The following is a 72,089-nucleotide window of genomic DNA, read 5'->3' as shown; positions in this document are numbered from 1 at the left end:
GCCCTCATAACGCTGCTTGCAGCTTTAATTATTATTATTATTATTATTCACCCCAAACAAGGGCCTTTTTGAGGGCCTAAACATGCTCAAAAACTCATGAAATTTTGCACACATGCCAGGTCTGGTGAAAAATTTTGTATTTTAATGGTTTTACTTATGAGCACTGGGAAATGGCTCTAGAGCGCCACCTATGCCTTGTTAAATGCAGCCCTACGACCACATGGTTTGAGCTACATGTATGAAATTTGGCACACATGTGTATCATTCCAAGACGAACAAAAAAGTCTGTGGGCCCATTGACGCAAACCCAACAGGAAGTCCGCCATTTGGAAGAGAAGGTGACATTTTGGCTCTAATTTTGCCATTTCCATGCCTCGAACTTTAACGAACTCCTCCTTGGGATTTGGTCCTATAAACTTCAAATTTGGACAGTGTCAACTACACCCTTGTGCCATGTTAAATTGCGGAGCTTTTGAGTTTTCACAATACTATGAGGCCGTGGCGCCATGGCGAATTTCGATGACTCGCCATGAAAATCTTATTGCCTCTCATTTTGTCATACATTTTCTGACCTTGACCAAAGTGAACACATATGATAAGGCTCCACCCCTGAACATATTTCAACTGCCATATTTGACATCAAGGACAGCGCCACCTAGTGGGAACAGGAAATGTCATGTTTTACACTTTGGGGTACAGTATAGTGATGGGTGACATCTGCGGCCTCAAATTTCTCCAGGAAAGCCTTAAGGAGTTGGTCTTGGGTTACAGTGAAAACTGTGAGTTTTCGCGAAAGGGTGTGACCCCAGCAGCATGGCGAACTTTGATGTCACGCCATGAAGAAACAAATTAGTATAACTCAATGAAATCCAGTCTGATCAGTACCAGACTTTACAGGCATGATGTCAGACCCGCCCTGAACAGATTGATGTGCCCATTGTCGGAAATACGGACAGCGCCACCTAGTGGCAACAGGAAATGTCATTGCTTTAACTTTGTTGTACTGATTTTCACAGGTTGATCGTGGCCACCTCAAAAGCGGTGAATATCACCATCAGTCCCTCGTGATGCTTCAGTGCAAAAATTGTGACTTTAAACTGAACGGCGCACCCTGGTGGCAACGCGGTTCATCATGAAAGATGAAGTGGCTTTTGAGGGGCTTGGAAAGTTTATAGAGGCTTGAAATTTGGCACACACCTCCAAATGGATGAAGGCATTGTTGTTATGTAACCATTTTCCTTGAATAGCGCAAAATGGCTCCACAGCGCCCCCTACAATATTTCAAAACATCAGCCCCTGCTCTGTGTTTCATCTATGAGTCTGACACTTGGTAAGCTTGTGTAAGATATCAAGATGTACAAAAAAGTCTCTTGGAGCAATATCCCAAATCCAACAGGAAGTCAGCCATTTTAAAATTAATGTGTAATTTTGATGACATTTTCCCCCCTTTTCAGGCCTCATACTTTGACGAACTCCTCCAAGGGATTTCATCATATTGAACCAATCTCCAGTGTGTAGAATCTAAAGACCTTTGTGATGTTAAATTGCGAAGCTTTTTCCGTTCAGGGAAACGGGGTGGTCATGGCGGCACGTAGAGTTTCAATCACTCGCAAAAAGCAGTAATCTGCTGTCACTAAAAACACAATGACCAATCTCTCCCAAAGGTCGCAGGTGTGATGAGACTCGAGCTTGGAAATGTTTGTTATGCTATTTGTCAATAATGGTTAGAGCGCCACCTAGTGGCATGACTATAATCCTGGTTGAATAAGATGAAATGTTAGCTGGTGATTAAAAGCATGAAATCCATCAATGTGACATCACATCGGACGTGCTGGTTTGAGGTGTTGGCAGTGGCTCGACGTGCCGGGGGTGCGAGGGCCCTCATAACGCTGCTTGCAGCTTTAATTATTAGGGCCCGAGCACTGACAGTGCGAAGGCCCTATTGTAATTGCTCTGTTTATTATTATTATTATTATTATTATTATTATTATTATTATTATTATTTCGGCAAATGAATTGGCCGTTTGAGGGCCTAAACATGCTCGAAAACTCATGAAATTTTGCACACGCGTCAGGTCTGGTGAAAATTTACGTATTTTAATGTTCTCAGACATGGCCAGGGAAAATTAGCTCAGTAGCGCCACCTAGAAAAATGAAAAACGCGAGCCCCCGGTATGGGTATGACCTACATGTTTGAAAGTCGGTACACCTATATAACGTTCAGAGTCGAACAAAAAAGTCTATTATGGCAATGTCCTAAACCCAACAGGAAGTCCGCCATTTTGGATTGAAGGTGACATTTTGGCTCTGATTTTACCGTTTCCATGCCTCGAACTTTAACGAACTCCTCCTTGGGATTTGGTCCTATAAGCTTCAAATTTGGACAGTGTCAACTACACCCTTGTGCCATGTTAAATTGCGGAGCTTTTGAGTTTTCACAATACTATGAGGCCGTGGCGCCATGGCGAATTTCGATGACTCGCCATGAAAATCTTATTGCCTCTCATTTTGTCATACATTTTCTGACCTTGACCAAAGAGCACACATATGATAAGGCTCCACCCCTGAACATATTTCAACTGCCATATTTGACATAAGGGACAGCGCCACCTAGTGGGAACAGGAAATGTCATGTTTTACACTTTGGGGTACAGTATAGTGATGGGTGACATCTGCAGCCTCAAATTTCTGCAGAAAAGCCTTAAGGAGTTGGTCTTGGGTTACAGTGAAAACTGTGACTTTTCGCAAAAGGGTGTGACCCCAGCGGCGTGGCGAACTTTAATGTCACGCCATGAAGAAACAAATTAGTATAACTCAATGAAATCCAGTCTGATCAGTACCAGACTTTACAGGCATGATGTCAGACCCGCCCTGAACAGATTGATGTGCCCATTGTCGGAAATACGGACAGCGCCACCTAGTGGCAACAGGAAATGTCATGGCTTTAATTTTGTTGTACTGATTTTCACAGATTCATCTTGGCCACCTCAAAAGCGGTGAATATCACCATCAGTCCCTCGTGATGCTTCAGTGCAAAAATTGTGACTTTAAACTGAACGGCGCACCCTGGTGGCAACGCGGTTCACCATGAAAGATGAAGTGGCTTTTGAGGGGCTTGGAAAGTTTATAGAGGCTTGAAATTTGGCACACACCTCCAAATGGATGTAGGCTTTGTTGTCATGTGATCATTTTCATTGAATAGCGCGAAATTGCTCCACAGCGCCCCCTACAAAATTTCAAAACATCAGCCCCAGCTCTGTGTTTCATCTATGAGTCTGAAACCTGGTAAGCTTATGGAAAATATCAAGATGTACAAAAAAGTCTCTTGGAGCAATATCCCAAATCCAACAGGAAGTCAGCCATTTTAAAATTAATGTGTAATTTTGGCGACATTTTCCCCTCTTTTCAGGCTTCATACTTTGACGAACTCCTCCAAGGGATTTCATCATATTGAACCATTCTCCAGTGTGTGGAATCTAAAGACCTTTGTGATGTTAAATTGCGAAGCTTTTTACGTCCAGGGAAACGGGGTGGTTATGGTGGCACTTAGAGTTTGAATCACTCGCCAAAAAGCAGTAATCTGCTGTCACTCAAAAACACAATGTCCAATCTCTCCCAAACGTCTCAGGTGTGATGAGACTCGAGCTTGGAAGTGTTTGTTATGCCATTTGTACATAATGGTTAGAGCGCCACCTAGTGGAACGACTAACTAATCATGAATGAATGAGTTGAATTGTTAGCTGGTGGTTAAATGCATGAATTCCATCAATGTGACATCACATCGGACGTGCTGGTTTTAGGTGTTGGGCGTGGCTCGACACGCCGGGGTGCGAGGGCCCTCATAACGCTGCTTGCAGCTTTAATTATTATTATTATTATTATTATTATTATTATTTCGGCAAATGAATTGGCCGTTTGAGGGCCTAAACATGCTCGAAAACTCATGAAATTTTGCACACGCGTCAGGTCTGGTGAAAATTTACGTATTTTAATGTTCTCAGACATGGCCAGGGAAAATTAGCTCAGTAGCGCCACCTAGAAAAATGAAAAACGCGAGCCCCCGGTATGGGTATGGCCTACAAGTTTGAAACTCTGTACACCTATATAACGTTCAGAGTCGAACAAAAAAGTCTATTATGGCAATGTCCTAAACCCAACAGGAAGTCCGCCATTTTGCATTGAAGGTGACATTTTGGCTCTAATTTTGCCATTTCCATGCCTCGAACTTTAACGAACTCCTCCTTGGGATTTGGTCCTATAAGCTTCAAATTTGGACAGTGTCAACTACACCCTTGTGCCATGTTAAATTGCGGAGCTTTTGAGTTTTCACAATACTATGAGGCCGTGGCGCCATGGCGAATTTCGATGACTCGCCATGAAAATCTTATTGCCTCTCATTCTGTCATACATGTTCCGATCTGGACCAAAGAGCACACATATGATAAGGCTCCACCCCTGAACATATTTCAACTGCCATATTTGACATCAAGGACAGCGCCACCTAGTGGGAACAGGAAATGTCATGTTTTACACTTTGGGGTACAGTATAGTGATGGGTGACATCTGCAGCCTCAAATTTCTCCAGGAAAGCCTTAAGGAGTTGGTCTTGGGTTACAGTGAAAACTGTGAGTTTTCGTGAAAGGGTGTGACCCCAGCAGCATGGCGAACTTTGATGTCACGCCATGAAGAAACAAATTAGTATAACTCAATGAAATCCAGTCTGATCAGTACCAGACTTTACAGGCATGATGTCAGACCCGCCCTGAACAGATTGATGTGCCCATTGTCGGAAATACGGACAGCGCCACCTAGTGGCAACAGGAAATGTCATGGCTTTAATTTTGTTGTACTGATTTTCACAGGTTCATCTTGGCCACCTCAAAAGCGGTGAATATCACCATCAGTCCCTCGTGATGCTTCAGTGCAAAAATTGTGAGTTTAAACTGAACGGCGCACCCTGGTGGCAACGCTGTTCAACATGAAAGATGAAGTGGCTTTTGAGGGTCTTGGAAAGTTTATAGAGGCTTGAAATTTGGCACACACCTCCAAATGGATGAAGGCTTTGTTGGCATGTGATCATTTTCATTAAATAGCGCGAAATTGCTCCACAGCGCCCCCTACAAAATTTCAAAACCACAGCCCCTGCTCTGTGTTCTATGTATGATTCTGAAACCTGGTAAGCTTATAGGAGATATCAAGATGTACAAAAAAGTCTCTTGGAGCAATATCCCAAATCCAACAGGAAGTCAGCCATTTTAAAATTAATGTGTAATTTTGGCAACATTTTCCCCTCTTTCCAGGCACCGTTCTTTGACGAACTCCTCCAAGGGATTTCATCATATTGAACCAATCTCCAGTGTGTGGAATCTAAAGACCTTTGTGATGTTAAATTGCGAACGTTTTTACGTTCAGGGAAACGGGTGGTCATGGCGGCACGTGGAGTTTCAGTCACTCGCCAAAAAGCAGTAATCTGCTGTCACTCAAAATCAAAATGTCCAATATGTCCCAAAGGTCGCAGGCGTGATGAGACTCGAGCTGGGAAATGTTTGTTATGCCATTTGTCAGTAATGGTTAGAGCGCCACCTAGTGGGACGACTATAATCATGATTGAATGAGATGAAATGTTAGCTGGTGGTTGAATGCATGAATTTCATCAATGTGACATCAGATCGGACGTGCTGGTTGTAGGTGTTGGGCGTAGCTCGACGCCATGGGGTGCGAGGGCCCTCATAACGCTGCTTGCAGCTTTAATTAGGGCCCGAGCACTGACAGTGCGAAGGCCCTATTGTAATTGCTCTGTTTATTATTATTATTATTATTATTTCGGCAAATGAATTGGCCGTTTGAGGGCCTAAACATGCTCGAAAACTCATGAAATTTTGCACACGCGTCAGGTCTGGTGAAAATTTACGTATTTTAATGTTCTCAGACATGGCCAGGGAAAATTAGCTCAGTAGCGCCACCTAGAAAAATGAAAAACGCGAGCCCCCGATATGGGTATGACCTACATGTTTGAAAGTCGGTACACCTATATAACGTTCAGAGTCGAACAAAAAAGTCTATTATGGCAATGTCCTAAACCCAACAGGAAGTCCGCCATTTTGGATTGAAGGTGACATTTTGGCTCTGATTTTGCCATTTCCATGCCTCGAACTTTTGCGAACTCCTCCTTGGGGTTTCATTTCATAACCTTCAAATTTGGACAGTGTCAACTACACCCTTGTGCCATGTTAAATTGCGGAGCTTTTGAGTTTTCACAATACTATGAGGCCGTGGCGCCATGGCGAATTTCGATGACTCGCCATGAAAATCTTATTGCCTCTCATTCTGTCATACATGTTCCAATCTGGACCAAAGAGCACACATATGATAAGGCTCCACCCCTGAACATATTTCAACTGCCATATTTGACATCAAGGACAGCGCCACCTAGTGGGAACAGGAAATGTCATGTTTTACACTTTGGGGTACAGTATAGTGATGGGTGACATCTGCAGCCTCAAATTTCTCCAGGAAAGCCTTAAGGAGTTGGTCTTGGGTTACAGTGAAAACTGTGACTTTTTGCAAAAGGGTGTGACCCCAGCAGCATGGCGAACTTTGATGTCACGCCATGAAGAAACAAATTAGTATAACTCAATGAAATCCAGTCTGATCAGTACCAGACTTTACAGGCATGATGTCAGACCCGCCCTGAACAGATTGATGTGCCCATTGTCGGAAATACGGACAGCGCCACCTAGTGGCAACAGGAAATGTCATGGCTTTAACTTTGTTGTACTGATTTTCACAGGTTGATCGTGGCCACCTCAAAAGCGGTGAATATCACCATCAGTCCCTCGTGATGCTTCAGTGCAAAAATTGTGACTTTAAACTGAACGGCGCACCCTGGTGGCAACGCGGTTCATCATGAAAGATGAAGTGGCTTTTGAGGGGCTTGGAAAGTTTATAGAGGCTTGAAATTTGGCACACACCTCCAAATGGATGAAGGCATTGTTGTTATGTAACCATTTTCCTTGAATAGCGCAAAATGGCTCCACAGCGCCCCCTACAATATTTCAAAACATCAGCCCCTGCTCTGTGTTTCATCTATGAGTCTGACACTTGGTAAGCTTGTGTAAGATATCAAGATGTACAAAAAAGTCTCTTGGCGCAATATCCCAAATCCAACAGGAAGTCAGCCATTTTAAAATTAATGTGTAATTTTGATGACATTTTCCCCCCTTTTCAGGACTCATACTTTGACGAACTCCTCCAAGGGATTTCATCATATTGAAGCATTCTTCAGTGTGTAGAATCTAAAGACCTTTGTGATGTTAAATTGCGAAGCTTTTTCCGTTCAGGGAAACGGGGTGGTCATGGCGGCACGTAGAGTTTCAATCACTCGCAAAAAGCAGTAATCTGCTGTCACTAAAAACAAAATGTCCAATCTCTCCCAAAGGTCGCAGGTGTGATGAGACTCGAGCTTGGAAATGTTTGTTATGCTATTTGTCAATAATGGTTAGAGCGCCACCTAGTGGCATGACTATAATCCTGGTTGAATAAGATGAAATGTTAGCTGGTGGTTAAAAGCATGAAATCCATCAATGTGACATCACATCGGACGTGCTGGTTTTAGGTGTTGGCAGTGGCTCGACGTGCCGGGGGTGCGAGGGCCCTCATAACGCTGCTTGCAGCTTTAATTAGGGCCCGAGCACTGACAGTGCGAAGGCCCTATTGTAATTGCTCTGTTTATTATTATTATTATTATTATTCCGGCAAATGAATCGGCCTTTTGAGGGCCTAAACATGCTCGAAAACTCTGGAAATTTTGCGCACGCGTCAGGTCTGGTGAAAATTTACGTATTTTAATGGTTTTACATATGAGCACTGGGAAATGGCTCTAGAGCGCCACCTATGCCTTGTTAAATGCAGCCCTACGACCACATCGTTTCAGCTACATGTATGAAATTTGGCACACATGTGTATCATGCCAAGACGAACAAAAAAGTCTGTGGGCCCATTGACGCAAACCCAACAGGAAGTCCGCCATTTTGGATTGAAGGTGACATTTTGGCTCTGATTTTACCGTTTCCATGCCTTGTACTTTAACGAACTCCTCCTTGGGATTTGGTCGTATAAGCTTCAAATTTGGACAGTGTCAACTACACCCTTGTGCCATGTTAAATTGCGGAGCTTTTGAGTTTTCACAATACTATGAGGCCGTGGCGCCATGGCGAATTTCGATGACTCGCCATGAAAATCTTATTGCCTCTCATTCTGTCATACATGTTCCAATCTGGACCAAAGAGCACACATATGATAAGGCTCCACCCCTGAACATATTTCAACTGCCATATTTGACCTCAAGGACAGCGCCACCTAGTGGGAACAGGAAATGTCATGTTTTACACTTTGGGGTACAGTATAGTGAAGGGTGACATCTGCAGCCTCAAATTTCTCCAGGAAAGCCTTAAGGAGTTGGTCTTGGGTTACAGTGAAAACTGTGAGTTTTCGCGAAAGGGTGTGACCCCAGCAGCATGGCGAACTTTGATGTCACGCCATGAAGAAACAAATTAGTATAACTCAATGAAATCCAGTCTGATCAGTACCAGACTTTACAGGCATGATGTCAGACCCGCCCTGAACAGATTGATGTGCCCATTGTCGGAAATACGGACAGCGCCACCTAGTGGCAACAGGAAATGTCATGGCTTTAATTTTGTTGTACTGATTTTCACAGGTTCATCTTGGCCACCTCAAAAGCGGTGAATATCACCATCAGTCCCTCGTGATGCTTCAGTGCAAAAATTGTGAGTTTAAACTGAACGGCGCACCCTGGTGGCAACGCTGTTCAACATGAAAGATGAAGTGGCTTTTGAGGGTCTTGGCAAGTTTATAGAGGCTTGAAATTTGGCACACACCTCCAAATGGATGAAGGCTTTGTTGGCATGTGATCATTTTCATTGAATAGCGCGAAATTGCTCCACAGCGCCCCCTACAAAATTTCAAAACCACAGCCCCTGCTCTGTGTTTTATGTATGAATCTGAAACCTGGTAGGCTTATAGGAGATATCAAGATGTACAAAAAAGTCTCTTGGAGCAATATCCCAAATCCAACAGGAAGTCAGCCATTTTAAAATTAATGTGTAATTTTGGCGACATTTTCCCCTCTTTTCAGGCTTCATACTTTGACGAACTCCTCCAAGGGATTTCATCATATTGAACCATTCTCCAGTGTGTGGAATCTAAAGACCTTTGTGATGTTAAATTGCGAAGCTTTTTACGTTCAAGGAAACGGGGTGGTCATGGCGGCACGTGGAGTTTCAATCACTCGCCAAAAAGCAGTAATATGCTGTCACTCAAAGACACAAAGTCCAATCTCTCCCAAAGGTCACAGGCGTGATGAGACTCGAGCTCGGAAATGTTTGTTATGCCCTTTGTCTATAATGGTTAGAGAGCCACCTAGTGGGACGACTATACTCATGGTTGAACCAAATGAAATGTTAACTGGTGGTTAAATGCATGAATTCCATCAATGTGACATCAGATCGGACATGCTGGTTTCAGGTGTTGGGCATGGCTCGACACGCCGGGGGTGCGAGGGCCCTCATAACGCTGCTTGCAGCTTTAATTATTATTATTATTATTATTTCGGCAAATGAATTGGCCGTTTGAGGGCCTAAACATGCTCGAAAACTCATGAAATTTTGCACACGCGTCAGGTCTGGTGAAAATTTACGTATTTTAATGTTCTCAGACATGGCCAGGGAAAATTAGCTCAGTAGCGCCACCTAGAAAAATGAAAAACGCGAGCCCCCGATATGGGTATGACCTACATGTTTGAAAGTCGGTACACCTATATAACGTTCAGAGTCGAACAAAAAAGTCTATTATGGCAATGTCCTAAACCCAACAGGAAGTCCGCCATTTTGGATTGAAGGTGACATTTTGGCTCTGATTTTACCGTTTCCATGCCTCGAACTTTAACGAACTCCTCCTTGGGGTTTGATTTCATAACCTTCATATTTGGTCAGTGCCAACTACACCCTTGTGCCATGTTAAATTGCGGAGCTTTTGAGTTTTCACAATACTATGAGGCCGTGGCGCCATGGCGAATTTCGATGACTCGCCATGAAAATCTTATTGCCTCTCATTTTGTCATACATTTTCTGACCTTGACCAAAGTGAACACATATGATAAGGCTCCACCCCTGAACATATTTCAAATGCCATATTTGACATCAAGGACAGCGCCACCTAGTGGGAACAGGAAATGTCATGTTTTACACTTTGGGGTACAGTATAGTGATGGGTGACATCTGCAGCCTCAAATTTCTCCAGGAAAGCCTTAAGGAGTTGGTCTTGAGGTACAGTGAAAACTGTGGCTTTTCACGAAAGGGTGTGACCTCAGCAGCATGGCGAACTTTGATATCTCGCCATGAAGAAACAAATTAGTATAACTCCATGAAATCCAGTCTGATTAGTACCAGACTTTACAGGCATGATGTCACACCCGCCCTGAACAGATCGATGTGCCCATTGTCAGGAATATGAAGAGCGCCACCTAGTGGGAACAGGAAATGTCATGTCTTACACTTTGTTGTACTGATTTTCACAGGTTCATAGTGGCCACCTCAAAAGCGGTGAATATCACCATCAGTCCTTGATGATGCTTTAGTGCAAAAATTGTGACTTTAAACTGAACGGCGCACCCTGGTGGCAACGCTGTTCACCATGAAAAATGAAGTGGCTTTTGAGGGGCTTGGAAAGTTTATAGAGGCTTGAAATTTGGCGCACACCTCCATTGTGCTTAAGGCTTTGTTGTTATGTGATCATTTTCATTGAATAGCGCAAAATGGCTCCACAGCGCCCCCTACAATATTTCAAAACATCAGCCCCAGCTCTGTGTTTTATGTATGAGTCTGAAACCTGGTAAGCTTATAGGAGATATCAAGATGTACAAAAAAGTCTCTTGGAGCAATATCCCAAATCCAACAGGAAGTCAGCCATTTTAAAATTAATGTGTAATTTTTGTGACATTTTCCCCTCTTTCCAGGCACCGTTCTTTGACGAACTCCTCCAAGGGATTTCATCATATTGAACCAATCTCCAGTGTGTGGAATTTAAAGACCTTTGTGATGTTAAATTGCGAAGGTTTTTACGTTCAGGGAAACGGGGTGGTCATGGCGGCATGTGGAGTTTCAGTCACTCGCCAAAAAGCAGTAATCTGCTGTCACTCAAAGACACAATGTCCAATCTCTCCCAAACATCGCAGGCATGAGTCGAGAGTCAAGCTCAGAAATATTTGATATGCCATTTGTCAGTAATGTTAGAGCGCCACCTAGTGGGACAAAAATAATCATTGTTGAATGAGATTAAATGTTAGCTAGTGGTTTGGCCATGGTGCCACAGTGAGTTTTGATATATTGCCATAAAAATTATCTGTTTTCCTATTTTATTCATGTTTTATGGTCAATGTCATGGATCAATGCAAACATTTTTGCATGTTTTTGACTTTAAATTGTGATTCTTGCAGCATTCTGTTTCACATTTTAGGCCTTCCATTTGGAATTATTTTGGTCATTATGACACATTTTTGCAATTTCCAGGTTGTATACTTTTGTACTCATTGTAGAGGTCTGCGAGTCACATGGAATTCCTTTCCCTTTCAGCTGTGGCTTCTACAAGAATTGGGTGAAAAACATAAAAACAAATAAAAAACAAATTAATTAATAGCCTTGAAACATAATATAATCTGTGCCACAGGTTCAATGTGGTAGAGAAGACAAGGACAACCTCTCTTTGTGTGGTGTTTGCACATTAGCGAGTGAGAGTTTGCAGTTAAAGTTTACAGAGAGTGACAAAAAGAAAAGGTACTGTAGAGTTTCTCAAGAGCCCGTTTTGGGTGAAATATTAGTGTTCAGCTGTATATTGTGTTCACTGCCTCCAGAGGAATAAAGTTCTGCTGGTGCATTCTTACGTCATCCCTCTCCATCTGTCTGCTAAGGTTCGCAATTCGATGATATGGGCGATTTATTTATTTGCCCATAAGTAAGTTTGCTAATAATGATGGAGCTAATAGAAGCAGTTAAGAGGATAGAAATTACAGCACTGTTTGAACACCACCTTTTTTGCACTCTCCTCAGAGTGTGCCGAAGTGCAGTGATTCAATTACTGAAATTCAAAACAGACACAAAGAAAGGCACGAGCCTATGTTAGAAAAAATGTTTGGATGGTGGACACATACATGCTCATGCAAGTTAGTCGTGTTTGATTCCTTTGCTTGCATTATACATCTGCACAAGTAGCACACTGTTTTGGTAGTCAAATAAAATCCTAAATTGGTGACTTTATTTTTTATGGCAATTAGTTTGGACTTCTTTGTTGTAAACGTTCAAATCAGTCTGTGCATGATTACATTGCCCCGCCCATCAAAAAGTATGCACATGCATGTATATATATTTTATATTGTTGATTGTTGGACTTAAAATTGTTGGTTGGCAAATCTTTACATATCACTTAACCCTACTTTACACTTTGCTATTAGACTTTATTTGCCCAGACCAGAAAGCTAATTACAAGCTACAAACCAAACTCGAAGCACTAATCATCAATCAGAAGCACCCTCGATATAGATGTAACTGGATCGACATGGTTGTTTATTACTTTAATGTAAATGTAATGGTCAATAGCATGTATTAGTCCGTTATAGCCATAAGCAAGGACACCACAGGGAGTCGAACCCTATCCCAGTAAACCAGGAGTACCATTACCAGTGTCTTTTTGCTTTTTAAGGCTAAGTGGATAAAGCAAAACCTGCATTAACAACATGTGAGCATGACTACTCTGTTTGATAGCACAACTGTACTATGTGCTATTTAAAAGTGAATACTTACTGCTATCTTTAGCAAATTGTACATTTTATTTTTCTATGTGTGATGCATACATTGTATCTGAAAGATGAATGAAAAAACAGTTACAGTTATTTAGAAGTCTATGGACAGAATTTCCTCATGTGCACAAGAACCCAGTAAATTATTGTGAAATACCCAAAGATATCTACAAAAAACTTTAAAATATTGCGTTTATTAATTAATGGTAAAGTCACTTAATGCAGGAAAAAAAAACCACTGTAATAGCAATTGGCTGAGGTTAGTCATTAAGAATGAGTGTGCACAGAATTGGGCTGACTAACATATAAAGCATAGCTAGAAGTGAGGTGTAACCTTTCCACTTCCCTCCCTTACTCAGCCATTGTGATTCAGTTAAAGGACTAGATATTACAGTCCCTGATAATGCATTGCTTTAGGATAGGAGAGAGCAGAGAGGAGAGCTAGAAGGGGGGCTGCACCAAGACACCAGACGTTCAACCTCCCTCCTGTAGGCAGACTCGTCCCCGTCCGAGATGAGTCCAATAACGGTGGTGTCATCTGCAAACTTGATTAGCTTGACAGACTGGTGGGTGGAGGTGCAGCAGTTGGTGTACAGGGAGAAGAGCAGAGGAGAAAGAACACAGCCCTGAGGGGAGCCGGTGCTGATGGTCCGGGAGTCCGAGACATTCTTTCCCAGCCTCACATGCTGCTTCCTGTCCGTCAGGAAGTCAGTGATCCACCGGCAGATGGGATCAGGCACATTCATCTGGGAAAGCTTGTCTCGGAGATGGTCTGGAAGGATGGTGTTGAAGGCAGAGCTGAAGTCCACAAACAGGATCCTGGCGTAGGTTCCTGGGGAGTCCAGATGCTGCAGGATGAAGTGTAGGGCCATGTTGATGGCGTCGTCTACAGACCTGTTGGCTCTATATGCAAACTGCAGGGGGTCCAGGAGGGGGGCCGTGAGGGTCTTGAGATGGGAGAGAACTAGGCGCTCAAATGACTTCATGACCACAGATGTCAGAGCCACGGGTCTGTAGTCATTTAGTCCAGTGATCCTAGGTTTCTTGGGGACAGGGATTATGGTAGAGGACTTGAAGCAGGCAGGCACATGACATGCCTGCAGTGAGGAGTTGAAGATGCCATGAGTCCACAGAGGTGATGGGGGTGTCAGTCAGGATGATGGGGGGGAGTGGGGCTGTGTGCTTCCTGAAGTCCACAATAATCTCCACTGTCTTCTGGGCATTCAGCACCAGGTTGTTGTGGCTGCACCAAGACACCAGACGTTCAACCTCCCTCCTGTAGGCAGACTCGTCCCCGTCCGAGATGAGTCCAATAACGGTGGTGTCATCTGCAAACTTGATTAGCTTGACAGACTGGTGGGTGGTGGTGTCATCTGCAAACTTGATTAGCTTGACAGACTGGTGGGTGGAGGTGCAGCAGTTGGTGTACAGGGAGAAGAGCAGAGGAGAAAGAACACAGCCCTGAGGGGAGCCGGTGCTGATGGTCCGGGAGTCCGAGACATTCTTTCCCAGCCTCACATGCTGCTTCCTGTCCGTCAGGAAGTCAGTGATCCACCGGCAGATGGGATCAGGCACATTCATCTGGGAAAGCTTGTCTCGGAGATGGTCTGGAAGGATGGTGTTGAAGGCAGAGCTGAAGTCCACAAACAGGATCCTGGCGTAGGTTCCTGGGGAGTCCAGATGCTGCAGGATGAAGTGTAGGGCCATGTTGATGGCGTCGTCTACAGACCTGTTGGCTCTATATGCAAACTGCAGGGGGTCCAGGAGGGGGGCGTCCGAGATGAGTCCAATAACGGTGGTGTCATCTGCAAACTTGATTAGCTTGACAGACTGGTGGGTGGTGGTGTCATCTGCAAACTTGATTAGCTTGACAGACTGGTGGGTGGAGGTGCAGCAGTTGGTGTACAGGGAGAAGAGCAGAGGAGAAAGAACACAGCCCTGAGGGGAGCCGGTGCTGATGGTCCGGGAGTCCGAGACATTCTTTCCCAGCCTCACATGCTGCTTCCTGTCCGTCAGGAAGTCAGTGATCCACCGGCAGATGGGATCAGGCACATTCATCTGGGAAAGCTTGTCTCGGAGATGGTCTGGAAGGATGGTGTTGAAGGCAGAGCTGAAGTCCACAAACAGGATCCTGGCGTAGGTTCCTGGGGAGTCCAGATGCTGCAGGATGAAGTGTAGGGCCATGTTGATGGCGTCGTCTACAGACCTGTTGGCTCTATATGCAAACTGCAGGGGGTCCAGGAGGGGGGCGTCCGAGATGAGTCCAATAACGGTGGTGTCATCTGCAAACTTGATTAGCTTGACAGACTGGTGGGTGGTGGTGTCATCTGCAAACTTGATTAGCTTGACAGACTGGTGGGTGGAGGTGCAGCAGTTGGTGTACAGGGAGAAGAGCAGAGGAGAAAGAACACAGCCCTGAGGGGAGCCGGTGCTGATGGTCCGGGAGTCCGAGACATTCTTTCCCAGCCTCACATGCTGCTTCCTGTCCGTCAGGAAGTCAGTGATCCACCGGCAGATGGGATCAGGCACATTCATCTGGGAAAGCTTGTCTCGGAGATGGTCTGGAAGGATGGTGTTGAAGGCAGAGCTGAAGTCCACAAACAGGATCCTGGCGTAGGTTCCTGGGGAGTCCAGATGCTGCAGGATGAAGTGTAGGGCCATGTTGATGGCGTCGTCTACAGACCTGTTGGCTCTATATGCAAACTGCAGGGGGTCCAGGAGGGGGGCCGTGAGGGTCTTGAGATGGGAGAGAACTAGGCGCTCAAATGACTTCATGACCACAGATGTCAGAGCCACGGGTCTGTAGTCATTTAGTCCAGTGATCCTAGGTTTCTTGGGGACAGGGATTATGGTAGAGGACTTGAAGCAGGCAGGCACATGACATGCCTGCAGTGAGGAGTTGAAGATGCCAGAAAACACTGGGGCCAGCTCGTTTGCACAGTGTCTGAGGGTGGCAGGAGACACACCGTCTGGGCCGGGAGCTTTCCGAGCATTCAGACTCTTAAACTGCTTCCTCACATCTGCTTCATGATTTACGGAGGATTTACGGAGGATAACTTCTTCAACGGGATAGAATAGGTGATAGAGAGAAGTAAGACAAAAGGGACAAGATAGGAGAGAGCAGAGAGGAGAGCTAGAAGGGGGGCGCCTGGTCTGGCTTCCCACACCTCCCCGCCGGTTTAGGCTGTACGCTCTACCTCCCCACTGCGTTCCAGAAAAGGGAAGAAGAGTAGAGGGGAGAAGAGCGGAATATTTCTTTTCTCTTTAGCATTTACGGAGGATAACTTCTTCAACGGGATAGAATAGGTGATAGAGAGAAGTAAGACAAAAGGGACAAGATAGGAGAGAGCAGAGAGGAGAGCTAGAAGGGGGGCGCCTGGTCTGGCTTCCCACACCTCCCCGCCGGTTTAGGCTGTACGCTCTACCTCCCCACTGCGTTCCAGAAAAGGGAAGAAGAGAAGAGAGGAGAAGAGCGGAATATTTCTTTTCTCTCATGGTTAGCTGTGCTTTTTGTACTTTTAGGTCATTATTTACATAAATTTACACACACACACACACACACACACACACACACACACACACACACACACACACTGCTGCTCACTGCCCTTTTGTCATGTAGGAGTCTTGGATTTAAACGTACAAAAAATCCCTTCATGGTCACTAAAATATGTTGGAAAGACTACAGCTTTTACATTATAATGTGTTGTTTTAACATACACATGATCAATTAATGTGCCCTTCTCTGTGGTGGGCTGTGTTACATGTTGAATGAATCCTTTGTCTGTGACAAACTTGCAAATACTTGAAGATTTTAGAACATTGTCATTAAAATCTCCCATTACTACTACTGTATTACTTTTTTTATCTAGCCAATCAAGTAACTTTCCTAGGTTTTGTTTAAACAGTGCCATGGTATAAGAAGGAGGCCGATAAATAACTGCTATTAAAATGTTCAATGTACAATAGTTGCAAAGTAAACATTCTAAATTGGCATCTGGTATAGCTATAATTTCAGATGTCAAACTGTCTGCAGTATACATGCCAACGCCACCATGCTGTTGGCTTTGTATTTCAATAAATGTTGGGTTACTTCTAGTGTAAGATGCACTTCGTGGATTATGCTGAAACCCATAACCGTCAATTTTTACAGTGTCTAATGAAGAATCGGCAGACATCCATGTCTCTGTAACAGCAATACAGTTAGGCTGCAAATGCTGTGTGCACAATACCAGATCAGCTACATGTAGAGTTAAATTCTGCACATTCATTAACACTACTGTGAAATCACGTGTCTTAGTACATGCTGTATTTTCAGACAAAAATTGGGGCATTCTTTCGATTACATCCTTTACACCACCTTTAGAGTAAATAGCTTTTTCATTGAAATCTTGAATTATTAAACCTGACAGACTCCTAACACGACTTAAGGCAACATATGCCTGTCCTGGAGCAAACACATTTTTAAGAGACACTACTGCATCATCAACAGTAACTCCTTGTACCTTATGTACTGTACAAGCCCATGCAAGTTTCAGTGGAAACTGCCGTCGCAATCCACCTTTCTCAGTTACCTTTTCTTCTTCTGCTTCAATACCTGTAGAGCCTATTTCAACTGCTGGGTAATACACACAGTTTTTCCTCCTTTGTGCACCTATATGATTGTCATCAAATTTTACATAAATGGTTTTGGGAAGCTTCTTGTCCTCAGTAACATAAACTATGTGTGTTACCGTACCACATACACCATTAACAAGACCATCCATTACATCTACATTTTTACACAACATTACACGGGCACCTTTCCCCAAGAGAAGCTTTTCATTCAAACACGTGTTATATGTTTTGGCATGATGTCCAGTTTTTAACTCCAGTTTCCCTGTTTTCTTACTATTGACAAAATCCTGAGCAGGTATCTCAACATAATCAGGACACAACTTAAACAACTGCTGCATATTATGCTCATTTACTTGTTTGTTTGTTGGAAAAATGTGTAAAGCTGAGCTAACTTCACCAGTTTCACAATGCTTCAAGCTTTTAATGTCCTTTTCTAATAATGGAGCCCCTTTAATGTGAGTTCTTAACCTGTTTAATAATTCTGCAAACCCAACATCGCTCTGCCTTACTATTTTATTTAGTTCAACAACCCTAAATAGACTAGACCACAAGTTCATACCAACATCCTCAACATACAGGGGTTTTCCTTTTACTGGAGGCAACTGAAAAAAGTCTCCAACAGTAATAACACTAACATTTCCAAAAGGCGAAAAATCTCCAATTTGTTTAATCTGTCTTAATCTACCATGGATGTAAGCCATTAGTCTCTGATCAACCATGGAGATTTCATCAATTATCAGGATCTGCAGATCACAATATTTAGCACGTAGGCAATTTAACTTTTCTTCACCCAGAGGGGTGTAAGGTAAGCGGACATCTTTACCAATGCTAAATGTGTTGTGGATTGTTGTTGCATGTAAGTTATATGCAGCAATCCCAGTAGGCGCAGTTAATAAAACACAAACATTTTCAGGATGACGACACATTGGTGACAATAACCTTGCTGCTTCATAGTGAATTGCTTTAATCAAATGGCTTTTCCCTGTTCCTGCACCTCCAGTAATAAATACATGCAATGGATCTGGGTTTTTGCCTACTGTCTTATCCAAGCACCACTGCCTAATCTGATAAAAGACTGAAAGCTGTGTCTCATTTAGAGATCTAATTAAAGCCAAACCGTCTCTTCTGGGCATAATGTCATTTCTCTTTTCTAAATGTGAAACCTGTTGGCTGCACACAGCTAAATCTGGAATATTCTCATTGTCTTCTTCCCCTATTTGCTCTTTATCTTTCCATTCCTGCTCACACTCTAAACGCTCCAACTCCTGTTCTGGACAAAGCTCACACCAGGCATCTTCTGTTACACCATCCAAATCAATTGTATTTTGAATGTTATCCAGTTTATCTGCGTTTATTTCAAACTTACGTCTATTTGCATCAACAACTGATTTCACTGAATGCAGAAATCCATCGCTAAACTTCACAATGCCATTCTTGTAAAACTGTTCAAATGTTGTATAGTTTGAAGGCTTTAGTTCCTGATCTACACGATATGGCAAAAACAACTGCATGATACTATGATAAAACAATTCAGCATTTTTAGTCTCTGAAAATCGCGCATAACGAACAACTGCAGGTTGTGATCGTGTTCTCTTAGTAACAAAACCACATCTATTGTTCAACTGTATTGGCTTAGTGGATTTTTCACTTTTACTCAAAACACGATATTCGGAGGCAAATGTGGCCATACACATATCATTAAAATCAATGTTTTTTGGTCTATTCTTATACCGGTCTACAATACTAGTCATCCACATGTCCTCTGCTGTTAAATCCTGTGATGTTGCTTTTTGTCTTAACACTTTTAAGGGCAAACTCATTTTAACTACATTGTCCCCTGTTGGCACAAACACAACTTTCCTAGAACATTCTTTTAGATGCATATTTGTTAATCTATACACAGCCTCCTGAGCACTAACATCTCTGTTATGAAGGTATACACTGCCTAATGACTTCAAAGCCTCCCTTGCACTAACATTTCCATCTTTATATGCTTCCTTCTGAGTATTACTTAACAACAAACCCATCTCTTTTTCAGATTTTGACATGTAAGAAATTATATAAACACAGCAGGCATAAGCATCAATTACAAATTGAATATCCAAATTAGCATTGTAACATTTCAACAGTGGCTTATTATATTGATTTATCCAAACCTCGTTTAACTTCCTTTTCAACACAACATGTGTATTTCGACTAAAGCATTTGTATGCCTCCTCAAAAGTTGCCTGATTCATACCTAAACTCTGAAACAAATGCTCCACACTTTCAAAACTCCTACTCTCATCTGAAAGAGCCTTCTTGATTGTTGTTAAGATATCACTTGCCTGCTTTCTTCTCATCTTAATAGAGTCTTGCTGACGCTGACTTTCACAGGCACATTGTTGTAAATCATCTTCTCTCTTATCCACTTGACACTTGCATTTTTGCTCGGAAACATCACTTTTCCTACGACATATAAATGTTCGACTAGATGGTGGCCTGGGAAAATTAAACCGGCAAACTGTGTTCTTTTTTTTGCAAGTTTTAGAATGCCGCTTTGAATGCTGTTGTACAGATGAGACAATGTCCAATAAAGTCTCATCTTGTGAAGGCAATTCACAAGTTACATATTCATCTATAAACTGAATCACCTCTTCATCTGTATTTTTATCAATCTGTGGAGCATTCTCAATCCAAAACAGACAGTGCACATGTGGTGAACCTCGCTGTTGAAATTCCACTCTGTAAAAGTAATCCTTAATCTTACCAATCGGATGCAATGGAGACATGAGTACCTCCTTCAGAAAACAATGCCACCGAAAGTCAAACATCCTTGCTGCAGTCACAGGATTTCGACGCAGCAAATCACACCTGTCTGCCCACTCTAACTGTTCAACTGTTTCTGTTCTACCTTGCTGATTCAAAATACTATAAAGAAGATTTGTCCATCGCATGTCAGCTGACGAAAATGAACAAAACCAAGTGGGTATACCAAGCTGACGAACACAAGCTAAGAGGTCACGCTGTGCTGCCTGCCAAAAAGCTGGAGTACCTCTAATAGGCTTAAGAAAACGGTACCCATCATCAAACTCCAACAACTTCTTCAAAGACTCTTCATCTTTCAACAACTCATGGCTAACATTCTGATATGTACAATCACCTTTTCCTTTTCGCAATGCTATTGAAACATTTGAGATAACCTGTTCAATCTCAGACATATACTGAGCAAAAAAGATATATTCGACATTTTGTGCAAACCTACCATCAGCATGTAAAATCCGGTTATTAAAATAACGGGACAATGTCAAACGCTTCTCTCTGTTTTCATGATACGCATTCAACCCATTTGGAAACAACACTGGGAAACATTTGGCTTCATTTGCATGATCTGAAAGTAATTTTACAGGATTATTCCCTTCTGCTGGAGCTAGATTTAATATGTTAGTAAAATATTGATCTAGTGCTTCCTGTCCAATATCAACAGGCATGAGACATGTGTCCTGAAACATACAGTGCTGCTGTCTGTCATGCAAAAGCTCATCATCAACATTTGAAGATGCAACACCGCTTACTGCATTTTTATCACTCTCCTCTTCCACAGCTTCCTCTTGCTGCATACAAAACTGATTTTGCCAACTTTCATTGAACTCTACATCTTTATAATGCACATTTGACCCTTTTAAATATTGCAAAGCCTGTCTTATGTGGATAGTGTCAACAAACTGGTATTGATAATGGCCTTTATAAGTTAACTTGCGCTTTAGTTTTACTGGTAATAAAGAGCCTTCCATGCTAGAACGGGGTAAGACATTGGTGGTTTCTACAATGTTTGCTGGAACACATGTCACGGGTCCATGTACTCCATTTTGTCCACCCTTAGGTAAGGCTAGCATTTTCATAAATGGTATGTGTAAAGCTATTAAATGTTGTTCTAAGCTATTTAAACATGCCAATTCAGGTGGAATTGGATGCAATTCTAAATTATTTTTTACAGACTCTGGAGGCACTTCATTTTTATTAATTTTATAATGGCATGTATAACAGATCCACAGTTTAGCTTTAGCTGTGTCCAACCAGTGACATGGATTTATACAATCTTTATTACATTTGTGTAAATAGTCTTCAGTTATACATTTTTCTGCAATCATTACTGCAGTTTTAGTTTTGTTATAATAGTTTTTTTGACAATGTAACACCTGATGTCTAAATAACAACCTATGGCAGACACAGCAAACAAAATCTGGTCCATCTTTTACTTTATCTAAAAAAAATTCCATCACAAAATCAGACTGCTCTGCCTTTTCTTTCATTTGCTGCCTTTTTAATTTGACACCAGCAATAACACGCATCTTATGTTCTGGATTTCCATGATACTTTCTAGCTGCCATTGCATTTATTTTTTTCCTGTGCAACTCATTTGATCTGTATTTACTAATGCTCATTTGTTTTACCTTTTCTTTATGCGACACATTTTGTTGATATTTACTAATGCTCATTTGCCTTACCTTTTCTTTATGCGACACATTTTGTTGATATTTACTAATGCTCATTTGCCTTACCTTTTCTTTATGCGACACATTTTGTTGATATTTACTAATGCTCATTTGCCTTACCTTTTCTTTATGCGACACATTTTGTTGATATTTACTAATGCTCATTTGCCTTACCTTTTCTTTATGCGACATGTTTTGTTGATATTTACTAATGCTCATTTGTTTGACCTTTTCTTTATGCGACACATTTTGTTGATATTTACTAATGCTCATTTGCCTTACCTTTTCTTTATGCGACACATTTTGTTGATATTTACTAATGCTCATTTGCCTTACCTTTTCTTTATGCGACATGTTTTGTTGATATTTACTAATGCTCATTTGTTTGACCTTTTCTTTATGCGACACATTTTGTTGATATTTACTAATGCTCATTTGTTTGACCTTTTCTTTATGCGACACATTTTGTTGATATTTACTAATGCTCATTTGTTTGACCTTTTCTTTATGCGACACATTTTGTTGATATTTACTAATGCTCATTTGCCTTACCTTTTCTTTATGCGACATGTTTTGTTGATATTTACTAATGCTCATTTGTTTGACCTTTTCTTTATGCGACATGTTTTGTTTATATTTACTAATGCTTATTTGTTTTAATCTTGCTTTACGCATGACATGTTCATTATAGGTCATTTGACTGTGTAAACATCGTTTAGTTTTTAAATACTTTGAAAAACAATAGTTAGTATTTGAACTAAAGGTATCTGAATTATCCTTTGCTTGTTCTTTTGTTTTTATTCTACACATATTCTGTTGTGCAGATGAATTAGTCTTGCTACATAAACCAAAACAAACAGCCTTATGAACATCTTGCACACAAATTACTGGCTCAAAATGACCATTTTGACACGTTAAATATATCCCTTCATTTATGACAACAGGAGTCGTGCAGCTGTACTTTTTCCATTTGTCACCATTATATATTAATATGTCCAATCCACAAGCATTTGCTGCAGCCTGAAATTCTGTGTCAGTAGCAGAATGTCCAACATACTTTATCTTTGACTTTAAAATATACTCTGATATTGAAGCATAATCTTTTCCCACAAACTTCATGTACTTTTCACCATTATTCTCTATATACTTTACAACAGCAAGCCTTATCTTCCTGTGACTCTTCTGAGAACCACTGATTATATGAGACAAAGCCCTGAAGAAACTATTTCCATCCTCTACAACCTTATCTGTTTCACAAACAACACCTAAAGGACCATACACAGAATGAACGTTTTTATCCTGCTTCTCAAATTCAACATTAAATTTGCAGCATAAAGTATGTGCAACTCCATTAGAAAGAGGACTAAAGCTAATCTTTTTCTGACCTTCATCATTCAAAACCTCAACATCAGCATCTGTATCTAGTACTACTGCATCTGCACAAAATGTGTGATCCTGTGTTTTCTCAAAAGTACTTTTATCCTTACTATGAGACCTAGTGCTGTATCTTCCGATAACAGATGGACTGGTTTTGCAGTAGCCATAACAGGTCTGCTCTTCGGGCTTAAGAACACAAACCACCGTCTCATAATGATTCCCATGACGATTTTCTAAATAGATTCCCTTTTCTGACAAAAGCTTGCCATTACAGCCGTATTTTAGCCAACGCTCATCATGAAATGTAAATACATCAACTCCTAAACAATTAGCAGTTGCTTGGATTTCAACTTCTGTAGCCCAGCTGTTAACATTTCTCATTTTAGATTTCTGAATGTAGTCTGCAACTGTTGAATACTCTGATCTTAAAATATTTCTATATATTGCAGCATTCCTCTCCAACTCTTTCACAATGGCAAGTCTTATCTTGCGATGGTGCTTTTGTGTGCCAGTCACAACCTGAGAAATAGCTCTGAAGAAACAGTTCCCATCAGCCACTATACTTTCATTTTTGCATGGAACACCTAACAAACCAACACATGTAGACGCTGGTACACTAATTTTTTCAAACTCCACATTTAACTGTGTGCACAAAGCCTGACAAACCCACTCAGAAATGGGACTAAACACCAGCTTGTTGTTTGTCACTTCACTAACAAATTCAACATCTGAATTCACCTGAGACACATCATACTGTTTTAACTTCTTAGCTTCACTGTGACCCACTGAAATCTTGCGCTTTCTTGTTGCATCATTACATAATAACCCCAAATTATACTCAGAACAACTCAAGGTCTTTCCAGACATTTTGCAACTCTCTGCCTCTATTAAAGACTCCACGATGATAACATCTCTGATGTTTGGTTCATTCTGGATTGAATCACAACTTGATTCTGGTGTAAAGGTTTTGCACGTTTTTTCACAACTGTCTTTGGGTGTGGCACTATCAGACACCATAAGGTACCTAACACAAACACCAGCTACTTCAAAAGGCTTTTGCTTCTGACTCAGGCCCGTTGCCAGCTGGCAGATGTGTCTGACCACATCTTCAAGTGACCTGAAGCACAAAACAACACTTCTTCCCTGCTCACTGACCAAACCCACAGCACTGCGTGCATGAGAATCAACTAGTGCATATTGTCCATTCTCAGAAATGACTGCACATGTACTGCCACACAATGTCAGAAGACATGTATTATACATGGCACAGATCTTTTGCAGCCCAGTCTGCAGGGTAGTGTAGACACCACTCTCAATGAGTTCCCCTTCAAGCACATCAATATCCCCACTGACAAAATCTCCATACTCAAACTCAAAGTTTTGCCCATCAATACAATACTTTTTAGGCAAATCAGGGACACACAACACACTGGATGAGTTGCTTATCATGTTGCAGTCTCTCAAATTGGTGTACAAAAGGTCACCTAAAACTACAACTCTGTCAAGAACTTTTGTCTCCCATGAAAAGACGCTATCAACTTTATGTTTTGCCAGGCTAACCAGACCTATAGCCATACACTGAACTCCTCCATATTTAAATCGATCATCAGCCTGGTGAAATGATCCTCTCACACTCTTTATAATGCAACAGCTATCCTCTGCTCCAACTCCTGTGACAGCATTAACAGTTTCAAGGTTGACAGAAGTGTTATCAACTTTAGCTGTAAGATTCGTGTCAACATCCCTGTCCACAAACACTGCACTGCTCTCCACGTCAACATCAACTTGACCTGCCTGCACAGAAATGCTGCTAACAGCATACCATTGTGCATCTAAAGACGTCTGTAAATTTCTGATGTGAAGCATCAGGTCGTCAAGGCATGTGTTAAAAACAGCCACAGCTGTGCCAATCTCAGATGCCAGCCCAGCTGCATTACGTGTGCCACAATCAACAACAACAAAATAATTCTTGTGATGAATGATGACACTAACTGCAGTGTGAAGATCCAACAGACACATGCCATCCCTCAACAGATGTTCCTGCAGCTTTTCATACAACACAGCCTCCCCTTCCAACAGCCCAAAATCTATGTAAACTGGCGGGCCAATATCAACTTTCCATTTTTGGCCAAACACAGTGTGCTGTCCAATCAGCCTGCAAACGCTATGCTTGCTGCCAATGTCCTGTCTTGCCTTAGCTATATACCTACCTAACTGGCACCCCTCTACACATATATCATCAACATCCTCTGGTTTCCATGTACACACTGGAGCTATCATATGCTTGATTGCAGCCACAACACTGCAGGCAATTAAGGCATTCACATCTGAAGTGGATGGTGCACATTGAACAGCAGTCCCAGCAACAATGGATGCTTGCAACTTCTCTGCACAAATGCAAACATTTGGGTTAGCATTGGACTTACCAGAGGTGATTCTTGGTGTGCGCCGCATGCGAAAACCCTTTTTTCTTGGCATCTACAATAAAAAGAGAAAAAAAATATATTAAACAAACATCCACACTCCAGCTCACATGTTAGTTTGCTCCAAGCATTTACACAAAGGTCAGTGTTTTGTAGTAGCTAATATGTCATTCTTCATAACAGAATTGTTGATATAGGTTACAAGCAAGTCTGGCGCTGAACAGAAATTGTCGCGCTATGCGCCTGTGTTTATTGTGCATAAATACTGAATTGTCCTGACACAATATTGCGTTTCGTTTCTTTTATTACCATGGTACATTAACAAAAACATATACTTTTATTCACAGGATAAAACTTTTTTTTTGTATCACTAATTGCGCAGTACGATTACAGCATACAATATTATTGTCACTGCTACATTTCTGTAATGAACCAGAAAATATTTCCACTACTAATTAATTACCGTTGAGCTTAAAGGTCCTATTAATAAATGGTTAACGAATGTGTATTTATGAAGACGATTTGTGAGACTGGTAAACTTATGATAGGTACGATGGTCTTTCATTCTACACGGTGCATTTCAAGGTCCTGTACCCATCTGTCGGTAAACTAGACCTGGGCTTGTTAAAGTGACCTGAAGTTACTAAAAACTTCATGAGTGTATGCACTCACTCCAAGAACCGTATGATTATCAATTTGAGCGTGGTGAAAGTTGGGCTCTCGCTAACTCTTTTGTCCACTCTGTGTGCTCGTAAGGGTCTAACCCTTTCACTCTTTTGATTTTTTTCCTCGTATCTTTTCTTTGACTTTTCATCAAGTTTGTCTTTGTACGGAGCGGTATTGTTCTCCTTCGTTTTTGTACATACCTCTTTTGGGGGGCAAAGTAAAAGCAAGAAGGTATTAGAACCGGAGAATGAACGTTTTGCGGTGCTGCAAATGCTTGCATTTGATGCATTGCTTTAATTGTTTTGCCACTAGTGCCCGGCATGCAATGCATGAAAGTCATGTGGTCTGTCAATCTCTATTATGACTACGAACACTAAAGTAAGGGGGTGGAACATGACCTTCCAGTCATGTTCAAATCAAACCTGACCATTTTAAAACTTAAGACACTCATAAATATTGTCATTTACATTTGATTGCCTAAAGGCTTTATGAGATTCTCCACACTATTAACTTATACAAGTGATGTGGGGGGGGGGGGGTGAGTGCATTGAGATTAGAATCTCACCCCCCCTGCCATTGACTGAACAAACGACTGAATAGCCCACTGAACGACTACTTAACGACCCACTGAACAAAACTGGAGAACATTTTTTAAACCTTCTCTTTCCACTTTTTGCTCTTAACAGGAAGCATCAAAAAACGTCAAAAAACCCTTGTTAAAACCTCAAGCATGTAAGGCTATAGTCAGCATTTTTAATAACTTACCTTGGTTCACACCAAATCCAGCTGTTCTGCTGAAAGTTCACAGCAAGCCTTCTGAAGTATCTGTACGTGATGTCCCTTAGGAAGTTTGATCTCCTAATACAAAAAAGATATTGTACAATTAAACATTATTGACATAAGATCAGAAAAAGGTCATTTTCAGACTGAAACAGAAATAAAGAAACCTTAACCCTAGCAATTAAAATTGTGACAAAGACAAAACCCCACCCATAAATGGCATGGTTTTTTTAATGACCAGTTATGCTCAGGTTAAAATCTATACCTGTGCACCTACCAAAAATAATTAAACATCAGATTCACAAGGCTAAAATAAATGTGAGACAATAACAAAATTTTCTCAATACCTGCATAATTAGCATGATGCAAATTTAACAACTCACAATGAACGCACAACAAATCACAGCTATGTGAAAAATTACAATTATCCTCTTACGCTCTATAGCCACCAGTACTGTGGCTCAAGAGTTATGCAAAAACCTCCATGTATCACACCTTTCATGCAAATATCACGTAGTATCCACAGAAGCCTTATAATTTTAGCTAAATGGTCATATAAACCATTTCTAAAACTACCAAAGACAGCAGAAACAAGCATGATTGAAATAGCAGTTACTAAATTGCTTAAAATCTGCTAAACACACATAAACCAGCCAAAAATGTTCCACACTTCATGTATTTCATTATATTCATGTTGTGCTTTACTTGAAATAAGAAATCAGTGGCTAATTACCCGGCCTAGCTTTCACAGATTTCAGTCTTTCAAAAAAGACCACAAAATGGCTTAATGGCCCAAATTCACTAAAACAGAAAACCAAACCAAAGACTTTTCACGGGTAACCCTCCCACAAACAATAAAAAAATAACTTAAATACAAAGTAAATTCTGTTACTGAAATTTAAAATGTGGTTTTACACCAAAAATAAAATTCAATTTACAACAAATAAAACTTACCAAGAATTGCACAAGGGCAGGGTTTTTCAAAAATAATCTCTTGTGATGTTTGTTATAGTGGTCTAAAATGATGTCCTCGAATCCTCAGAATGTTAAAATCCAAAGCTCTCCTCTTCTCGTTTGCTAAAAGCAAAGTGGCTTAAAAACCAGTAGCACAGGTATTTATTGAAATCATGAGGGACATTCAAAAAACTTCAAATGATCCAATCACAGAAGCCAACAGGGGAGGGACTGTCACAAAGTAACCAGTGAAGTTACAATGCAATAAACAGTACTCAACACCTTTTTTCCCTTGACTAGTTAAAACCTTTATTCAGCAGTACACTAATTTCCATAGCTGTTGTCCACACCCTTGGCTTTGCCAAAAGACACAATCCAATCTTTTGTCTCAGACTCAGTCTCACCTTCGTTTCACAGCCTTACAACTTATTCATTTCAACAGTGTGACCTCAAGTTTGCCCCCCGCTTCCCCTTCACACATGAAAACAAAAGACAGCCATTGATAGTCTCTACCACTAACTGTCTCACCACACCTATTTCTGAATTAAAAATTACCCAAAGTGACCTAAAACATGCCACTTTGGGTCAAATGTGAAAAAATATATTAATCTAAGAAAACTTAGCATTATTATAAAACATCTGTCACAAGTCTTCGTCTGTCTGAGTGGTGGCCTCTGTCACATCTGAACAAAACAAAAACAAAGGGGGAAAGGTGAGGGGTTATACTTTTCTACATCACTGGTTGTTTGTTGTTGGCTTTAAACAAAATAACCAATAATTATTACAACAATTAAGCAGCATTACTCAATTTCTTCCTATTATATAAAAATGAAGCCAATATCTGGATGAGCTCTAATTACATGAATTAGCCGTGATATATGCCAATATGTCAATATGTATGAGAAATACAATATGTCAACATAATTTAAAAAACACAATCAATGAAGATTATTCCAGAGTCTCGGGCATGCCAGGGCATGTCAGGGTAAACTTCATTCAACTACAGAGGATACTTGCAGTCAAACTAAAAGAAGCTGTCAAAATGGACAGCAAAGTTGCTTTCATGTTTTAATTAAAAACAGTCTGGAAACACAACAAACAGTAGTCAAGACCTTTTTTCCCCTTTAGTAGTTAAAAGCTTTAATCGGCAGGGCACTAATTTCCACATCTGTAGTCCACATCTTGACCTTCTCAATAGACAGTTTTAACAGCTTCTCCCCCCCCCCCCCCCCCCCCCCCCCCGCTTCCCCTTCACACATGAAAACAAAAGACAGCCATTGATAGTCTCTACCACTAACTGTCTCACCACACCTATTTCTGAATTAAAAATTACCCAAAGTGACCTAAAACATGCCACTTTGGGTCAAATGTGAAAAAATATATTAATCTAAGAAAACTTAGCATTATTATAAAACATCTGTCACAAGTCTTCGTCTGTCTGAGTGGTGGCCTCTGTCACATCTGAACAACACAAAAACAAAGGGGGAAAGGTGAGGGGTTATACTTTTCTACATCACTGGTTGTTTGTTGTTGGCTTTAAACAAAATAACCAATAATTATTACAACAATTAAGCAGCATTACTCAATTTCTTCCTATTATATAAAAATGAAGCCAATATCTGGATGAGCTCTAATTACATGAATTAGCCGTGATATATGCCAATATGTCAATATGTATGAGAAATACAATATGTCAACATAATTTAAAAAACACAATCAATGAAGATTATTCCAGAGTCTCGGGCATGCCAGGGCATGTCAGGGTAAACTTCATTCAACTACAGAGGATACTTGCAGTCAAACTAAAAGAAGCTGTCAAAATGGACAGCAAAGTTGCTTTCATGTTTTAATTAAAAACAGTCTGGAAACACAACAAACAGTAGTCAAGACCTTTTTTCCCCTTTAGTAGTTAAAAGCTTTAATCGGCAGGGCACTAATTTCCACATCTGTAGTCCACATCTTGACCTTCTCAATAGACAGTTTTAACAGCTTCTCCCCCCCCCCCCCGCTTCCCCTTCACACATGAAAACAAAAGACAGCCATTGATAGTCTCTACCACTAACTGTCTCACCACACCTATTTCTGAATTAAAAATTACCCAAAGTGACCTAAAACATGCCACTTTGGGTCAAATGTGAAAAAATATATTAATCTAAGAAAACTTAGCATTATTATAAAACATCTGTCACAAGTCTTCGTCTGTCTGAGTGGTGGCCTCTGTCACATCTGAACAAAACAAAAACAAATAATATTTTTTGACAGTTAGTATTTATAAACAACTTTAACAAATATACATGGGTAAAACAGACATTTGCATATATCTAATCCTTATAAAATCACAAATGAAGAAAACAAAACATGATACTAATCATGGATTTAATATTTTCTCCAAATGATTTATCATAAACTAAAATAAATAATTCGCATTCATGTTTATTTGTATGTAGACAGTCGTTCAATAGTAATTCATAGAGTATTTTTTCTAAGTCCCATTTCTTAAAATAAGACACTGAAGCCAACATTCACTGTTTATACCATCCAAACAATACATTAAGACTTACCATCACGTGCGAATGTAATCGAAGCTTGCAATGCATCCAGCTCCTGGGCAGTGTTATTCAGCATTTCTTTTTCAGCATCCAGCTGTTCTTTTAAAACAGAAATCTTTCTTTCGGCTGCACGCCTGAGCCGCACCTGCCGAACCAAGAGGTCCATTGCCTTGGCATGAAGTTGCAAGCACCTTGTATATAGATCCTCTCTGCTGACCCCTGGGTCCAAGCAGGCATACTGAAATTACAAAATATTTTGGATCATAACAAAATTAGAAAACAGTTATTCGCTTCAATCTATGCTGCCGCTACAATGTAATGTTTGTAGTGCCAGATCACAACAACAGCTGTATAAAAGTCTCAGCTTAACCTTGTGCCATCCTTTAAAAAACTTACGTTGATCACCCTGGGGACCCAAAAAGGCCCCAGTATGGCACAAGGGTTAACAGTGACTTATATGAAAGAGCAAACAAACAAACAAACAAACACAAGAAACACTAAACACAGCATCCTGCCCAGCTCTGTAACAGGTAATGTAGCGTAAAAACAAATTTTTCTACACTATAAATAAAATTTAAGAAATATTTGTTACTTACAGTTGATAGTTGAAATTCTTGACGCAATGATTCAACTTCAGGATCATTAATCCCAGCAAACTTCGTTGGGGAAGCATATGCCATTCTCTATTTATGATAAAGTATGAGGTTAATTAGTTACATTTTACACAACATTCAAACAATATACAAACATGAGAGCATCAAAGAGACTTTACTTACACATAAACATGTAGTTAGTTCACAATAATGATCAGTAATGCAATTACATTCATTCAAAAAACACAAAACATATATATAAATGGTAAATGGCCTGTATTTCTATATCGCTTTACTAGTCCCTAAGGACCCCAAAGCGTTTTACACATCCAGAATGAAGGTGTAAATTAATCAATGTATGACATTAAGATAATGCTCACCAACTCTTGCTGTCTGCTGCTCAAATTTGCTTAAAGAAAAGGATTGAACGCACAACAAATCACAGCTATGTGAAAAATTACAATTATCCTCTTACGCTCTATAGCCACCAGTACTGTGGCTCAAGAGGTATTTATTGAAATCATGAGGGACATTCAAAAAACTTCAAATGATCCAATCACAGAAGCCAACAGGGGAGGGACTGTCACAAAGTAACCAGTGAAGTTACAATGCAATAAACAGTACTCAACACCTTTTTTCCCTTGACTAGTTAAAACCTTTATTCAGCAGTACACTAATTTTCATAGCTGTTGTCCACACCCTTGGCTTTGCCAAAAGACACAATTCAATCTTTTGCCTCAGACTCAGTCTCACCTTCGTTTCACAGCCTTACAACTTATTCATTTCAACAGTGTGACCTCAAGTTTGCCCCCCGCTTCCCCTTCACACATGAAAACAAAAGACAGCCATTGATAGTCTCTACCACTAACTGTCTCACCACACCTATTTCTGAATTAAAAATTACCCAAAGTGACCTAAAACATGCCACTTTGGGTCAAATGTGAAAAAATATATTAATCTAAGAAAACTTAGCATTATTATAAAACATCTGTCACAAGTCTTCGTCTGTCTGAGTGGTGGCCTCTGTCACATCTGAACAACACAAAAACAAAGGGGGAAAGGTGAGGGGTTATACTTTTCTACATCACTGGTTGTTTGTTGTTGGCTTTAAACAAAATAACCAATAATTATTACAACAATTAAGCAGCATTACTCAATTTCTTCCTATTATATAAAAATGAAGCCAATATCTGGATGAGCTCTAATTACATGGATTAGCCGTGATATATGCCAATATGTCAATATGTATGAGAAATACAATATGTCAACATAATTTAAAAAACACAATCAATGAAGATTATTCCAGAGTCTCGGGCATGCCAGGGCATGTCAGGGTAAACTTCATTCAACTACAGAGGATACTTGCAGTCAAACTAAAAGAAGCTGTCAAAATGGACAGCAAAGTTGCTTTCATGTTTTAATTAAAAACAGTCTGGAAACACAACAAACAGTAGTCAAGACCTTTTTTCCCCTTTAGTAGTTAAAAGCTTTAATCGGCAGGGCACTAATTTCCACATCTGTAGTCCACATCTTGACCTTCTCAATAGACAGTTTTAACAGCTTCTCCCCCCCCCCGCTTCCCCTTCACACATGAAAACAAAAGACAGCCATTGATAGTCTCTACCACTAACTGTCTCACCACACCTATTTCTGAATTAAAAATTACCCAAAGTGACCTAAAACATGCCACTTTGGGTCAAATGTGAAAAAATATATTAATCTAAGAAAACTTAGCATTATTATAAAACATCTGTCACAAGTCTTCGTCTGTCTGAGTGGTGGCCTCTGTCACATCTGAACAAAACAAAAACAAATAATATTTTTTGACAGTTAGTATTTATAAACAACTTTAACAAATATACATGGGTAAAACAGACATTTGCATATATCTAATCCTTATAAAATCACAAATGAAGAAAACAAAACATGATACTAATCATGGATTTAATATTTTCTCCAAATGATTTATCATAAACTAAAATAAATAATTCGCATTCATGTTTATTTGTATGTAGACAGTCGTTCAATAGTAATTCATAGAGTATTTTTTCTAAGTCCCATTTCTTAAAATAAGACACTGAAGCCAACATTCACTGTTTATACCATCCAAACAATACATTAAGACTTACCATCACGTGCGAATGTAATCGAAGCTTGCAATGCATCCAGCTCCTGGGCAGTGTTATTCAGCATTTCTTTTTCAGCATCCAGCTGTTCTTTTAAAACAGAAATCTTTCTTTCGGCTGCACGCCTGAGCCGCACCTGCCGAACCAAGAGGTCCATTGCCTTGGCATGAAGTTGCAAGCACCTTGTATATAGATCCTCTCTGCTGACCCCTGGGTCCAAGCAGGCATACTGAAATTACAAAATATTTTGGATCATAACAAAATTAGAAAACAGTTATTCGCTTCAATCTATGCTGCCGCTACAATGTAATGTTTGTAGTGCCAGATCACAACAACAGCTGTATAAAAGTCTCAGCTTAACCTTGTGCCATCCTTTAAAAAACTTACGTTGATCACCCTGGGGACCCAAAAAGGCCCCAGTATGGCACAAGGGTTAACAGTGACTTATATGAAAGAGCAAACAAACAAACAAACAAACACAAGAAACACTAAACACAGCATCCTGCCCAGCTCTGTAACAGGTAATGTAGCGTAAAAACAAATTTTTCTACACTATAAATAAAATTTAAGAAATATTTGTTACTTACAGTTGATAGTTGAAATTCTTGACGCAATGATTCAACTTCAGGATCATTAATCCCAGCAAACTTCGTTGGGGAAGCATATGCCATTCTCTATTTATGATAAAGTATGAGGTTAATTAGTTACATTTTACACAACATTCAAACAATATACAAACATGAGAGCATCAAAGAGACTTTACTTACACATAAACATGTAGTTAGTTCACAATAATGATCAGTAATGCAATTACATTCATTCAAAAAACACAAAACATATATATAAATGGTAAATGGCCTGTATTTCTATATCGCTTTACTAGTCCCTAAGGACCCCAAAGCGCTTTACACATCCAGAATGAAGGTGTAAATTAGTCAATGTATGACATTAAGATAATGCTCACCAACTCTTGCTGTCTGCTGCTCAAATTTGCTTAAAGAAAAGGATTGAACGCACAACAAATCACAGCTATGTGAAAAATTACAATTATCCTCTTACGCTCTATAGCCACCAGTACTGTGGCTCAAGAGTTATGCAAAAACCTCCATGTATCACACCTTTCATGCAAATATCACGTAGTATCCACAGAAGCCTTATAATTTTAGCTAAATGGTCATATAAACCATTTCTAAAACTACCAAAGACAGCAGAAACAAGCATGATTGAAATAGCAGTTACTAAACTGCTTAAAATCTGCTAAACACACATAAACCAGCCAAAAATGTTCCACACTTCATGTATTTCATTATATTCATGTTGTGCTTTACTTGTAATAAGAAATCAGTGGCTAATTACCCGGCCTAGCTTTCACAGATTTCAGTCTTTCAAAAAAGACCACAAAATGGCTTAATGGCCCAAATTCACTAAAACAGAAAACCAAACCAAAGACTTTTCACCAGTACCCCTCCCACAAACAATAAAAAAATAACTTAAATACAAAGTAAATTCTGTTACTGAAATTTAAAATGTGGTTTTACACCAAAAATAAAATTCAATTTACAACAAATAAAACTTACCAAGAATTGCACAAGGGCAGGGTTTTTCAAAAATAATCTCTTGTGATGTTTGTTATAGTGGTCTAAAATAATGTCCTCGAATCCTCAGAATGTTAAAATCCAAAGCTCTCCTCTTCTCGTTTGCTAAAAGCAAAGTGGCTTAAAAACCAGTAGCACAGGTATTTATTGAAATCATGAGGGACATTCAAAAAACTTCAAATGATCTTTTGTCTCAGTCTAACCTTTTCAACAGTGTCACTTGCCCCCCCCTTGCTTGCCCTTCACACATGAAAACAAAAGACAGCCATTGATAGTCTCTGCCACCAACTGTCTCACCACACCTAATTCTGAATTAACAATTACCCAAAGTGACCTAAAACATGCCACTTTTGGGTCACTTTAGGTCACAGTCCCAGTGGGTGACAGCATATAAAAGTAAGAAAGCTTAGCAAGTACCTGATGCTGTCAAATCATAAGAAATTAGCAGAAATATCGTAAAACCAAAACAGTCAAATGAAAAAGCAGCATAAGCCAAAGTTCCTTCAGAAGTACAGTATCAGAGAATGGTGAAAGACTGTTGGAATAATTGGCAGTGGAGTTTATCGTGTGGTCTCTGTGTTTTTCTGTCAGTTAATCAGGCTGAATCTGCCAAACTGCGAGATCATTGAAAGGCCCACAACGAATAGACACAACGAAGGTTAAATCAATTTGGTAGCAAAAGACTGTTATTTAGCATCTTCATTGATGTCAATGACAAACAAAGAAGAATAGTTCATTCTGGTGAAAAACCAGCACGAGTTATCTACACAAATCTTCCATAGCTCTAAGGATTAACGGCAAGTCTTGTTCCTTACTGTTCATATTGAGCTTCTGTTTAATACATTGGCAGTGCAATAGCATAGTGTTTAGGTTTATATCAACAAAATACAGGAATCTTAATAGAACAACTAGAGAATGAGAAGAATACATAAATATGAAAAAATATATTTCAGCTTCTCCTCTCTGTTGTGTTGCAACATAGCCATTCGACATGGAAAATGAAGTAGCTTTCAAGAAAGAGAAAGCTTGAAAAACTTACAAACACTGACAATCAACTAGTGTACAGCTTTCAAGTGTAATTTATACATTTTAATAGTAATGTCTTTAAAACTATCAGTGACATTGAAAGGAGTTATTAGTTATTATCAAAACATCAAATTGTTCATAAAACATAAGTTCGCTTTTTTTTATTTTAAAGCCAAAATGACACCAGTGACACCACTAGTGTTTTATAAATCTTGATTCATAAACAATTATGTTAGAAACTTATTTCCTATTCACAATACTTGTTATTATTAAACATTTAATGTGAAAAAGTTTCATCCTCCTCTTAGTCTTCATACATCTCTTTTTTTAAACTTGTAGAGTTGTAGAATTTAAACTAATAACACATATACCATAAGGATGAATAAACAGTCAAAGAAAACCAAAATTTAAAACAGGAACATTTATTATAAAATATTTACACATCTGTCACAACTCTTTGTCTGTCTGACTGGAGTCCTCTGTCACATATGTACAAAACAAACCAAAACAATATTTTTCACAGTTGAGTATTCACAGTATTTATAAAGCAATTGTAAAAAAATTGAGTAGTTAAAATCTTTATTCAGCAGTACACTAATTTCCATAGCTGTTGTCACCTTGGTTTCACAGCCTTACAACTTATTCATTTCAACAGTGTGACCTCAAGTTTGCCCCCCCCCCGCTTCCCCTTCACACATGAAAACAAAAGACAGCCATTGATAGTCTCTACCACTAACTGTCTCACCACACCTATTTCTGAATTAAAAATTACCCAAAGTGACCTAAAACATGCCACTTTGGGTCAAATGTGAAAAAATATATTAATCTAAGAAAACTTAGCATTATTATAAAACATCTGTCACAAGTCTTCGTCTGTCTGAGTGGTGGCCTCTGTCACATCTGAACAAAACAAAAACAAATAATATTTTTTGACAGTTAGTATTTATAAACAACTTTAACAAATATACATGGGTAAAACAGACATTTGCATATATCTAATCCTTATAAAATCACAAATGAAGAAAACAAAACATGATACTAATCATGGATTTAATATTTTCTCCAAATGATTCATCATAAACTAAAATAAATAATTCGCATTCATGTTTATTTGTATGTAGACAGTCGTTCAATAGTAATTCATAGAGTATTTTTTCTAAGTCCCATTTCTTAAAATAAGACACTGAAGCCAACATTCACTGTTTATACCATCCAAACAATACATTAAGACTTACCATCACGTGCGAATGTAATCGAAGCTTGCAATGCATCCAGCTCCTGGGCAGTGTTATTCAGCATTTCTTTTTCAGCATCCAGCTGTTCTTTTAAAACAGAAATCTTTCTTTCGGCTGCACGCCTGAGCCGCACCTGCCGAACCAAGAGGTCCATTGCCTTGGCATGAAGTTGCAAGCACCTTGTATATAGATCCTCTCTGCTGACCCCTGGGTCCAAGCAGGCATACTGAAATTACAAAATATTTTGGATCATAACAAAATTAGAAAACAGTTATTCGCTTCAATCTATGCTGCCGCTACAATGTAATGTTTGTAGTGCCAGATCACAACAACAGCTGTATAAAAGTCTCAGCTTAACCTTGTGCCATCCTTTAAAAAACTTACGTTGATCACCCTGGGGACCCAAAAAGGCCGCAGTATGGCACAAGGGTTAACAGTGACTTATATGAAAGAGCAAACAAACAAACAAACAAACACAAGAAACACTAAACACAGCATCCTGCCCAGCTCTGTAACAGGTAATGTAGCGTAAAAACAAATTTTTCTACACTATAAATAAAATTTAAGAAATATTTGTTACTTACAGTTGATAGTTGAAATTCTTGACGCAATGATTCAACTTCAGGATCATTAATCCCAGCAAACTTCGTTGGGGAAGCATATGCCATTCTCTATTTATGATAAAGTATGAGGTTAATTAGTTACATTTTACACAACATTCAAACAATATACAAACATGAGAGCATCAAAGAGACTTTACTTACACATAAACATGTAGTTAGTTCACAATAATGATCAGTAATGCAATTACATTCATTCAAAAAACACAAAACATATATATAAATGGTAAATGGCCTGTATTTCTATATCGCTTTACTAGTCCCTAAGGACCCCAAAGCGCTTTACACATCCAGAATGAAGGTGTAAATTAGTCAATGTATGACATTAAGATAATGCTCACCAACTCTTGCTGTCTGCTGCTCAAATTTGCTTAAAGAAAAGGATTGAACGCACAACAAATCACAGCTATGTGAAAAATTACAATTATCCTCTTACGCTCTATAGCCACCAGTACTGTGGCTCAAGAGTTATGCAAAAACCTCCATGTATCACACCTTTCATGCAAATATCACGTAGTATCCACAGAAGCCTTATAATTTTAGCTAAATGGTCATATAAACCATTTCTAAAACTACCAAAGACAGCAGAAACAAGCATGATTGAAATAGCAGTTACTAAATTGCTTAAAATCTGCTAAACACACATAAACCAGCCAAAAATGTTCCACACTTCATGTATTTCATTATATTCATGTTGTGCTTTACTTGAAATAAGAAATCAGTGGCTAATTACCCGGCCTAGCTTTCACAGATTTCAGTCTTTCAAAAAAGACCACAAAATGGCTTAATGGCCCAAATTCACTAAAACAGAAAACCAAACCAAAGACTTTTCACGGGTAACCCTCCCACAAACAATAAAAAAATAACTTAAATACAAAGTAAATTCTGTTACTGAAATTTAAAATGTGGTTTTACACCAAAAATAAAATTCAATTTACAACAAATAAAACTTACCAAGAATTGCACAAGGGCAGGGTTTTTCAAAAATAATCTCTTGTGATGTTTGTTATAGTGGTCTAAAATGATGTCCTCGAATCCTCAGAATGTTAAAATCCAAAGCTCTCCTCTTCTCGTTTGCTAAAAGCAAAGTGGCTTAAAAACCAGTAGCACAGGTATTTATTGAAATCATGAGGGACATTCAAAAAACTTCAAATGATCCAATCACAGAAGCCAACAGGGGAGGGACTGTCACAAAGTAACCAGTGAAGTTACAATGCAATAAACAGTACTCAACACCTTTTTTCCCTTGACTAGTTAAAACCTTTATTCAGCAGTACACTAATTTCCATAGCTGTTGTCCACACCCTTGGCCTTGCCAAAAGACACAATCCAATCTTTTGTCTCAGACTCAGTCTCACCTTCGTTTCACAGCCTTACAACTTATTCATTTCAACAGTGTGACCTCAAGTTTGCCCCCCGCTTCCCCTTCACACATGAAAACAAAAGACAGCCATTGATAGTCTCTACCACTAACTGTCTCACCACACCTATTTCTGAATTAAAAATTACCCAAAGTGACCTAAAACATGCCACTTTGGGTCAAATGTGAAAAAATATATTAATCTAAGAAAACTTAGCATTATTATAAAACATCTGTCACAAGTCTTCGTCTGTCTGAGTGGTGGCCTCTGTCACATCTGAACAAAACAAAAACAAAGGGGGAAAGGTGAGGGGTTATACTTTTCTACATCACTGGTTGTTTGTTGTTGGCTTTAAACAAAATAACCAATAATTATTACAACAATTAAGCAGCATTACTCAATTTCTTCCTATTATATAAAAATGAAGCCAATATCTGGATGAGCTCTAATTACATGAATTAGCCGTGATATATGCCAATATGTCAATATGTATGAGAAATACAATATGTCAACATAATTTAAAAAACACAATCAATGAAGATTATTCCAGAGTCTCGGGCATGCCAGGGCATGTCAGGGTAAACTTCATTCAACTACAGAGGATACTTGCAGTCAAACTAAAAGAAGCTGTCAAAATGGACAGCAAAGTTGCTTTCATGTTTTAATTAAAAACAGTCTGGAAACACAACAAACAGTAGTCAAGACCTTTTTTCCCCTTTAGTAGTTAAAAGCTTTAATCGGCAGGGCACTAATTTCCACATCTGTAGTCCACATCTTGACCTTCTCAATAGACAGTTTTAACAGCTTCCCCCCCCCCCGCTTCCCCTTCACACATGAAAACAAAAGACAGCCATTGATAGTCTCTACCACTAACTGTCTCACCACACCTATTTCTGAATTAAAAATTACCCAAAGTGACCTAAAACATGCCACTTTGGGTCAAATGTGAAAAAATATATTAATCTAAGAAAACTTAGCATTATTATAAAACATCTGTCACAAGTCTTCGTCTGTCTGAGTGGTGGCCTCTGTCACATCTGAACAAAACAAAAACAAATAATATTTTTTGACAGTTAGTATTTATAAACAACTTTAACAAATATACATGGGTAAAACAGACATTTGCATATATCTAATCCTTATAAAATCACAAATGAAGAAAACAAAACATGATACTAATCATGGATTTAATATTTTCTCCAAATGATTTATCATAAACTAAAATAAATAATTCGCATTCATGTTTATTTGTATGTAGACAGTCGTTCAATAGTAATTCATAGAGTATTTTTTCTAAGTCCCATTTCTTAAAATAAGACACTGAAGCCAACATTCACTGTTTATACCATCCAAACAATACATTAAGACTTACCATCACGTGCGAATGTAATCGAAGCTTGCAATGCATCCAGCTCCTGGGCAGTGTTATTCAGCATTTCTTTTTCAGCATCCAGCTGTTCTTTTAAAACAGAAATCTTTCTTTCGGCTGCACGCCTGAGCCGCACCTGCCGAACCAAGAGGTCCATTGCCTTGGCATGAAGTTGCAAGCACCTTGTATATAGATCCTCTCTGCTGACCCCTGGGTCCAAGCAGGCATACTGAAATTACAAAATATTTTGGATCATAACAAAATTAGAAAACAGTTATTCGCTTCAATCTATGCTGCCGCTACAATGTAATGTTTGTAGTGCCAGATCACAACAACAGCTGTATAAAAGTCTCAGCTTAACCTTGTGCCATCCTTTAAAAAACTTACGTTGATCACCCTGGGGACCCAAAAAGGCCCCAGTATGGCACAAGGGTTAACAGTGACTTATATGAAAGAGCAAACAAACAAACAAACAAACACAAGAAACACTAAACACAGCATCCTGCCCAGCTCTGTAACAGGTAATGTAGCGTAAAAACAAATTTTTCTACACTATAAATAAAATTTAAAAAATATTTGTTACTTACAGTTGATAGTTGAAATTCTTGACGCAATGATTCAACTTCAGGATCATTAATCCCAGCAAACTTCGTTGGGGAAGCATATGCCATTCTCTATTTATGATAAAGTATGAGGTTAATTAGTTACATTTTACACAACATTCAAACAATATACAAACATGAGAGCATCAAAGAGACTTTACTTACACATAAACATGTAGTTAGTTCACAATAATGATCAGTAATGCAATTACATTCATTCAAAAAACACAAAACATATATATAAATGGTAAATGGCCTGTATTTCTATATCGCTTTACTAGTCCCTAAGGACCCCAAAGCGTTTTACACATCCAGAATGAAGGTGTAAATTAATCAATGTATGACATTAAGATAATGCTCACCAACTCTTGCTGTCTGCTGCTCAAATTTGCTTAAAGAAAAGGATTGAACGCACAACAAATCACAGCTATGTGAAAAATTACAATTATCCTCTTACGCTCTATAGCCACCAGTACTGTGGCTCAAGAGGTATTTATTGAAATCATGAGGGACATTCAAAAAACTTCAAATGATCCAATCACAGAAGCCAACAGGGGAGGGACTGTCACAAAGTAACCAGTGAAGTTACAATGCAATAAACAGTACTCAACACCTTTTTTCCCTTGACTAGTTAAAACCTTTATTCAGCAGTACACTAATTTTCATAGCTGTTGTCCACACCCTTGGCTTTGCCAAAAGACACAATCCAATCTTTTGCCTCAGACTCAGTCTCACCTTCGTTTCACAGCCTTACAACTTATTCATTTCAACAGTGTGACCTCAAGTTTGCCCCCCGCTTCCCCTTCACACATGAAAACAAAAGACAGCCATTGATAGTCTCTACCACTAACTGTCTCACCACACCTATTTCTGAATTAAAAATTACCCAAAGTGACCTAAAACATGCCACTTTGGGTCAAATGTGAAAAAATATATTAATCTAAGAAAACTTAGCATTATTATAAAACATCTGTCACAAGTCTTCGTCTGTCTGAGTGGTGGCCTCTGTCACATCTGAACAACACAAAAACAAAGGGGGAAAGGTGAGGGGTTATACTTTTCTACATCACTGGTTGTTTGTTGTTGGCTTTAAACAAAATAACCAATAATTATTACAACAATTAAGCAGCATTACTCAATTTCTTCCTATTATATAAAAATGAAGCCAATATCTGGATGAGCTCTAATTACATGGATTAGCCGTGATATATGCCAATATGTCAATATGTATGAGAAATACAATATGTCAACATAATTTAAAAAACACAATCAATGAAGATTATTCCAGAGTCTCGGGCATGCCAGGGCATGTCAGGGTAAACTTCATTCAACTACAGAGGATACTTGCAGTCAAACTAAAAGAAGCTGTCAAAATGGACAGCAAAGTTGCTTTCATGTTTTAATTAAAAACAGTCTGGAAACACAACAAACAGTAGTCAAGACCTTTTTTCCCCTTTAGTAGTTAAAAGCTTTAATCGGCAGGGCACTAATTTCCACATCTGTAGTCCACATCTTGACCTTCTCAATAGACAGTTTTAACAGCTTCTCCCCCCCCCCCCCCCCCCCCCCCCCCGCTTCCCCTTCACACATGAAAACAAAAGACAGCCATTGATAGTCTCTACCACTAACTGTCTCACCACACCTATTTCTGAATTAAAAATTACCCAAAGTGACCTAAAACATGCCACTTTGGGTCAAATGTGAAAAAATATATTAATCTAAGAAAACTTAGCATTATTATAAAACATCTGTCACAAGTCTTCGTCTGTCTGAGTGGTGGCCTCTGTCACATCTGAACAAAACAAAAACAAATAATATTTTTTGACAGTTAGTATTTATAAACAACTTTAACAAATATACATGGGTAAAACAGACATTTGCATATATCTAATCCTTATAAAATCACAAATGAAGAAAACAAAACATGATACTAATCATGGATTTAATATTTTCTCCAAATGATTTATCATAAACTAAAATAAATAATTCGCATTCATGTTTATTTGTATGTAGACAGTCGTTCAATAGTAATTCATAGAGTATTTTTTCTAAGTCCCATTTCTTAAAATAAGACACTGAAGCCAACATTCACTGTTTATACCATCCAAACAATACATTAAGACTTACCATCACGTGCGAATGTAATCGAAGCTTGCAATGCATCCAGCTCCTGGGCAGTGTTATTCAGCATTTCTTTTTCAGCATCCAGCTGTTCTTTTAAAACAGAAATCTTTCTTTCGGCTGCACGCCTGAGCCGCACCTGCCGAACCAAGAGGTCCATTGCCTTGGCATGAAGTTGCAAGCACCTTGTATATAGATCCTCTCTGCTGACCCCTGGGTCCAAGCAGGCATACTGAAATTACAAAATATTTTGGATCATAACAAAATTAGAAAACAGTTATTCGCTTCAATCTATGCTGCCGCTACAATGTAATGTTTGTAGTGCCAGATCACAACAACAGCTGTATAAAAGTCTCAGCTTAACCTTGTGCCATCCTTTAAAAAACTTACGTTGATCACCCTGGGGACCCAAAAAGGCCCCAGTATGGCACAAGGGTTAACAGTGACTTATATGAAAGAGCAAACAAACAAACAAACAAACACAAGAAACACTAAACACAGCATCCTGCCCAGCTCTGTAACAGGTAATGTAGCGTAAAAACAAATTTTTCTACACTATAAATAAAATTTAAGAAATATTTGTTACTTACAGTTGATAGTTGAAATTCTTGACGCAATGATTCAACTTCAGGATCATTAATCCCAGCAAACTTCGTTGGGGAAGCATATGCCATTCTCTATTTATGATAAAGTATGAGGTTAATTAGTTACATTTTACACAACATTCAAACAATATACAAACATGAGAGCATCAAAGAGACTTTACTTACACATAAACATGTAGTTAGTTCACAATAATGATCAGTAATGCAATTACATTCATTCAAAAAACACAAAACATATATATAAATGGTAAATGGCCTGTATTTCTATATCGCTTTACTAGTCCCTAAGGACCCCAAAGCGCTTTACACATCCAGAATGAAGGTGTAAATTAGTCAATGTATGACATTAAGATAATGCTCACCAACTCTTGCTGTCTGCTGCTCAAATTTGCTTAAAGAAAAGGATTGAACGCACAACAAATCACAGCTATGTGAAAAATTACAATTATCCTCTTACGCTCTATAGCCACCAGTACTGTGGCTCAAGAGTTATGCAATATTTATTGAAATCATGAGGGACATTCAAAAAACTTCAAATGATCTTTTGTCTCAGTCTAACCTTTTCAACAGTGTCACTTGCCCCCCCCCGTTCAGGGAAACGGGGTTGTCATGGTGGCACGTGGAGTTTCAATCACTCGCCAAAAAGCAGTAATCTGCTGTCACTCAAAATCAAAATGTCCAATATGTCCCAAAGGTCGCAGGCGTGATGAGACTCGAGCTCGGAAATGTTTGTTATGCCATTTGTCAGTAATGGTTAGAGTGCCACCTAGTGGAACGACTATAATCATGATTGAATGAGATGAAATGTTAGCTGGTGGTTGAATGCATGAATTCCATCAATGTGACATCAGATCGGACGTGCTGGTTGTGGGTGTTGGGCGTAGCTCGACGCGATGGGGTGCGAGGGCCCTCATAACGCTGCTTGCAGCTTTAATTATTAGGGCCCGAGCACTGACAGTGCGAAGGCCCTATTGTAATTGCTCTGTTTATTATTATTATTATTAGGGCCCGAGCACTGACAGTGCGAAGGCCCTATTGTAATTGCTCTGTTTATTATTATTATTATTATTATTATTATTATTATTATTATTATTATTTCGGCAAATGAATTGGCCGTTTGAGGGCCTAAACATGCTCGAAAACTCATGAAATTTTGCACACGCGTCAGGTCTGGTGAAAATTTACGTATTTTAATGTTCTCAGACATGGCCAGGGAAAATTAGCTCAGTAGCGCCACCTAGAAAAATGAAAAACGCGAGCCCCCGGTATGGGTATGACCTACATGTTTGAAAGTCGGTACACCTATAAAATGTTCAGAGTCGAACAAAAAAGTCTATTATGGCAATGTCCTAAACCCAACAGGAAGTCCGCCATTTTGGATTGAAGGTGACATTTTGGCTCTGATTTTACCATTTCCATGCCTCGAACTTTATCGAACTCCTCCTTGGGATTTGGTCCTATAAACTTCAAATTTGGACAGTGTCAACTACACCCTTGTGCCATGTTAAATTGCGGAGCTTTTGAGTTTTCACAATACTATGAGGCCGTGGCGCCATGGCGAATTTCGATGACTCGCCATGAAAATCTTATTGCCTCTCATTTTGTCATACATTTTCTGACCTTGACCAAAGTGAATACATATGATAAGGCTCCACCCCTGAACATATTTCAACTGCCATATTTGACCTCAAGGACAGCGCCACCTAGTGGGAACAGGAAATGTTATGTTTTACACTTTGGGGTACAGTATAGTGATGGGTGACATCTGCAGCCTCAAATTTCTCCAGAAAAGCCTTAAGGAGTTGGTCTTGGGTTACAGTGAAAACTGTGAGTTTTCGCAAAAGGGTGTGACCCCAGCAGCATGGCGAACTTTGATGTCACGCCATGAAGAAACAAATTAGTATAACTCAATGAAATCCAGTCTGATCAGTACCAGACTTTACAGGCATGATGTCAGACCCGCCCTGAACAGATTGATGTGCCCATTGTCGGAAATACGGACAGCGCCACCTAGTGGCAAGAGGAAATGTCATGGCTTTAATTTTGTTGTACTGATTTTCACAGGTTCATCGTGGCCACCTCAAAAGCGGTGAATATCACCATCAGTCCTTCGTGATGCTTCAGTGCAAAAATTGTGACTTTAAACTGAACGGCGCACCCTGGTGGCAACACGGTTCAACATGAAAGATGAAGTGGCTTTTGAGGGGCTTGGAAAGTTTATAGAGGCTTGGAATTTGGCACACACCCCCAAATGGAGGAAGGCTTTGTTGTCATGTGATCATTTTCATTGAATAGCGCGAAATTGCTCCACAGCGCCCCCTACAAAATTTCAAAACCACAGCCCCAGCTCTGTGTTTTATGTATGAGTCTGAAACCTGGTAAGCTTATAGGAGATATCAAGATGTACAAAAAAGTCTCTTGGAGCAATATCCCAAATCCAACAGGAAGTCAGCCATTTTAAAATTAATGTGCAATTTTGGCAACATTTTCCCCGCTTTTCAGGCACCGTTCTTTGACGAACTCCTCCAAGGGATTTCATCACATTGATGCGATCTCCTGTGTGTGGAATCTAAAGACCTTTGTGATGTTAAATTGCGAAGCTTTTTACATTCAGGGAAACGGGGTGGTCATGGCGGCACATAGAGTTTCAATCACTCGCCAAAAAGCAGTAATCTGCTGTCACTCAAAAACACAATGTCCAATCTCTCCCAAAGCTCATAGGCGTGATGAGACTCGAGCTCGGAAATGTTTGTTATGCCATTTGTGCATAATGGTTTGAGCGCCACCTAGTGGAACGACTAACTAATCATAAATGAATGAGTTGAAATGTTAGCTGGTGGTTAAATGCATGAATTCCATCAATGTGACATCAGATCGGAGGTGCTGGTTTTAGGTGTTGGGCGTGGCTCGACGCGCCGGGGGTGCGAGGGCCCTCATAACGCTGCTTGCAGCTTTAATTAGGGCCCGAGCACTGACAGTGCGAAGGCCCTATTGTAATTGCTCTGTTTATTATTATTATTATTATTATTATTATTATTATTATTATTATTATTTCGGCAAATGAATTGGCCGTTTGAGGGCCTAAACATGCTCGAAAACTCATGAAATTTTGCACACGCGTCAGGTCTGGTGAAAATTTACGTATTTTAATGTTCTCAGACATGGCCAGGGAAAATTAGCTCAGTAGCGCCACCTAGAAAAATGAAAAACGCGAGCCCCCGGTATGGGTATGACCTACACGTTTGAAAGTCGGTACACCTATATAACGTTCAGAGTCGAACAAAAAAGTCTATTATGGCAATGTCCTAAACCCAACAGGAAGTCCGCCATTTTGGATTGAAGGTGACATTTTGGGTCTGATTTTACCGTTTCCATGCCTTGTACTTTAACGAACTCCTCCTTGGGATTTGGTCCTATAAACTTCAAATTTGGACAGTGTCAACTACACCCTTGTGCCATGTTAAATTGCGGAGCTTTTGAGTTTTCACAATACTATGAGGCCGTGGCGCCATGGCGAATTTCGATGACTCGCCATGAAAATCTTATTGCCTCTCATTCTGTCATACATGTTCCGATCTGGACCAAAGTGAACACATATGATAAGGCTCCACCCCTGAACATATTTCAACTGCCATATTTGACATCAAGGACAGCGCCACCTAGTGGGAACAGGAAATGTCATGTTTTACACTTTGGGGTACAGTATAGTGATGGGTGACATCTGCAGCCTCAAATTTCTCCAGGAAAGCCTTAAGGAGTTGGTCTTGGGTTACAGTGAAAACTGTGAGTTTTCGCAAAAGGGTGTGACCCCAGCAGCATGGCGAACTTTGATGTCACGCCATGAAGAAAGAAATTAGTATAACTCAATGAAATCCAGTCTGATCAGTACCAGACTTTACAGGCATGATGTCAGACCCGCCCTGAACAGATTGATGTGCCCATTGTCGGAAATACGGACAGCGCCACCTAGTGGCCACAGGAAATGTCATGGCTTTAATTTTGTTGTACTGATTTTCACAGGTTCATCGTGGCCACCTCAAAAGCGATGAATATCAACATCAGTCCCTCGTGATGCTTCAGTGCAAAAATTGTGACTTTAAACTGAACGGCGCACCCTGGTGGCAACGCGGTTCACCATGAAAGATGAAGTGGCTTTTGAGGGGCTTGGAAAGTTTATAGAGGCTTTAAATTTGGCACACACCTCCAAATGGATGTAGGTTTTGTTGTCATGTGATCATTTTCATTGAATAGCGCGAAATTGCTCCACAGCGCCCCCTACAAAATTTCAAAACATCAGCCCCAGCTCTGTGTTTCATCTATGAGTCTGAAACCTGGTAAGCTTATGGAAAATATCAAGATGTACAAAAAAGTCTCTTGGAGCAATATCCCAAATCCAACAGGAAGTCAGCCATTTTAAAATTAATGTGTAATTTTGGCAACATTTTCCCCTCTTTTCAGGCTTCATACTTTGACGAACTCCTCCAAGGGATTTCATCATATTGAACCATTCTCCAGTGTGTGGAATCTAAAGACCTTTGTGATGTTAAATTGCGAAGCTTTTTACGTTCAAGGAAACGGGGTGGTCATGGCGGCACGTGGAGTTTCAATCACTCGCCAAAAAGCAGTAATCTGCTGTCACTCAAAATCAAAATGTCCAATATGTCCCAAAGGTCGCAGGCGTGATGAGACTCGAGCTAGGAAATGTTTGTTATGCCATTTGTCAGTAATGGTTAGAGCGCCACCTAGTGGGACGACTATAATGATGATTGAATGAGATGAAATGTTAGCTGGTGGTTAAATGCATGAATTCCATCAATGTGACATCAGATCGGACGTGCTGGTTTCAGGTGTTGGGCATGGCTCGACACGCCGGGGGTGCGAGGGCCCTCCTAACGCTGCTTGCAGCTTTAATTATTATTATTATTATTATTATTATTATTATTTCGGCAAATGAATTGGCCTTTTGAGGGCCTAAACATGCTCGAAAACTCATGAAATTTTGCACACGCGTCAGGTCTGGTGAAAATTTACGTATTTTAATGTTCTCAGACATGGCCAGGGAAAATTAGCTCAGTAGCGCCACCTAGAAAAATGAAAAACGCGAGCCCCCGGTATGGGTATGACCTACATGTTTGAAAGTCGGTACACCTATATAACGTTCAGAGTCGAACAAAAAAGTCTATTATGGCAATGTCCTAAACCCAACAGGAAGTCCGCCATTTTGGATTGAAGGTGACATTTTGGGTCTGATTTTACTGTTTCCATGCCTTGTACTTTAACGAACTCCTCCTTGGGATTTGGTCCTATAAACTTCAAATTTGGACAGTGTCAACTACACCCTTGTGCCATGTTAAATTGCGGAGCTTTTGAGTTTTCACAATACTATGAGGCCGTGGCGCCATGGCGAATTTTGATGACTCGCCATGAAAATCTTATTGCCTCTCATTCTGTCATACATGTTCCGATCTGGACCAAAGAGCACACATATGATAAGGCTCCACCCCTGAACATATTTCAACTGCCATATTTGACATCAAGGACAGCGCCACCTAGTGGGAACAGGAAATGTCATGTTTTACACTTTGGGGTACAGTATAGTGATGGGTGACATCTGCAGCCTCAAATTTCTCCAGGAAAGCCTTAAGGAGTTGGTCTTGGGTTACAGTGAAAACTGTGACTTTTCGCAAAAGGGTGTGACCCCAGCGGCGTGGCGAACTTTGATGTCACGCCATGAAGAAACAAATTAGTATAACTCAATGAAATCCAGTCTGATTAGTACCAGACTTTACAGGCATGATGTCAGACCCGCCCTGAACAGATTGATGTGCCCATTGTCGGAAATACGGACAGCGCCACCTAGTGGCCACAGGAAATGTCATGGCTTTAATTTTGTTGTACTGATTTTCACAGGTTCATCGTGGCCACCTCAAAAGCGGTGAATATCACCATCAGTCCCTCGTGATGCTTCAGTGCAAAAATTGTGACTTTAAACTGAACGGCGCACCCTGGTGGCAACGCTGTTCAACATGAAAGATGAAGTGGCTTTTGAGGGTCTTGGCAAGTTTATAGAGGCTTGAAATTTGGCACACACCTCCAAATGGATGTAGGCTTTGTTGTCATGTGATCATTTTCATTGAATAGCGCGAAATTGCTCCACAGCGCCCCCTACAAAATTTCAAAACAACAGCCCCTGCTCTGTGTTTCATCTATGAGTCTGAAACCTGGTAAGCTTATGGAAAATATCAAGATGTACAAAAAAGTCTCTTGGAGCAATATCCCAAATCCAACAGGAAGTCAGCCATTTTAAAATTAATGTGTAATTTTGGCAACATTTTCCCCTCCTTCCAGGCACCGTTCTTTGACGAACTCCTCCAAGGGATTTCATCATATTGAACCAATCTCCAGTGTGTGGAATCTAAAGACCTTTGTGATGTTAAATTGCGAAGCTTTTTACGTTCAGTGAAACGGGGTGGTTATGGTGGCACTTAGAGTTTGAATCACTCGCCAAAAAGCAGTAATCTGCTGTCACTCCAAAACACAATGTCCAATCTCTCCCAAAGCTCATAGGCGTGATGAGACTCGAGCTCGGAAATGTTTGTTATGCCATTTGTACATAATGGTTAGAGCGCCACCTAGTGGAACGACTAACTAATCATGAATGAATGAGTTGAAATGTTAGCTGGTGGTTAAATGCATGAATTCCATCAATGTGACATCAGATCGGACGTGCTGGTTTTAGGTGTTGGGCTTGGCTCGACGCGCCGGGGGTGCGAGGGCCCTCGTAACGCTGCTTGCAGCTTTAATTATTATTATTATTATTATTTCGGCAAATGAATTGGCCGTTTGAGGGCCTAAACATGCTCGAAAACTCATGAAATTTTGCACATGCGTCAGGTCTGGTGAAAATTTACGTATTTTAATGTTCTCAGACATGGCCAGGGAAAATTAGCTCAGTAGCGCCACCTAGAAAAATGAAAAAGGCGAGCCCCCGGTATGAGTATGGCCTACATGTTTGAAAGTCGGTACACTTATATAACGTTCAGAGTCGAACAAAAAAGTCTATTATGGCAATGTCCTAAACCCAACAGGAAGTCCGCCATTTGGAAGAGAAGGTGACATTTTGGCTCTAATTTTGCCATTTCCATGCCTCGAACTTTAACGAACTCCTCCTTGGGATTTGGTCCTATAAACTTCAAATTTGGACAGTGTCAACTACACCCTTGTGCCATGTTAAATTGCGGAGCTTTTGAGTTTTCACAATACTATGAGGCCGTGGCGCCATGGCGAATTTCGATGACTCGCCATGAAAATCTTATTGCCTCTCATTTTGTCATACATTTTCTGACCTTGACCAAAGTGAACACATATGATAAGGCTCCACCCCTGAACATATTTCAACTGCCATATTTGACATCAAGGACAGCGCCACCTAGTGGGAACAGGAAATGTTATGTTTTACACTTTGGGGTACAGTATAGTGATGGGTGACATCTGCAGCCTCAAATTTCTCCAGAAAAGCCTTAAGGAGTTGGTCTTGGGTTACAGTGAAAACTGTGACTTTTCGCAAAAGGGTGTGACCCCAGCAGCATGGCGAACTTTGATGTCACGCCATGAAGAAACAAATTAGTATAACTCAATGAAATCCAGTCTGATCAGTACCAGACTTTACAGGCATGATGTCAGACCCGCCCTGAACAGATTGATGTGCCCATTGTCGGGAATACGGACAGCGCCACCTAGTGGGAACAGGAATTGTCATGGCTTTAATTTTGTTGTACTGATTTTCACAGGTTCATCGTGGCCACCTGAAAAGCGGTGAATATCACCATCAGTCCCTCGTGATGCTTCAGTGCAAAAATTGTGACTTTAAACTGAACGGCGCACCCTGGTGGCAACACGGTTCAACATGAAAGATGAAGTGGCTTTTGAGGGGCTTGCAAAGTTTATAGAGGCTTGGAATTTGGCACACACCTCCAAATGGATGAAGGCTTTGTTGTCATGTGATCATTTTCATTGAATAGGGCAAAATGGCTCTTCAGCGCCCCCTACAAAATTTCAAAACCACAGCCCCAGCTCTGTGTTTTATGTATGAGTCTGAATCCTGGTAAGCTTATAGGAGATATCAAGATGTACAAAAAAGTCTCTTGGAGCAATATCCCAAATCCAACAGGAAGTCAGCCATTTTAAAATTAATGTGTAATTTTGATGACATTTTCTCCCCTTTTCAGGCCTCATACTTTGACGAACTCCTCCAAGGGATTTCATCATATTGAAGCATTCTTCAGTGTGTAGAATCTAAAGACCTTTGTGATGTTAAATTGCGAAGCTTTTTCCGTTCAGGGAAACGGGGTGGTCATGGCGGCACGTAGAGTTTCAATCACTCGCAAAAAGCAGTAATCTGCTGTCACTAAAAAACACAATGTCCAATCTCTCCCAAACGTCGCAGGTGTGATGAGACTCGAGCTTGGAAATGTTTGTTATGCTATTTGTCAATAATGGTTAGAGCGCCACCTAGTGGCATGACTATAATCCTGGTTGAATAAGATGAATTGTTAGCTGGTGGTTAAATGCATGAATTCCATCAATGTGACATGAGATCGGACGTGCTGGTTTTAGGTGTTGGGCGTGGCTCGACACGCCAGGGTGCGAGGGCCCTCATAACGCTGCTTGCAGCTTTAATTATTATTATTATTATTATTTCGGCAAATGAATTGGCCGTTTGAGGGCCTAAACATGCTCGAAAACTCATGAAATTTTGCACACGCGTCAGGTCTGGTGAAAATTTACGTACTTTAATGTTCTCAGACATGGCCAGGGAAAATTAGCTCAGTAGCGCCACCTAGAAAAATGAAAAACGCGAGCCCCCGATATGGGTATGACCTACATGTTTGAAAGTCGGTACACCTATATAACGTTCAGAGTCGAACAAAAAAGTCTATTATGGCAATGTCCTAAACCCAACAGGAAGTCCGCCATTTTGGATTGAAGGTGACATTTTGGCTCTGATTTTGCCATTTCCATGCCTCGAACTTTTGCGAACTCCTCCTTGGGGTTTCATTTCATAACCTTCAAATTTGGACAGTGTCAACTACACCCTTGTGCCATGTTAAATTGCGGAGCTTTTGAGTTTTCACAATACTATGAGGCCGTGGCGCCATGGCGAATTTCGATGACTCGCCATGAAAATCTTATTGCCTCTCATTCTGTCATACATGTTCCAATCTGGACCAAAGAGCACACATATGATAAGGCTCCACCCCTGAACATATTTCAACTGCCATATTTGACATCAAGGACAGCGCCACCTAGTGGGAACAGGAAATGTCATGTTTTACACTTTGGGGTACAGTATAGTGATGGGTGACATCTGCAGCCTCAAATTTCTCCAGGAAAGCCTTAAGGAGTTGGTCTTGGGTTACAGTGAAAACTGTGACTTTTTGCAAAAGGGTGTGACCCCAGCAGCATGGCGAACTTTGATGTCACGCCATGAAGAAACAAATTAGTATAACTCAATGAAATCCAGTCTGATCAGTACCAGACTTTACAGGCATGATGTCAGACCCGCCCTGAACAGATTGATGTGCCCATTGTCGGAAATACGGACAGCGCCACCTAGTGGCAACAGGAAATGTCATGGCTTTAATTTTGTTGTACTGATTTTCACAGGTTCATCGTGGCCACCTCAAAAGCGGTGAATATCACCATCAGTCCCTCGTGATGCTTCAGTGCAAAAAATGTGACTTTAAACTGAACGGCGCACCCTGGTGGCAACGCTGTTCAACATGAAAGATGAAGTTACTTTTGAGGGGCTTGGAAAGTTTATAGAGGCTTTAAACTTGGCCCACACCTCCAAATGGATGAAGGCTTTGTTGGCATGTGATCATTTTCATTGAATAGTGCGAAATGGCTCCACAGCGCCCCCTACAATCATTCAAAACCACAGCCCCTGCTCTGTGTTTTATGTATGAATCTGAAACCTGGTAAGCTTATGGAAGATCTTAAGATGTACAAAAAAGTCTCTTGGAGCAATATCCCAAATCCAACAGGAAGTCAGCCATTTTAAAGTTAATGTGTAATTTTGGCGACATTTTCCCATCTTTTCAGGCAGCGTACTTTGACGAACTCCTCCAAGGGATTTCATCAGATTGGACCGATCTGCAGTTTGTGGAATCTAAAGACCTTTGTGATGTTAAATTGCGAAGCTTTTTACGTCCAGGGAAACGGGGTGGTTATGGTGGCACTTAGAGTTTGAATCACTCGCCAAAAAGCAGTAATCTGCTGTCACTCAAAAACACAATGTCCAATCTCTCCCAAACGTCTCAGGTGTGATGAGACTCGAGCTTGGAAGTGTTTGTTATGCCATTTGTACATAATGGTTAGAGCGCCACCTAGTGGGACGACTATACTCATGGTTGAACCAAATGAAATGTTAACTGGTGGTTAAATGCATGAATTCCATCAATGTGACATCAGATCGGACGTGCTGGTTTCAGGTGTTGGGCATGGCTCGACACGCCGGGGGTGCGAGGGCCCTCATAACGCTGCTTGCAGCTTTAATTATTATTATTATTATTATTCCGGCAAATGAATTGGCCGTTTGAGGGCCTAAACATGCTCGAAAACTCATGAAATTTTGCACACGCGTCAGGTCTGGTGAAAATTTACGTATTTTAATGTTCTCAGACATGGCCAGGGAAAATTAGCTCAGTAGCGCCACCTAGAAAAATGAAAAACGCGAGCCCCCGGTATGGGTATGACCTACATGTTTGAAAGTCGGTACACCTATATAACGTTCAGAGTCGAACAAAAAAGTCTATTATGGCAATGTCCTAAACCCAACAGGAAGTCCGCCATTTTGGATTGAAGGTGACATTTTGGGTCTGATTTTACCGTTTCCATGCCTTGTACTTTAACGAACTCCTCCTTGGGATTTGGTCCTATAAACTTCAAATTTGGACAGTGTCAACTACACCCTTGTGCCATGTTAAATTGCGGAGCTTTTGAGTTTTCACAATAGTATGAGGCCGTGGCGCCATGGCGAATTTTGATGACTCGCCATGAAAATCTTATTGCCTCTCATTCTGTCATACATGTTCCGATCTGGACCAAGGAGCACACATATGATAAGGCTCCACCCCTGAACATATTTCAACTGCCATATTTGACATCAAGGACAGCGCCACCTAGTGGGAACAGGAAATGTCATGTTTTACACTTTGGGGTACAGTATAGTGATGGGTGACATCTGCAGCCTCAAATTTCTCCAGGAAAGCCTTAAGGAGTTGGTCTTGGGTTACAGTGAAAACTGTGACTTTTCGCAAAAGGGTGTGACCCCAGCGGCTTGGCGAACTTTGATGTCACGCCATGAAGAAACAAATTAGTATAACTCAATGAAATCCAGTCTGATCAGTACCAGACTTTACAGGCATGATGTCAGACCCGCCCTGAACAGATTGATGTGCCCATTGTCGGAAATACGGACAGCGCCACCTAGTGGCAACAGGAAATGTCATGGCTTTAATTTTGTTGTACTGATTTTCACAGGTTCATCTTGGCCACCTCAAAAGCGGTGAATATCACCATCAGTCCCTCGTGATGCTTCAGTGCAAAAATTGTGAGTTTAAACTGAACGGCGCACCCTGGTGGCAACGCTGTTCAACATGAAAGATGAAGTGGCTTTTGAGGGTCTTGGCAAGTTTATAGAGGCTTGAAATTTGGCACACACCTCCAAATGGATGAAGGCTTTGTTGGCATGTGATCATTTTCATTGAATAGCGCGAAATTGCTCCACAGCGCCCCCTACAAAATTTCAAAACCACAGCCCCTGCTCTGTGTTCTATGTATGATTCTGAAACCTGGTAAGCTTATAGGAGATATCAAGATGTACAAAAAAGTCTCTTGGAGCAATATCCCAAATCCAACAGGAAGTCAGCCATTTTAAAATTAATGTGTAATTTTGGCAACATTTTCCCCTCTTTCCAGGCACCGTTCTTTGACGAACTCCTCCAAGGGATTTCATCATATTGAACCAATCTCCAGTGTGTGGAATCTAAAGACCTTTGTGATGTTAAATTGCGAAGCTTTTTACGTTCAGTGAAACGGGGTGGTTATGGTGGCACTTAGAGTTTGAATCACTCGCCAAAAAGCAGTAATCTGCTGTCACTCAAAAACACAAAGTCCAATCTCTCCCAAACGTCTCAGGTGTGATGAGACTCGAGCTCGGAAGTGATTGTTATGCCATTTGTACATAATGGTTAGAGCGCCACCTAGTGGGACGACTATACTCATGGTTGAAGCAAATGAAATGTTAACTGGTGGTTAAATGCATGAATTCCATCAATGTGACATCAGATCGGACGTGCTGGTTTCAGGTGTTGGGCATGGCTCGACACGCCGGGTGTGCGAGGGCCCTCATAACGCTGCTTGCAGCTTTAATTATTATTATTATTATTATTCAGGCGAAACAAGGGCCTTTTTGAGGGCCTAAACATGCTCAAAAACTCATGAAATTTTGCACACATGCCAGGTCTGGTGAAAAATTTTGTATTTTAATGGTTTTACATATGAGCACTGGGAAATGGCTCTAGAGCGCCACCTATGCCTTGTTAAATGCAGCCCTACGACCACATCGTTTGAGCTACATGTATGAAATTTGGCACACATGTGTATCATGCCAAGACGAACAAAAAAGTCTGTGGGCCCATTGACGCAAACCCAACAGGAAGTCCGCCATTTGGAAGAGAAGGTGACATTTTGGCTCTAATTTTGCCATTTCCATGCCTCGAACTTTTGCGAACTCCTCCTTGGGGTTTCATTTCATAACCTTCAAATTTGGACAGTGTCAACTACACCCTTGTGCCATGTTAAATTGCGGAGCTTTTGAGTTTTCACAATACTATGAGGCCGTGGCGCCATGGCGAATTTCGATGACTCGCCATGAAAATCTTATTGCCTCTCATTTTGTCATACATGTTCCGATCTGGACCAAAGAGCACACATATGATAAGGCTCCACCCCTGAACATATTTCAACTGCCATATTTGACATCAAGGACAGCGCCACCTAGTGGGAACAGGAAATGTCATGTTTTACACTTTGGGGTACAGTATAGTGATGGGTGACATCTGCAGCCTCAAATTTCTCCAGGAAAGCCTTAAGGAGTTGGTCTTGGGTTACAGTGAAAACTGTGAGTTTTCGCGAAAGGGTGTGACCCCAGCAGCATGGCGAACTTTGATGTCACGCCATGAAGAAACAAATTAGTATAACTCAATGAAATCCAGTCTGATCAGTACCAGACTTTACAGGCATGATGTCAGACCCACCCTGAACAGATTGATGTGTCCATTGTCGGAAATACGGACAGCGCCACCTAGTGGCAACAGGAAATGTCATGGCTTTAATTTTGTTGTACTGATTTTCACAGGTTCATCGTGACCACCTCAAAAGCGGTGAATATCAACATCAGTCCCTCGTGATGCTTCAGTGCAAAAATTGTGACTTTAAACTGAACGGCGCACCCTGGTGGCAACGCGGTTCACCATGAAAGATGAAGTGGCTTTTGAGGGGCTTGGAAAGTTTATAGAGGCTTGAAATTTGGCACACACCTCCAAATGGATGTAGGCTTTGTTGTCATGTGATCATTTTCATTGAATAGCGCGAAATTGCTCCACAGCGCCCCCTACAAAATTTCAAAACAACAGCCCCTGCTCTGTGTTTCATCTATGAGTCTGAAACCTGGTAAGCTTATGGAAAATATCAAGATGTACAAAAAAGTCTCTTGGAGCAATATCCCAAATCCAACAGGAAGTCAGCCATTTTAAAATTAATGTGTAATTTTGGCGACATTTTCCCCTCTTTTCAGGCTTCATACTTTGACGAACTCCTCCAAGGGATTTCATCATATTGAACCATTCTCCAGGGTGTGGAATCTAAAGACCTTTGTGATGTTAAATTGCGAAGCTTTTTACGTTCAAGGAAACGGGGTGGTCATGGCGGCACGTGGAGTTTCAATCACTGGCCAAAAAGCAGTAATATGCTGTCACTCAAAGACACAAAGTCCAATCTCTCCCAAAGGTCGCAGGCGTGATGAGACTCGAGCTCGGAAATGTTTGTTATTCCCTTTGTCTATAATGGTTAGAGCGCCACCTAGTGGGACGACTATAATGATGACTGAATGAGATGAAATGTTAGCTGGTGGTTAAATGCATGAATTCCATCAATGTGACATCAGATCGGACGTGCTGGTTTCAGGTGTTGGGCGTGGCTCGACACGCCGGGGGTGCGAGGGCCCTCATAACGCTGCTTGCAGCTTTAATTATTATTATTATTCACCCCAAACAAGGGCCTTTTTGAGGGCCTAAACATGCTCAAAAACTCATGAAATTTTGCACACATGCCAGGTCTGGTGAAAAATTTTGTATTTTAATGGTTTTACATATGAGCACTGGGAAATGGCTCTACAGCGCCACCTATGCCTTGTTAAATGCAGCCCTACGACCACATGGTTTGAGCTACATGTATGAAATTTGGCACACATGTGTATCATGCCAAGACGAACAAAAAAGTCTGTGGGCCCATTGACGCAAACCCAACAGGAAGTCCGCCATTTGGAAGAGAAGGTGACATTTTGGCTCTAATTTTGCCATTTCCATGCCTCGAACTTTTGCGAACTCCTCCTTGGGGTTTGATTTCATAACCTTCATATTTGGTCAGTGTCAACTACACCCTTGTGCCATGTTAAATTGCGGAGCTTTTGAGTTTTCACAATACGGTGACGCCGTGGCGCCATGGCGAATTTCGATGACTCGCCATGAAAATCTTATTGCCTCTCATTTTGTCATACATTTTCTGACCTTGACCAAAGTGAACACATATGATAAGACTCCACCCCTGAACATATTTCAACTGCCATATTTGACATCAAGGACAGCGCCACCTAGTGGGAACAGGAAATGTCATGTTTTAAACTTTGGGGTACAGTATAGTGATGGGTGACACCTGCAGCCTCAAATTTCTCCAGGAAAGCCTTAAGGAGTTGGTCTTGGGTTACAGTGAAAACTGTGACTTTTTCGCAAAAGGGTGTGACCCCAGCAGCATGGCGAACTTTGATGTCACGCCATGAAGAAACAAATTAGTATAACTCAATGAAATCCAGTCTGTTCAGTACCAGACTTTACAGGCATGATGTCAGACCCGCCCTGAACAGATTGATGTGCCCATTGTCGGGAATACGTACAGCGCCACCTAGTGGCAACAGGAAATGTCATGGCTTTAATTTTGTTGTACTGATTTTCACAGGTTCATCGTGGCCACCTCAAAAGCGGTGAATATCACCATCAGTCCCTCGTGATGCTTCAGTGCAAAAATTGTGACTTTAAACTGAACGGCGCACCCTGGTGGCAACGCGGTCCACCATGAAAGATGAAGTGGCTTTTGAGGGGCTTGGAAAGTATATAGAGGCTTTAAATTTAGCACACCCCTCCAAATGGATGAAGGCTTTGTTGTCATGTGATCATTTTCATTGAATAGCGCGAAATGGCTCCACAGCGCCCCCTACGAAATTTCAAAACCACAGCCCCAGCTCTGTGTTTCATCTATGAGTCTGAAACCTGGTAAGCTTATAGGAGATATCAAGATGTACAAAAAAGTCTCTTGGAGCAATATCCCAAATCCAACAGGAAGTCAGCCATTTTAAAATTAATGGGCAATTTTGGCAACATTTTCCCCTCTTTTCAGGCATCGTTCTTTGACGAACTCCTCCAAGGGATTTCATCAGATTGCACTATTCTTCAGTGTGTGGAATCCAAAGACCTTTGTGTTGTTAAATTGCGAAGCTTTTTACGTTCAGGGAAACGGGGTGGTTATGGCGGCACGTAGACTCTCAATCACTCGCCAAAACGCAGTAATCTGCTGTTACTCAAAAACACAATGTCCAATCTCACCCAAAGGTCGCAGGCATAATGAGACTCGAGTTCGGAAATGTTTGTTATGCCATTTGTACATAATGGTTAGAGTGCCACCTAGTGGAACGACTAGCTAATCATGAATGAATGAGTTGAAATGTTAGCTGGTGGTTAAATGCATGAATTCCATCAATGTGACATCAGATCGGACGTGCTGGTTTTAGGTGTTGGGCGTGGCTCGACGCGCCGGGGGTGCGAGGGCCCTCATAACGCTGCTTGCAGCTTTAATTATTATTATTATTATTATTATTCACCCCAAACAAGGGCCTTTTTGAGGGCCTAAACATGCTCAAAAACTCATGAAATTTTGCACACATGCCAGGTTTGGTGAAAAATTTTGTATTTTAATGGTTTTACATATGAGCACTGGGAAATGGCTCTACAGCGCCACCTATGCCTTGTTAAATGCAGCCCTACGACCACATCGTTTCAGCTACATGTATGAAATTTGGCACACATGTGTATCATGCCAAGACGAACAAAAAAGTCTGGGGGCCCATTGACGCAAACCCAACAGGAAGTCCGCCATTTGGAAGAGAAGGTGACATTTTGGCTCTAATTTTGCCATTTCCATGCCTCGAACTTTAACGAACTCCTCCTTGGGATTTGGTCCTATAAACTTCAAATTTGGACAGTGTCAACTACACCCTTGTGCCATGTTAAATTGCGGAGCTTTTGAGTTTTCACAATACTATGAGGCCGTGGCGCCATGGCGAATTTCGATGACTCGCCATCAAAATCTTATTGCCTCTCATTTTGTCATACATTTTCTGACCTTGACCAAAGTGAACACATATGATAAGGCTCCACCCCTGAACATATTTCAACTGCCATATTTGACCTCAAGGACAGCGCCACCTAGTGGGAACAGGAAATGTTATGTTTTACACTTTGGGGTACAGTATAGTGATGGGTGACATCTGCAGCCTCAAATTTCTCCAGAAAAGCCTTAAGGAGTTGGTCTTGGGTTACAGTGAAAACTGTGAGTTTTCGCGAAAGGGTGTGACCCCAGCAGCATGGCGAACTTTGATGTCACGCCATGAAGAAACAAATTAGTATAACTCAATGAAATCCAGTCTGATCAGTACCAGACTTTACAGGCATGATGTCAGACCCGCCCTGAACAGATTGATGTGCCCATTGTCGGAAATACGGACAGCGCCACCTAGTGGCAACAGGAAATGTCATGGCTTTAATTTTGTTGTACTGATTTTCACAGGTTCATCTTGGCCACCTCAAAAGCGGTGAATATCACCATCAGTCCCTCGTGATGCTTCAGTGCAAAAATTGTGACTTTAAACTGAACGCCGCACCCTGGTGGCAACGCTGTTCAACATGAAAGATGAAGTGGCTTTTGAGGGTCTTGGCAAGTTTATAGAGGCTTGAAATTTGGCACACACCTCCAAATGGATGAAGGCTTTGTTGGCATGTGATCATTTTCATTGAATAGCGCGAAATTGCTCCACAGCGCCCCCTACAAAATTTCAAAACCACAGCCCCTGCTCTGTGTTCTATGTATGATTCTGAAACTTGGTAAGCTTATAGGAGATATCAAGATGTACAAAAAAGTCTCTTGGTGCAATATCCCAAATCCAACAGGAAGTCAGCCATTTTTAAAATTAATGTGTAATTTTGGCAACATTTTCCCCTCTTTCCAGGCACCGTTCTTTGACGAACTCCTCCAAGGGATTTCATCATATTGAACCAATCTCCAGTGTGTGGAATCTAAAGACCTTTGTGATGTTAAATTGCGAAGCTTTTTACGTTCAGTGAAACGCGGTGGTTATGGCGGCACGTGGAGTTTGAATCACTCTCCAAAAAGCAGTAATCTGCTGTCACTCAAAAACACAATGTCCAATCTCTCCCAAACGTCTCAGGTGTGATGAGACTCGAGCTCGGAAATGTTTGGTATGCCATTTGTCGGTAATAGTTAGAGCGCCACCTATTGGGACGACTATAATCATGGTTCAATGAGATGAAATGTTAGCTGGTGGTTAAATGCATGAATTCCATCAATGTGACATCACATCGGACGTGCTGGTTTTAGGTGTTGGGCGTGGCTCGACGCGCCGGGGGTGCGAGGGCCCTCATAACGCTGCTTGCAGCTTTAATTATTATTATTATTATTATTATTATTATTATTTCGGCAAATGAATTGGCCGTTTGAGGGCCTAAACATGCTCGAAAACTCATGAAATTTTGCACACGCGTCAGGTCTGGTGAAAATTTACGTATTTTAATGTTCTCAGACATGGCCAGGGAAAATTAGCTCAGTAGCGCCACCTAGAAAAATGAAAAACGCGAGCCCCCGGTATGGGTATGACCTACATGTTTGAAAGTCGGTACACCTATATAACGTTCAGAGTCGAACAAAAAAGTCTATTATGGCAATGTCCTAAACCCAACAGGAAGTCCGCCATTTTGGATTGAAGGTGACATTTTGGCTCTGATTTTACCGTTTCCATGCCTTGTACTTTAACGAACTCCTCCTTGGGATTTGGTCCTATAAACTTCAAATTTGGACAGTGTCAACTACACCCTTGTGCCATGTTAAATTGCGGAGCTTTTGAGTTTTCACAATAGTATGAGGCCGTGGCGCCATGGCGAATTTTGATGACTCGCCATGAAAATCTTATTGCCTCTCATTCTGTCATACATGTTCTGATCTGGACCAAAGAGCACACATATGATAAGGCTCCACCCCTGAACATATTTCAACTGCCATATTTGACATCAAGGACAGCGCCACCTAGTGGGAACAGGAAATGTCATGTTTTACACTTTGGGGTACAGTATAGTGATGGGTGACATCTGCAGCCTCAAATTTCTCCAGGAAAGCCTTAAGGAGTTGGTCTTGGGTTACAGTGAAAACTGTGACTTTTCGCGAAAGGGTGTGACCCCAGCGGCGTGGCGAACTTTGATGTCACGCCATGAAGAAACAAATTAGTATAACTCAATGAAATCCAGTCTGATCAGTACCAGACTTTACAGGCATGATGTCAGACCCGCCCTGAACAGATTGATGTGCCCATTGTCGGAAATACGGACAGCGCCACCTAGTGGCAACAGGAAATGTCATGGCTTTAATTTTGTTGTACTGATTTTCACAGGTTCATCGTGGCCACCTCAAAAGCGGTGAATATCACCATCAGTCCCTCGTGATGCTTCAGTGCAAAAATTGTGAGTTTAAACTGAACGGCGCACCCTGGTGGCAACGCTGTTCAACATGAAAGATGAAGTGGCTTTTGAGGGTCTTGGCAAGTTTATAGAGGCTTGAAATTTGGCACACACCTCCAAATGGATGAAGGCTTTGTTGGCATGTGATCATTTTCATTGAATAGCGCGAAATTGCTCCACAGCGCCCCCTACAAAATTTCAAAACCACAGCCCCTGCTCTGTGTTCTATGTATGATTCTGAAACCTGGTAAGCTTATAGGAGATATCAAGATGTACAAAAAAGTCTCTTGGTGCAATATCCCAAATCCAACAGGAAGTCAGCCATTTTAAAATTAATGTGTAATTTTGGCAACATTTTCCCCTCTTTCCAGGCACCGTTCTTTGACGAACTCCTCCAAGGGATTTCATCATATTGAACCAATCTCCAGTGTGTGGAATCTAAAGACCTTTGTGATGTTAAATTGCGAAGCTTTTTACGTTCAGTGAAACGGGGTGGTTATGGTGGCACTTAGAGTTTGAATCACTCGCCAAAAAGCAGTAATCTGCTGTCACTCAAAAACACAATGTCCAATCTCTCCCAAAGCTCATAGGCGTGATGAGACTCGAGCTCGGAAATGTTTGTTATGCCATTTGTACATAATGGTTAGAGCGCCACCTAGTGGAACGACTAACTAATCATGAATGAATGAGTTGAAATGTTAGCTGGTGGTTAAATGCATGAATTCCATCAATGTGACATCAGATCGGAGGTGCTGGTTTTAGGTGTTGGGCTTGGCTCGACGTGCCGGGGGTGCGAGGGCCCTCGTAACGCTGCTTGCAGCTTTAATTATTATTATTATTATTATTATTATTCCGGCAAATGAATCGGCCTTTTGAGGGCCTAAACATGCTCGAAAACTCATGAAATTTTGCGCACGCGTCAGGTCTGGTGAAAATTTACGTATTTTAATGTTCTCAGACATAGCCAGGGAAAATTAGCTCAGTAGCGCCACCTAGAAAAATGAAAAACGCGAGCCCCCGGTATTGGTATGGCCTACAAGTTTGAAAGTCGGTACTCCTATATAACGTTCAGAGTCGAACAAAAAAGTCTATTATGGCAATGTCCTAAACCCAACAGGAAGTCCGCCATTTTGGATTGAAGGTGACATTTTGGCTATGATTTTACTGTTTCCATGCCTTGTACTTTAACGAACTCCTCCTTGGGATTTGGTCCTAAAAACTTCAAATTTGGACAGTGTCAACTACACCCTTGTGCCATGTTAAATTGCGGAGCTTTTGAGTTTTCACAATACTATGAGGCCGTGGCGCCATGGCGAATTTCGATGACTCGCCATGAAAATCTTATTGCCTCTCATTCTGTCATACATGTTCTGATCTGGACCAAAGAGCACACATATGATAAGGCTCCACCCCTGAACATATTTCAACTGCCATATTTGACATCAAGGACAGCGCCACCTAGTGGGAACAGGAAATGTCATGTTTTACACTTTGGGGTACAGTATAGTGATGGGTGACATCTGCAGCCTCAAATTTCTCCAGGAAAGCCTTAAGGAGTTGGTCTTGGGTTACAGTGAAAACTGTGACTTTTCGCGAAAGGGTGTGACCCCAGCGGCGTGGCGAACTTTGATGTCACGCCATGAAGAAACAAATTAGTATAACTCAATGAAATCCAGTCTGATCAGTACCAGACTTTACAGGCATGATGTCAGACCCGCCCTGAACAGATTGATGTGCCCATTGTCGGAAATACGGACAGCGCCACCTAGTGGCAACAGGAAATGTCATGGCTTTAATTTTGTTGTACTGATTTTCACAGGTTCATCGTGGCCACCTCAAAAGCGGTGAATATCACCATCAGTCCCTCGTGATGCTTCAGTGCAAAAATTGTGAGTTTAAACTGAACGGCGCACCCTGGTGGCAACGCTGTTCAACATGAAAGATGAAGTGGCTTTTGAGGGTCTTGGCAAGTTTATAGAGGCTTGAAATTTGGCACACACCTCCAAATGGATGAAGGCTTTGTTGGCATGTGATCATTTTCATTGAATAGCGCGAAATTGCTCCACAGCGCCCCCTACAAAATTTCAAAACCACAGCCCCTGCTCTGTGTTCTATGTATGATTCTGAAACCTGGTAAGCTTATAGGAGATATCAAGATGTACAAAAAAGTCTCTTGGTGCAATATCCCAAATCCAACAGGAAGTCAGCCATTTTAAAATTAATGTGTAATTTTGGCAACATTTTCCCCTCTTTCCAGGCACCGTTCTTTGACGAACTCCTCCAAGGGATTTCATCATATTGAACCAATCTCCAGTGTGTGGAATCTAAAGACCTTTGTGATGTTAAATTGCGAAGCTTTTTACGTTCAGTGAAACGGGGTGGTTATGGTGGCACTTAGAGTTTGAATCACTCGCCAAAAAGCAGTAATCTGCTGTCACTCAAAAACACAATGTCCAATCTCTCCCAAAGCTCATAGGCGTGATGAGACTCGAGCTCGGAAATGTTTGTTATGCCATTTGTACATAATGGTTAGAGCGCCACCTAGTGGAACGACTAACTAATCATGAATGAATGAGTTGAAATGTTAGCTGGTGGTTAAATGCATGAATTCCATCAATGTGACATCAGATCGGACGTGCTGGTTTTAGGTGTTGGGCTTGGCTCGACGTGCCGGGGGTGCGAGGGCCCTCGTAACGCTGCTTGCAGCTTTAATTAGGGCCCGAGCACTGACAGTGCGAAGGCCCTATTGTAATTGCTCTGTTTATTATTATTATTATTATTATTATTATTATTATTATTATTATTATTATTATTATTATTATTATTATTATTATTATTATTCCGGCAAATGAATTGGCCGTTTGAGGGCCTAAACATGCTCGAAAACTCATGAAATTTTGCACACGCGTCAGGTCTGGTGAAAATTTACGTATTTTAATGTTCCCAGACATGGCCAGGGAAAATTAGCTCAGTAGCGCCACCTAGAAAAATGAAAAACGCGAGCCCCCGGTATGGGTATGACCTACACGTTTGAAAGTCGGTACACCTATATAACGTTCAGAGTCGAACAAAAAAGTCTATTATGGCAATGTCCTAAACCCAACAGGAAGTCCGCCATTTTGGATTGAAGGTGACATTTTGGGTCTGATTTTACCGTTTCCATGCCTTGTACTTTAACGAACTCCTCCTTGGGATTTGGTCCTATAAACTTCAAATTTGGACAGTGTCAACTACACCCTTGTGCCATGTTAAATTGCGGAGCTTTTGAGTTTTCACAATACTATGAGGCCGTGGCGCCATGGCGAATTTCGATGACTCGCCATGAAAATCTTATTGCCTCTCATTCTGTCATACATGTTCCGATCTGGACCAAAGAGCACACATATGATAAGGCTCCACCCCTGAACATATTTCAACTGCCATATTTGACATCAAGGACAGCGCCACCTAGTGGGAACAGGAAATGTCATGTTTTACACTTTGGGGTACAGTATAGTGATGGGTGACATCTGCAGCCTCAAATTTCTCCAGGAAAGCCTTAAGGAGTTGGTCTTGGGTTACAGTGAAAACTGTGACTTTTCGTGAAAGGGTGTGACCCCAGCAGCATGGCGAACTTTGATGTCACGCCATGAAGAAACAAATTAGTATAACTCAATGAAATCCAGTCTGATCAGTACCAGACTTTACAGGCATGATGTCAGACCCGCCCTGAACAGATTGATGTGCCCATTGTCGGAAATACGGACAGCGCCACCTAGTGGCAACAGGAAATGTCATGGCTTTAATTTTGTTGTACTGATTTTCACAGGTTGATCGTGGCCACCTCAAAAGCGGTGAATATCACCATCTGTCCCTCGTGATGCTTCAGTGCAAAAATTGTGACTTTAAACTGAACGGCGCACCCTGGTGGCAACGCTGTTCAACATGAAAGATGAAGTGGCTTTTGAGGGTCTTGGCAAGTTTATAGAGGCTTGAAATTTGGCACACACCTCCAAATGGATGAAGGCTTTGTTGGCATGTGATCATTTTCCTTGAATAGTGCGAAATTGCTCCACAGCGCCCCCTACAAAATTTCAAAACCACAGCCCCTGCTCTGTGTTCTATGTATGATTCTGAAACCTGGTAAGCTTATAGGAGATATCAAGATGTACAAAAAAGTCTCTTGGTGAAATATCCCAAATCCAACAGGAAGTCAGCCATTTTAAAATTAATGTGCAATTTTGGCAACATTTTCCCCTCTTTTCAGGCACCGTGCTTTGACGTACTCCTCCAAGGGATTTCATCATATTGAACCAATCTTCTGTGTGTGGAATCTAAAGACCTTTGTGATGTTAAATTGCGAAGCTTTTTACGTCCAGGGAAACGGGGTGGTTATGGCGGCACTTAGAGTTTGAATCACTCGCCAAAAAGCAGTAATCTGCTGTCACTCAAAAACACCATGTCCAATCTCTCCCAAACGTCTCAGGTGTGATGAGACTCGAGCTTGGAAGTGTTTGTTATGCCATTTGTACATAATGGTTAGAGCGCCACCTAGTGGAACGACTAACTAATCATGAATGAATGAGTTGAAATGTTAGCTAGTGGTTAAATGCATGAATTCCATCAATGTGACATCAGATCGGACGTGCTGGTTTTAGGTGTTGGGCGTGGCTCGACGCGCCGGGGGTGCGAGGGCCCTCATAACGCTGCTTGCAGCTTTAATTAGGGCCCGAGCACTGATAGTGCGAAGGCCCTATTGTAATTGCTCTGTTTATTATTATTATTATTATTATTATTATTATTATTATTATTATTATTATTATTATTTCGGCAAATGAATTGGCCGTTTGAGGGCCTAAACATGCTCGAAAACTCATGAAATTTTGCACACGCGTCAGGTCTGGTGAAAATTTACGTATTTTAATGTTCTCAGACATGGCCAGGGAAAATTAGCTCAGTAGCGCCACCTAGAAAAATGAAAAACGCGAGCCCCCGGTATGGGTATGACCTACATGTTTGAAAGTCGGTACACCTATATAATGTTCAGAGTCGAACAAAAAAGTCTATTATGGCAATGTCCTAAACCCAACAGGAAGTCCGCCATTTTGGATTGAAGGTGACATTTTGGCTCTGATTTTACCATTTCCATGCCTCGAACTTTGACGAACTCCTCCTTGGGGTTTGATTTCATAACCTTCATATTTGGTCAGTGCCAACTACACCCTTGTGCCATGTTAAATTGCGGAGCTTTTGAGTTTTCACAATACTATGAGGCCGTGGCGCCATGGCGAATTTCGATGACTCGCCATGAAAATCTTATTGCCTCTCATTTTGTCATACATGTTCCTATCTGGACCAAACAGCACACATATGATAAGGCTCCACCCCTGAACATATTTCAACTGCCATATTTGACATCAAGGACAGCGCCACCTAGTGGGAACAGGAAATGTCATGTTTTACACTTTGGGGTACAGTATAGTGATGGGTGACATCTGCAGCCTCAAATTTCTCCAGGAAAGCCTTAAGGAGTTGGTCTTGGGTTACAGTGAAAACTGTGACTTTTCGCAAAAGGGTGTGACCCCAGCAGCATGGCGAACTTTGATGTCACGCCATGAATAAACAAATTAGTATAACTCAATGAAATCCAGTCTGATCAGTACCAGACTTTACAGGCATGATGGCAGACCCGCCCTGAACAGATTGATGTGCCCATTGTCGGAAATACGGACAGCGCCACCTAATGGCAACAGGAAATGTCATGGCTTTAATTTTGTTGTACTGATTTTCACAGGTTCATCGTGGCCACCTCAAAAGCGGTGAATATCAACATCAGTCCCTCGTGATGCTTCAGTGCAAAAATTGTGACTTTAAACTGAACGGCGCACCCTGGTGGCAACGCGGTTCACCATGAAAGATGAAGTGGCTTTTGAGGGGCTTGGAAAGTTTATAGAGGCTTGAAATTTGGCACACACCTCCAAATGGATGAAGGCATTGTTGTTATGTAACCATTTTCCTTGAATAGCGCAAAATGGCTCCACAGCGCCCCCTACAATATTTCAAAACATCAGCCCCTGCTCTGTGTTTTATCTATGAGTCTGACACTTGGTAAGCTTGTGTAAGATATCAAGATGTACAAAAAAGTCTCTTGGAGCAATATCCCAAATCCAACAGGAAGTCAGCCATTTTAAAATTAATGTGTAATTTTGATGACATTTTCCCCCCTTTTCAGGCCTCATACTTTGACGAACTCCTCCAAGGGATTTCATCATATTGAAGCATTCTTCAGTGTGTAGAATCTAAAGACCTTTGTGATGTTAAATTGCGAAGCTTTTTCCGTTAAGGGAAACGGGGTGGTCATGGCGGCACGTAGAGTTTCAATCACTCGCAAAAAGCAGTAATCTGCTGTCACTAAAAAACACAATGTCCAATCTCTCCCAAAGGTCGCAGGTGTGATGAGACTCGAGCTTGGAAATGTTTGTTATGCTATTTGTCAATAATGGTTAGAGCGCCACCTAGTGGCATGACTATAATCCTGGTTGAATAAGATGAAATGTTAGCTGGTGATTAAAAGCATGAAATCCATCAATGTGACATCACATCGGACGTGCCGGTTTGAGGTGTTGGCAGTGGCTCGACGTGCCGGGGGTGCGAGGGCCCTCATAACGCTGCTTGTTATTATTATTATTATTATTATTATTATTATTATTCAGGCGAAACAAGGGCCTTTTTGAGGGCCTAAACATGCTCAAAAACTCATGAAATTTTGCACACATGCCAGGTCTGGTGAAAAATTTTGTATTTTAATGGTTTTACATATGAGCACTGGGAAATGGCTCTACAGCGCCACCTATGCCTTGTTAAATGCAGCCCTACGACCACATCGTTTGAGCTACATGTATGAAATTTGGCACACATGTGTATCATGCCAAGACGAACAAAAAAGTCTGGGGGCCCATTGACGCAAACCCAACAGGAAGTCCGCCATTTGGAAGAGAAGGTGACATTTTGGCTCTAATTTTGCCATTTCCATGCCTCGAACTTTTGCGAACTCCTCCTTAGGGTTTGATTTCATAACCTTCATATTTGGTCAGTGTCAACTACACCCTTGTGCCATGTTAAATTGCGGAGCTTTTGAGTTTTCACAATACCATGAGGCCGTGGCGCCACGGCGAATTTCGATGACTCGCCATGAAAATCTTATTGCCTCTCATTCTGTCATAGATTTTCTGACCTTGACCAAAGTGAACACATATGATAAGGCTCCACCCATGAACATATTTCAACTGCCATATTTTACATCAGGGACAGCGCCACCTAGTGGGAACAGGAAATGTCATGTTTTACACTTTGGGGTACAGTATTGTGATGGGTGACATCTGCAGCCTCAAATTTCTCCAGGAAAGCCTTAAGGAGTTGGTCTTGGGTTACAGTGAAAACTGTGACTTTTCGCAAAAGGGTGTGACCCCAGCGGCATGGCGAACTTTGATGTCACGCCATGAAGAAACAAATTAGTCTAACTCAATGAAATCCAGTCTGATCAGTACCAGACTTTACAGGCATGATGTCAGACCCGCCCTGAACAGATTGATGTGCCCATTGTCGGAAATACGGACAGCGCCACCTAGTGGCAACAGGAAATGTCATGGCTTTAATTTTGTTGTACTGATTTTCACAGGTTCATCGTGGCCACCTCAAAAGCGGTGAATATCAACATCAGTCCCTCGTGATGCTTCAGTGCAAAAATTGTGACTTTAAACTGAACGGCGCACCCTGGTGGCAACGCGGTTCACCATGAAAGATGAAGTGGCTTTTGAGGGGCTTGGAAAGTTTATAGAGGCTTGAAATTTGGCACACACCTCCAAATGGATGTAGGCTTTCTTGGCATGTGATCATTTTCATTGAATATCCCAAAATGGCTCCACAGCGCCCCCTTCAAAATTTCAAAACCACAGCCCCTGCTCTGTGTTTTATGTATGAATCTGAAACCTGGTAAGCTTATAGGAGATATCAAGATGTACAAAAAAGTCTCTTGGAGCAATATCCCAAATCCAACAGGAAGTCAGCCATTTTAAAATTAATGTGCAATTTTGGCAACATTTTCCCCTCTTTTCAGGCACCGTACTTTGACGTACTCCTCCAAGGGATTTCATCAGATTGATGCAATCTCCTGTGTGTGGAATCTAAAGACCTTTGTGATGTTAAATTGCGAAGCTTTTTACATTCAGGGAAACGGGGTGGTCATGGCGGCACGTAGAGTTTCAGTCACTCGCCAAAAAGCACTAATCTGCTGTCACTCAAAAACACAATGTCCAATCTCTCCCAAAGCTCATAGGCGTGATGAGACTCGAGCTCGGAAATGTTTGTTATGCCATTTGTACATAATGGTTAGAGCGCCACCTAGTGGAACGACTAACTAATCACGAATGAATGAGTTGAAATGTTAGCTGGTGGTTAAATGCATGAATTCCATCAATGTGACATCAGATCGGACGTGCTGGTTTTAGGTGTTGGGCGTGGCTCGACGCGCCGGGGGTGCGAGGGCCCTCATAACGCTGCTTGCAGCTTTAATTAGGGCCCGAGCACTGATAGTGCGAAGGCCCTATTGTAATTGCTCTGTTTATTATTATTATTATTATTATTATTATTATTATTATTATTATTATTTCGGCAAATGAATTGGCCGTTTGAGGGCCTAAACATGCTCGAAAACTCATGAAATTTTGCACACGCGTCAGGTCTGGTGAAAATTTACGTATTTTAATGTTCTCAGACATGGCCAGGGAAAATTAGCTCAGTAGCGCCACCTAGAAAAATGAAAAACGCGAGCCCCCGATATGGGTATGACCTACATGTTTGAAAGTCGGTACACCTATATAACGTTCAGAGTCGAACAAAAAAGTCTATTATGGCAATGTCCTAAACCCAACAGGAAGTCCGCCATTTTGGATTGAAGGTGACATTTTGGCTCTGATTTTACCGTTTCCATGCCTCGAACTTTAACGA

The 72,089-nt window shown here is 40.9% G+C and overlaps 2 long non-coding RNA genes across 2 annotated transcripts; both read right to left on the bottom strand.

The window, feature by feature from the left end:
- Positions 1-33,256: 33,256 nt before the first annotated feature.
- On the bottom strand, positions 33,257-35,238 carry LOC308394142. Its single transcript, XR_013971123.1, has 3 exons — positions 35,009-35,238; positions 34,019-34,105; positions 33,257-33,660 (listed from the first exon to the last, which is right to left on the bottom strand). It is a non-coding gene; the product is annotated as an uncharacterized lncRNA (long non-coding RNA).
- A 2,036-nt stretch (positions 35,239-37,274) lies between these two features.
- LOC308394649 lies at positions 37,275-39,514 on the bottom strand. The gene is made up of 3 exons (XR_013971269.1): positions 38,862-39,514; positions 37,872-37,958; positions 37,275-37,513 (listed from the first exon to the last, which is right to left on the bottom strand). It is a non-coding gene; the product is annotated as an uncharacterized lncRNA (long non-coding RNA).
- Positions 39,515-72,089: the final 32,575 nt, after the last annotated feature.

This window comes from Rhamphochromis sp. 'chilingali' (genome assembly GCF_963969265.1).
Source record: "Rhamphochromis sp. 'chilingali' genome assembly, chromosome: 3".
NCBI classification, from domain to species: domain Eukaryota; kingdom Metazoa; phylum Chordata; class Actinopteri; order Cichliformes; family Cichlidae; genus Rhamphochromis; species Rhamphochromis sp. 'chilingali'.
The sequence above is the reverse complement of the archived record's forward strand: the minus strand, read 5'-3'. Positions and strand labels throughout refer to the sequence as shown.